At 35.0% G+C, this 63,399-nt stretch overlaps 3 protein-coding genes across 3 annotated transcripts in view; 2 read left to right on the forward strand and 1 right to left on the reverse strand.

The window, feature by feature from the left end:
• Positions 1–24,403, forward strand: part of LOC121369063 (proton myo-inositol cotransporter-like) — a 109,248-nt gene extending 84,845 nt beyond the window's left edge. The window contains exons 2-9 of the mRNA XM_041493892.1: positions 12,803–12,962; positions 14,362–14,573; positions 15,080–15,191; positions 15,757–15,920; positions 18,213–18,327; positions 19,509–19,750; positions 21,440–21,592; positions 21,991–24,403. Coding sequence (XP_041349826.1) covers positions 12,803–12,962; positions 14,362–14,573; positions 15,080–15,191; positions 15,757–15,920; positions 18,213–18,327; positions 19,509–19,750; positions 21,440–21,592; positions 21,991–22,220 — 1,388 coding nt within the window. The 3' untranslated portion in view covers positions 22,221–24,403. The remainder of the gene's footprint in view (positions 1–12,802; positions 12,963–14,361; positions 14,574–15,079; positions 15,192–15,756; positions 15,921–18,212; positions 18,328–19,508; positions 19,751–21,439; positions 21,593–21,990) is intronic.
• Positions 24,404–31,557: 7,154 nt separating this feature from the next.
• On the reverse strand, positions 31,558–43,557 carry LOC121392477 (uncharacterized protein C12orf40-like). Its single transcript, XM_041523677.1, has 12 exons — positions 43,426–43,557; positions 41,842–41,983; positions 41,034–41,181; positions 40,057–40,360; positions 38,713–39,512; positions 36,803–36,875; positions 35,816–35,927; positions 34,618–34,705; positions 33,785–33,821; positions 33,574–33,646; positions 32,993–33,033; positions 31,558–32,683 (listed from the first exon to the last, which is right to left on the reverse strand). Exons 1-12 carry the CDS (start codon positions 43,486–43,488, stop codon positions 31,916–31,918), a joined length of 2,649 nt encoding a protein of 882 aa, XP_041379611.1. The 5' UTR covers positions 43,489–43,557; the 3' UTR covers positions 31,558–31,915.
• Positions 43,558–43,708: 151 nt separating this feature from the next.
• Positions 43,709–59,592, forward strand: LOC121392486 (ATP-binding cassette sub-family D member 1-like). The gene is made up of 10 exons (XM_041523682.1): positions 43,709–44,723; positions 46,370–46,550; positions 48,425–48,549; positions 50,600–50,732; positions 51,148–51,242; positions 53,482–53,627; positions 54,203–54,348; positions 55,299–55,383; positions 56,893–57,018; positions 57,533–59,592. Exons 1-10 carry the CDS (start codon positions 43,800–43,802, stop codon positions 57,795–57,797), a joined length of 2,226 nt encoding a protein of 741 aa, XP_041379616.1. The 5' UTR covers positions 43,709–43,799; the 3' UTR covers positions 57,798–59,592.
• Positions 59,593–63,399: the final 3,807 nt, after the last annotated feature.

Here is a 63,399-nt window from a genome sequence, read left to right on the forward strand (position 1 = left end):
TTTTAACACTTAACGTGTCGTGTACGTTTGCTTTCGATTCCCAATCGATAGTGGAATATTTGCAAGTCTAGTCACAGGCGCTGATCTGTATGTGTAATTTCACAGAAAACTAAATTGGGAAACAGAAATCAGAATGTAATGGAACACTTTATTAATTTTCTTTGACACAAACTTACCAAAATGAAAATGTGATTGACTGCAAAGTAGTTTTATTTAAATAATATATTAAACAGTAAATAAAAAAAACCCTGTAAATATTAATAGAAGACAGTATGTTTTGTCATTAAGGGGTGAAATAGGACATTACTAATATTATTATTGTTTTCATGTCATTTTATAAAATATAGTTCTTTTGTGACGATGGTATACATTGTAGACACGATAACAATGAAGAACTCTAAAAGTTGACATTATGTGCACAAATTCGAGTTTATCTGCCAGGTCGTCTGTTCTAAGTCATATTACCATGCACTCGTGAATCACTTTCAAAACTGTAGTGCTATTAGCTGAGGTTCTTGAAAGATACATGTATTTCTTTGTCCACCATCGACAATCGTCGGGAGCTCTGAGTTTAATGCCAAGTTTAATGTTTTCATCAGAAACAAAAGTCTTTAAAGGCACTGTGCTGAGTTTGCAGCCGTTGTAAGATGGTTCCGTTTAACAGAGCCTTTTGGGGGCTAAAATTATAATATTGAATACATGTTCTTGTTTAGAATATCGGTGTCTGTATATCCAATGTATTTTCAGTCGTGTGCTAATATTTGTATAAGTCACTTTTCATGTTACTTCTTAATGTTTATTTTTTCGTACGTACGAAATTATTGGAAGGTAAAATCTGGTTTGGGGTACTTCAAACATTAAGACGACCACAAACACCTTGCCTATACAGATACTGATATTATTATAAACCGGAAACTGTCTTTAATGTGTGATTTTAGTCATCAAAAAGGTTCTGCAAATCGTAAACATGTTATAATGGTGGAAATCTCAGAATAGTCCCTTTAATTGCATTATATATTCAAGGCGTCTTTTTGTCAAAATGTGCGATGCACAGAGATAAAATTATCAAAGACATCAATCAGTTTGATAATCCATGTATTAGTATTGTTCAATGTTGATATCAATACGTACAGGAAGCACTTTTATTTCACAACAAGAGCAGACGAATAGTAGTGCTCTAAGCCAGATTAATGTGGTTCTTGTTTTATTTTGTTAAATGACACCACTAGAGTACACTGACGACAACACGCCACTATTTCAGTATAGGTTGACTTCAAGCTAAAAATTGAAAACAGCGAAAACAGTTTGGTTTTGGTTTTTTCTAGAGGATGTTTTAGATGCTATTTTTAATTCATTTCATTTATAGTTACTTTAGTGGTTGGTGAGAGAAAAAGCGTTGTTGGGTGTATACTACCAAATCAAATGCCATAGACGACAATAGTAACATATGTGGCTAAAACTCCTACCTGCAATGTATCAATCGACATAAACATCACGGATATGCATGTAAATATTGCCACCATTCACCCTTAAAGTGAATCAGGAAAAAATGGGGGTCAAGTTCAAGTTAAAGTTCTTTATTGCGTTAAGCTTTACAGCTTAATGACATTAAAAAGTATTGAACAAGCTGCTCATTCCTGAGATAATGGGTAGCGTCTATGACTACCCTAGTTTCACACAAAATTTGAGTACTTTTATTTTTACAGGTACCCCATACTGGGTGAAATAAAATTGAAATAAAATTGCATACATTTTTTGCCGATCAACTAATTGTTTTTACAACCAACATACTTACTTTTATCACCAATCACAGGACGTGTGGTGTTAACTTAAAGGTTGGTGCACCTATAACCTTAACTCATCCGGAAGTTATTTGGTTTAGTACTACCTGTAGTTGTTTTACACCTACTCATTGAGTTGTTAAACTCCTTCGGGGTGGGAATCGGTAGCCACCAGCTTTATGTCTGATAGCTTACCGACTACACTACCGAGGCCGGTGGTTATTTTTAGTCATATTGCCGTTTTGTAGGGTCTACGTTTGAGGTGTGGTGGGCTAAAACACCTTTCACTCTGACTGGGTGGCTCCCTGAACATAATACATTTAAGAATTTTGGGCTGAAAGTTGATAGTACTTTCACCGGCCTTGGTGGTGTCGTGGTTAAACCATCGGGCATAAGGTTGGTAGGTACTGGGTTCGCAGCCCGGTAACGTCTCCCACCCAGAGCGATATTTAACGACTCAATGAGTAGATGTAAGACCTCTACACCCTCTTCTCTCTCTCTCACTAACCATAACAACTAACCCTTTGTCCTGAACAGACAGCCCAGATATCCGAGGTGTGTGCCTAGGGCAGCGTGCTTGAACCTTAATTGGATATAAGCACGAAAATAAGTTTAAGAAAGAAAGAAAATAGTACTTTCAAGAAACCTAGTGTTGAAAATTAACAGAACATTGAAGAAACGTTTAACCTCCTGTCTTGGCTAGCAATTATGTTTCTGTGTCTGCATGATTTCATTAACAAATTCTCCAACAGACCCAAACTGTGCAAACCACTGGTTTACTTACGGAACTAAAACTCATCAATAACCACATAGACTTCAAATTAATGGTTTAACAAGACACAGATCCTGTTGGGACTGAAATGACAAATTGGCCTCATGAAGAACTGTTAATTTACTGACGCATTCAAAATTTAGATTTGTAGTTACAGGTTATTATTGTATAGCAATCAAGTGTGTAAATTAATGATTCACTGACGACTCCAGAATTCAGAATTTGCAATAATAGTTCATCCATATCCACCATGTGTTTAAATCAATGGTTTACTCACTGATTAACGGGATTATATAGGCAGTCCATCCATATCCACCAAGTCAATGGTCAGTAACCAATCGAGAATGCAGCACCAAATTGTGTTAACCAATGGTTCATTAACCAATCGAGAATGCAGCACCAAATTGTGTAAACCAGTGGTTCACTAACCGATCTAGAATTCAGCAATCAAGTGTGTAAACTAATGGTTCACTAATCGATCGATAGTTCAGCAATCAAGTGTGTAAACCAATGGTTCACTAACCGATCGATAGTTCAGCAATCAAGTGTGTAAACCAATGGTTCACTAAGCGATCGATAGTTCAGCACCCAAGTGTGTAAACCAATGGTTCACTAACGGATCGAGAATTCAGCAATCAAGTGTGTAAACCAATGGTTCACTAACCGATCAAGAATCCAGGATTGCGATGACACTTCGTAGGAATCATTAACTTCATTTGTACGTCTTTGGCCCGCTGTTGTTGACGTGAAGTGACAAAGAGGTTTTAAGAGCTATTCGTAATGACATTAAAGAAGGTCCGTCGTTTCAATCAGACCATCTTTGGACATGTTTGTACACTCTTATTGATTGCTGGATCTCGAAATTAAATTCTAGAGCCGCAGTCTTAACCAGCACTGGTGGTGCAGTTGTCGGTCATCGAGTTAAGAGATGATATATACTGGGTTTGTATTCTATCCCCGGTTCCAATCCATAGTGGATGTACAGCAAAGTTGGGAGGTGTAAACCCACTACACTGACTTTGTTCTCACTAAAGAACTAATCTGTCGCCTAATTCACAAAGCTCGCTTAGGCTCTGCTAGACAACAAAGCATCCTCTTTGCAAGTCTTTTAGCGTTGCACTGCGAGATTGCAAAGTTGCGAGAGTTTAGTGAATTATGCCCCGGAACAACAAAACCGTTATGCATGCAGGCGCGGGGGTGGGGGGGGGGGGGGGGGGGGGTCTAGACTGTGGCCATCGACGTTTATAACTAGGAATCCAGTCATGCTTCTCCGGAAACTATAATGAGCAACAAGGAAATTTGCTTGAGAAGGGACACGTTTCGCACACGCTCCTAGCATGGTCAAAACAGTAGCCCTGCACAATGCACAGTGGAATAGAAATTTAGCAAAATAGTGGTTGATTCCATGACTCTTTATCTAGTGCCGCGTCTGTAAGAGAACAGTCCCCCTCCAGAGGAGAACTTTTGCCGCTTAATACATCCTTTCTTCACCGCTCAAAAAGGACTGCAACTCCCAGACTAGTTTACTATTAAATCAAAACTAGCACAGGACAGAGATCATTGGAATAAATATAGCAGTGAAGACATGCACTCACGAATCACTGTCAAAACAGTGTTGATATCGAGTGTTCGCGAAAGTGGAGCATATCCTGCCCCCACCGGAGGCACCCGTCGTGACTACTGCAACCACAGCTATCAGGTCTGTTACTTCATCTACACTCTGTCCAATCATTTTGTCATGCCCACATCCTTCAGGTTCAGGCATGTCTACCCTGAGCCTTGCCTCTGGTGTGACCAGTGACTTGACCCAGGGAGGAGTTCATCTACATGAACATTGGATTCCCTAACTCATCACTAACCACATCACTCGCCTCCGTCCTCGGCTAATAGATAGTTTAAATGTTTCCCCATTCAGCTTGCTTGAACTTTAATTGGACATGAGCTCGACAATAAACGAAGTCTTAGCCTCGTTTCCTAGGCTGGACTGTATAATTCTAGGTGAGCATTTTCTCCTTTTTTAATGTTATACGGACAGGACCTAGCCCATTGGTAAAGCCCTCGCTTCATGCGCGGTTGGTCTAGGATCGATCCCCGTCGGAGGGCCCATTGGGCTATTTCTCGTTCCAGCCAGTGCACCACGACTGATATATCAAAGGCCGTGGTATGTGCTATCCTGTCTGTGGGATGGTGCATATAAAAGAGTTACTACTAATGGGTAAATGTAACGGGTTTCCTCTCTAAGACTATTGTAAAATTACCAAATGTTTGACATCCAATAGCCGATTATTAATGTGCTCTAGTGTTGTCGTTAAACAAGATAAACTTTAATTTTAATTGGATAAGAGCTCGAAAATAAATGAAGTCTTAGCCTATTTTCCTAGGCTGGAGTGTAGTTCTAAGAGAGCGTTTCAGCTATCTTTTTTTTTTCAACGATTGGCTTGATCGTTATTTCCCGCTTTTTATCACTAAAGAGGTTATTTCGATTGCGGAAAAGGGTGCGGGCTTGTATCCAGCTTATCCGATCTATTTAGTTCCTAGTGATTAAGATTGGAGACATATGCTGCGTGCTTATAGACCCAGTCTCGATAAAGTCCAACATAAGAGACGGCTGCCGTCAAAGAGGCTTCGATTGATTTTGGCATTAGACAAGACGAAAATCTATACTGGACACACCTGTTAACCGAGTGTAATGGAATTAACTGTCCGTGTGCATTGCATCGCACAAATCAGCTTATACTGTTCTACTCGGGATACGTGCACCATTTGCTGTATGTACGTCTCTTTAAATGTTTAACAATGATTTGTCATAAGGCTCTTGGTTTGCTGGCTTCACATCCGAGTACTTCCTTCAACCGAAAATCACTGCGCAACGTATTGTGGAGGTGCAAGGCCTTTGCACCGATTTCTGTCTCACTAACATTTAAACTCTACAGTCCTGGACAGACCTTTTCGTTTCAGCCAGTGCACCACGACTGATATATCAAAGGCTGTGGTATATGCTATCCTATCTGAGGGATGGTGCATATAAAAGATCCCTTGGAAAAATGTCAGAATTACCAACAATTGACATCCAATAGCCGATGATTAATAAATTAGTGTGCTCTAGTGGTATCGTTAAACAAAACAAACTTTAACTTTTGGACAAATAGCACAAATAACTAACGTGTGAGATCAGGATAGCGTACTTAAACCTTACTAAGTTATAAGGCTATTGCCGAACTAACAGCACAACAGAGGTGGAAGGTATTTTTTGTATACCCAGGACCATCTACTACAAAATAAAATTTTAGTTAGGTCAGTTACGCATAACAGAGGAAAATGAGGACACCCACCACACATAAGATAATAATTACTGTGGCGCCCTCCCTTCCAATAATATTATTAGTTTTCTTACACGCCTGTTTGTGTCGATATAAAGACATACAATTGGATACTCCTTGGTGCTGACCCGGTCTCCATAACAAGTGAAATAGGATGGTGGAAATTTATTGCTCTGTGACGTCTGAATTAACCAAAACCTGATTGCTGTGTGATGTATAAATTAACTGCAAGTGCAAACGCCAGAAATAAGTTTTACTTTAAAAAGAAGTTTACATTTATTTCAAACCTGGTTTGTGAGAATAAACATGTAAGAAATAGGATTCTACATTAGTCTCTAGTAGATAGCATTACAACCTGGGGCCTATTTCACAAAACATCGTAAGTTTACGTCTGCGACTAGCAGTTATAGCAGGCATACATTTACGAGTGTTTGGCATCTATTTCACGAAGAAAATTACATCATTACGGAAGATGAAGCATTTTAAGGACACAAGAAAATGAAATACGTGTACTTTTAAATATATTTGTTGAACTTTAATAGTAATAAAAATCGTCGTTTAGTCGTAGATTTACGTTTACGTGCAAAACTAGGCTTACGATATTTTGTGAAATTGGGCCCTGTTGTTTAAAAACGTACCCAACTCGCTTTCACTCGTTAGATACGTTTTAAAACAACTCGTAAGATAAATGGTATCTAAAGATAACTAATATAGTATATTCTATATTTAAAAATAAATTTAAAACGCACCAAGTAAACAAGAAATGGTGGATAAATCTCATTTAAAATATTTATTAGGTGATGATTATAGCACCTTGTCGTTAGTTTGTCGTATGGCTCAGAATCAATGGACTCAGATCCACGCCAAGTTAATAATGCAGAACAACGTTGATTAAGTATTAAAGGCATACTGTCACAGATTTAAGAACCTTATTTCTCTTTTAATGAATAATAAATAATTTTTACAGACCAAATGTAACTATTGCATCACTTTAACTACATCATGATGGAGTAAAATCCATGTCAACCCTCCCAGCAATGTTAATTTTTGAATTATGGACCATTGCCATAATTCAATTATTTTTACAAAATATCATTAATAAGTGGAGTATGGTGGTTACGTAGATGGTTGAATAAAGTATGTTTAGGGACAAATCAAATATATTTTTTTTTTAAGTAATACTTTGTTAGGCCATGAAATAGGTCAGTGATCTGTGACAGTATGTCTTTAAGGGTTAATTAAAATGGTTATTTAAAATCACACGGCAGAGGTAATTATCTGCGGAGTTATTGCCATGGCTACAAAATAAATATAACATGGTTCCTTGGTGGTGAACAGCAACGGGAACTCTATTAACGTGCCCATATCCACTGAAGGTTCAGGCACGCCCATCCCGGGCTTAGCCTTTGACATCGCCAGTGACTAATTCCGGGACAGGGTGGGGGGTGGGGGGGATTCTTTGGTAGTGGTTTGTCTTTAATTGGAATTCTGATGCACGAAATGATTGGTTTTATTATTATTTTGCATGCGTAACAAAAAAATATTACTCATTTTAAAATCCTTGGCTTGCCATAGGAATGATAAAAAGCATACATTTCGTAATTTCGGGGAGTATATATAATATGTTTTCTTACACCTGTTGGTGAGATCACCATGTGTTATTTTTGATAATACATATTTGTTTACACACGTACGTGTGTTAACAATTTCAAGACATACGACTTGCTGCTCGTAGGTGATGACCTGGTCTCCAATGCGATACGTCCAATAAAAAAAACAGCACGGTGGAAATCGAATACATTGTGACGTATAGTTGACCTGGCAATCATGTGTCTATGACGTGTAAGTCAGCTACAAGTGCAAAGGGTTGTAAATATCTTTTAGTCGATAAAGATGTTAAAATTTGCTTAAAAACTGGTTTTTGAGGATATGTAAGAAATAGAATAATACATTCGTGTTCGTTAGATACAATTTATCTCACAACTCGTTTAAAAACATATCAAACTCGCTTTCGCTCGTTAGATACATTTTAAAACAACTCGTTGTGAGATAAATGGTATCTAACGGCCACTCGTGTATTATTCACTATGTATTAATCATCGTACACCGTTGCATTAAAACGGTTAGGGCATGTAACAGGAAGCAGTCGGAAGGGCCTGCTAAATGTACGGTAGTCGGATTTCATTGATGGAAACATGGGAATCCCATTGTCGAAAGTATATAGAACTTCCGAGTTACAGTCGTGATCTTCTAGCTGTACTTAAATTTTACACCAAAGCTACGTATATTTCAAGTTATACTACTAATTATTTTACTACGACTGTCGATTGCTTCGAGTTACTGACGCTTCATCTTAGTTTTTGGGCAGTGTTAGTTTCGGCTATTATAGATTTTTTATCGATAACTTACACATTATTTACAATTGTTTATCTAAGTTATTAGTTTTGGTAAATCCATCATGTTTCTGATTATGCTGGAGATTATTATAGCTCAAAGTGCTTTTTTTTATATAGTAAACAGAAATGGATGTATCTTTAAATCTATAGTCCGTCACATCCTCCTACAAAAATGTTGGTTTTGTAAATAATTTTAGTTCAGTTTGACGTAAGAAGAAAAGTAAAAGTGTTTTTGTGTGCAATCGGCTCAAAAATAAATAACTTGTAGTAAATTTGATAGTAGGGGAAAAGGTGTTCTTTGTGGGATGGACTATTTCTCGTCCAGCCAGTGCACCACGACTGGTATATCAAAGGCTGTGGTATGTACCTCCCTGTCTGTGAGATGGTGCATATAAAAGATCCCTTGCTGCTAATCGAAAAGAGTAGCCCATGAAGTGGCGACAACGGATTTCCTCTCTCAATATCTATGTGATCCTTACCAATAATATATCTGACGCCATATAACCGTAAATAAAATGAGTTGAGTGCGTCGTTAAATATAAAATCTCTTTCTTTTTTTTCTTTTTGTGGGATGGACTAAAAGTTCCGTGGCTTTAATCGCTGCGGGATCTATTTTCCGTCCCATCATTCTATTAAAATGTTTTTTTGTAAATAATTTCAGTTTAACGTGAGAAGAAAAGTAAAAGTGTTTTGAAAATAATAAAGAAATACAATTTGTGTGTGAAAGTTACAAATCAATCGGCTATGAAATAAATAACTTATATTAAATTACATAGTATGAAAAAAAAATGCGATCCCTGAGGGACGGACTGTAGCTCAGTCGGTAGGGCGCACGCCCGAGATGCTTGGGTTGTATAATCGAACTCCCCATTGTTTCCATTAGCAGTATGGAAAACTTTTATATGCATTTTCCCATAGACATGACAACAGGATATATCACGGTCGCTGATATACCAGTCGTGGGGCAATGGTTGGGATGGAGTGGAAAACATCGGACAATGGGTCCACAAAGGGGGTTCGATTCTACGACCTAAGCATATCGGACGAGCGCTCTATCCCCCGGTCTAGATACAACCGCCAGTCGTTGAATAAATGATACTAATTTAGAGACAATATTGGGAAAGTGCATATGAAAGATCCCTTGTTGCTAATGAAAAAAAGCACTGTTAACTCTGAACCACAGAAGGGAAGTAACTGTATTGTACTCGGTAGTACTCGATCATGAAACTTGCACTCCAATGGATTGATCTGTCCCGAGTTGGGTTTCTGGCTATCCCGAGACGGAACCCGGGACAGACATGCTCGAAACCTCTATGGTATATGAGCATGCTCAAAAGTTACGCAATGCAATGGATTGCAAAATGAGTCAAGCGAGCAGTGCTCAGTAAAATCGATTAATCGAATCATCACATGTATACGCATACAAGCATACACACACACAGACACAGTGAATCATAAATGTAGCATTAAGGCAAGGATGCACATAGGCTTACGTTTACTAAAATAAGAAAGTTGAATATAATTTCAACGGAATGAATGAATGAATGAATGAATAAATGACTGTTTAACAACACCCCAGCACGAAAAATACATTGGCCATTGGATGTCAAATCGGTAATGGAAAATAATTTCAACGGATATACAATGTAATCTCTATTTTAGTCGAGTTTCTCAACATAAGCTTTAATCAATATTGCCCCTTTAATAGTAGATTAGTGTTTGAACAGACCATAAAGTGGACTGTGGTTCTTGTAATCGGTAATGATTGACTATTTGGCATCGGCCGTGTTTCAACGCATGATGTGCTTACTAAAGTAATGATAGCATATGAAAACCGGACAGAGCCGTAGTACCTTGGATAACGGAATTGATTTGTCCAGTAGAGCTACTGGCATTTTGCCGCGCTCCACCATTTGCTCTATGCCTGGTATATAAATGTACCATGGCCTTTGATATAACACACCCTTTCCCTTTGACTTTAATCCTACGGGGCATTCCAAATTCCATAACATCAAAACCACCCTCCGCCTGTTACCGGCTGTGACCGGGCTGCTGGTGTTCCCTTGCACCTGCCAGCACAGGCGGTCCCTTCTCCAACCAACCGCAACCCTTTCCTGTTCTGGACGAAGAAACCGGCCGAGGCTGGAACCTGCACCCATGACAGGCGTGCACTACAACAACTTGTTCTGAATGTGCACGTAAAACCCTCTGACCTGATATAACAGTCGTGGGGCACTGGTTGGAACAAGGGCTAAAAAACAATAATAACAAAAAAATTAAAATTAAAAAAAACAAAAACAAAAACCAAACAATGGGTCTACCGCGGTGATTCGATCCTTCAACTATAATGAGTTATATCCCGCCCTTTAAAATGGAAAATAATGCATTTTATACGACTTAATCTAGCGAGGACAGACAAAGAATATCGAAGAATGGCGTGCTACGGTTAGAAAAGATTAATGTGGACGGTCTATTCTAAAACTGGTTAAGTAAACATATTTAAAAAAATATATTTTCCATATTGCAGCTTTAATGAGCGACTGTTCCAAAAAGGATGAAATTCCTGAACGGGTTATTATTGCAAATGGAAAAACCAGTAATGACAGATAATTGGTGTTACACAGTGAAAATCGTAATTATCAGTACTTTACAACATCGACTGGGTTTAACAATTATATGTAATCGGCCACTCTTGCAGCTAATTTAAGTTTTAAAGTATGGATTTCCTGGAATATGTTCATTATAGCATAAGTGTGTTTCTTTAAACAGTCTAATAATGTGTGCTTAGTGTAGGTTCATAGGAAAGAACATATGTGGCTTTTAAAAAATCCCAATATACTTAGTACAATGACTTGTAAAGTGTAGTTTCAAAGGAAAAAAGGAACACCGTAACATGAATCACATTTATTCTGTAAACGTAATGCCTGCATATTGAAGCTTGAAACAGCATAAATATTAAGATATTACATTAAAAAATAATAAATGCTTAAGTTTCTTAAGTTTTTGGGGTTTTTTAATTAAAATTATTACGTAGTTAAGAGCCGTTTTTCACTCGCGCCCTTTGTGTTCCCTTTCGTCTATCTTTGGCTTCATCCATGTTACTCCACACGTCCGTCTCTCTCTCTCTCTCTCTCTCTCTCTCTCTCTCTCTCTCTCTCTCTCTCTCTCTCTCTCTCTCTCTCTCTCTGTCTCTCTCTCTCTCTCTCTCTCTCTCTCTCTCTCTCTCTCTCTCTCTCTCTCTCTCTCTCTGTCTCTGCGTTTCTCTCTCTCTCTCTCTCTCTCTCTCTCTCTCTCTCTCTCTCTCTCTCTCTCTCTCTCTCTCTCTCTCTCTCATATATACACACACACGCACATGCACATGTATACACATATTTTTTAATAAGTGCATTATATACGAGTGTATAGCTTTAATTATGTATCGTTTATGTATATATATATATATATATATGCATTAATACCATGTACAGCAATGATTCAAGGCCCCAAACTTGACCTTGCTTATGTTTCTGGGGACAATAACAAAAATAAAAAATAATAATAAATAAAAAGAGCCGTTTTTTTAGGTGTACGGTTTTTGTCTGTCATATATGGAAATGCTATTGATATCTCAATTTTTGTGTCTGTTTTCCACGTTTTGCATACACGCCGCACTAAACACCGCACGTATACTATTCGAGCACACTGCTGATGACAATTAATATGTCCTTTTTCTAATGAGGTACTTTTATCGACATTTACGACGACATTTGACATACTTGTGACAATATACAATGTATACACACCTGTTTGAGTCAAGCATATATGATGTTCTCGTTTCAAGAAGGGGCGGGACGTAGCCCAGTGGTAAAGCTTGATGCACGGTCGGTATGGGATCGATCTCCAGCCAGTGCACCACGACTGGTATATCAAAGGCCGTGGTATGTGTTATCCTGTCTGTGGGGTGGTGCATATAAAAGATCCCTTACTGCTAATCGAAAAGAGTAGCCCATGAAATGGCAACAGGGAGTTTCCTCTATCAATATCTGTGTGGTCCTTAATCATGTGTCCGACGCCATATAACCATAAATAAAATGTGTTAAGTGCGTCGTTAAATAAAACATTTTCTTTCCTTTCGTTTCAAGAAACATGTTTACATACAAAACATTTAAAACTAATAAATATAATTTAGTATATTAAATAACTGTGCCCATGTCCAGTACATCGCAGGCCATGATATGTACTGGACTGCGTATATAAAATATGTCTAGTGTATGTTGTGTTTGGAGGGGTTGGGGAAGGGGGGGGGGAGGGGGTAGGTCGTTAGGAATAGCATACATGGCAGCAGATTTACGTTTTCTTTTTCTCAACAAAATGTCGGCATCACCAAATTGTAGACATCCATTAAATAGCCATAGTTTAAAATATCACGAGGTGTTGTTAACCAAATAATCCTTTCTTTTTCTTCTTCTTTTTTTTTTTCTTTTGTTTTTTGGTGTTACATAATATAATAATTAAATATGTGTTATTGATAGTGAGTCTTGTTGTGTATTTCAGGTTTAACATCGACCACCATCCCCATGTACCTCGCCGAATGTTCGCCCTCCCACGTCCGAGGAAGTTTGGTATCCACCAACATTGCCATGGTGGCATTTGGTCAGTTGATAGCCAATATTGTAGACGGGATTTTTGGGTCGGATACCGTGAATGGATGGCGGTGAGTTTTTATTTAATAACTTGAGGATGTGGTGGTGGTGGTGGTGGTGGCGGTGGTGGTGTGTGTGTGTACTCAAGGCATGCTAGTGTATTTTTAGAATATTGTAGACCAAGGGCCCTTTTCGAAAGATGCAGCTTCTTTCTGAAAGTATCCTATGTCAGCCCTTGTATAGTGGCCATAAACATTAACGAGTTCTTCTTACAGCTGGGGGGGGGGGGGGGGGCGGAGAGAGCTTAAATAGCAGACGTAGAACCTTTATTTTTAATTTTTGGGAAAGTCTGGGTGATGTTGAGTTCTTTCACTGTAATAATTCTAAATCAGAGACCAAATGATATTCGTTGCTAAAAGGTTTCACACCTACAGGTGTCATTTGCAAATGTGCTGATAGCTCTAGGTATCTAGTATACACACCTGTATTCGCCAGGGCATATAGGATTTATGCTACCACCACCCATCACACCTTTTCTTTGGACCCCACCACGTTATATATTTTCCTATTACCCTAAAGCATGACTCTTACACAATTTGCTGTCCCCCATTGTAGGTTCCCCCCCCCCCCTCCAATATAAAATTCTGGCTACACCAGTGCTGTGGCGCCTCTATCACCATCACGCACATAAAACATTTAACATTCTATTAAAACTAACCATGCATTACACAACCATCTAGCTAACTCCATGCATAACAAATATTTGCATAGTCTTCCACTTGCTTCACACATTTGATGTTTTTTAACAGTCCTCAATATTTTATGTGTTCTGTGGGTATTTTAATTTCTTTCATGCCGACTTCAACGTATTTTAGTCGTAGCTTCAGAGTATTATAATCAATGTTTGAGAAGGTAAACTGTTAAAAAGGATCGCAATTACAACGTGGGAGTATGTATCCCGTGGTGGAATGAGATGTTTCCTGTGGACAATGTCTGCAAATATACACTCTTTCATCATTTCCCTTTTAGGAATAAAGCAAATTACAACAACTTCTGTCGAAAATATTTTAAGCATTTCGTCCAAACAGAGTAGGTAATTTGTGACAATGCGATCATCTATGCTTGCATCATCATCGAAGGATAGGTTCAGAGGTACTTCCAGGGGTATAAAACTGCAGACACTGTTCTAAAAGCTTTCAAAATTTCGTGATGGCATACAAATAAATAAACTTTTAACTATTGAAATTGTTCTGCTCTAAATTCAATCATTGACGAAGACAGAGGCTATAGATAGCCAGGGTGTACATCTAAATAAACCCGGAAAAAACACGTTAATAGGGTTCCAATTCCACTGAAATTAATATGCGAGCTCGTTCTCCGTTAGGTGCATCGAGTAAATTTATTTTAAAATCTTCTTCTTTCCTTTTTTTTTTTTTTAATTATGCCATAGTATATGTTATTCGCTTTCAGGTATATGTTGGGCTTGGGCAGCATTCCAGCCTTCATACAGTTTGCAGGCTTTATGTTTATGCCGGAGAGTCCTCGATGGTTGATCATACAGGGCAAAGAGGAAAAGGCCAGGAGGGTTCTTCAGTCCATGAGAGGGCAGCTAGATATAGAAGAAGAGTTTGATGCCATAAAACTCACCTGTAATCAAGTGCAGCAGGAAGAAAGGTCCAAATGTTAGTATGCCGAGACTTTTCTTTTTTAAAGAAAGGAGGAAATGAATTACCAGTTTTTTAAAAACTGAATTAACGTCTCTTGAAAGGATCGTTTGGCGTCTGTATAGATCTACTTTCGAAAAATAATTAATGAGCGTTTTAAGCTTTATTGTGCTACAAATGGTATTGAATAAGAGTTATTCCATAAGCGTGTTGTTACTAATTTTTTCAGATTTTCATTAAGAAAATGTAATGGTTAAAATATTTGTCCGAATATATACGATTACACACAAAGAATAGCATCCCCCCCCCCCCCCCCAAATCACTGTAAACGTTGATACGTCTGTTGACGAACAGTTGATAAACTGTACAAACAACAATGGATCTAGTGAGTGGGGTGCAGATGCCGCGATAAAGCGTTAATTTTGAATAAAGATGTTTAAGAAATAATCTATTTTAGAAATGCTTGTCACAATGTGTTCTTAGCGCTTGTGAAAAATGGAGGAAAATAATGTTTTCTTTTTCAGCTCACAGGACAATTTTTGTTCAAATGTTAAAAACCCCGTCGATTCGCAGAGCTCTGGCTGTAGGCTGTAGTCTGCAAATTTTTCAACAGCTTGCAGGGATAAACACAGTGATGTAAGTTGTTATATCATGTCTCAGTTTGTAGATAAAGTTTTGTAGTGCAATTTTATAATATTTGCATATGTCAATTCTCAACTTTCCAATAACAAATACACAGCATTTTAAACATGAAATAATACCTTTATTAAACTACACATATTATAAAAACATTAATGAATTATGCAGTCAAGTGGGTGTAAATTCAATTTCAAATGTACTATTAACCCGTGTGAAATACCCTTCAACATCCCATTTGTTTATCTATAACAATATAAAATTGTTTTATTACCGTGGTAACAATTTAATGTTCATTGGTAATTGTGTAAATGTTTGTTTTGGCTATTGGGGTTTTAAATTTTGTTTCTTGTTGGGTTTTTTTGTTTGTTTGTTGTTTGTTTTTGTTGTTTGGGGGTGGGGGGGGGGGGGGGTTGGAGGGTTGTCATTAAAAAAAAGTGAAATGTTTTTACTCTGATTGTAACATTGTGGATTTGTTTGTGGTTGGGGTATTTGTGAAGATTTGTTTGCGGTTTATGTTCTTGTTTTCCCATTAATCACCACTTTCAGCGTCTTCTCTTTGTAGGTACTACAGCGCTACGATCATCCGAATGTCTGGCGTAGAGAGTGACGAAGCTGCAATATGGCTGTCTGCGGTCACAGCTGCTGTCAATTTCCTTTTCACTCTCGTCGGCTTATTTTTGGTCGAGAAAATTGGTCGACGTCCACTGACGCTTGGAAGTTTAATGGGTGAGGAATATCACAAGTAGTGGTCCATTGGTACAAATTAAGGTGGAACCATAAGTAATCAATAACATAATATCCACAGCAACTCATTGGTTAAAATTGTATTAGGATGAATGTGAATAAGACAGAATCATTGGAACGAGTAATCTGTTGAAATTCAATAGCAAATTGCTTTGGTATTTATTAAAATTGCATGAAGATATTTGTTTCAAATCGATGAGCATACGTCAGAAGAAGACGGTGTCATGTTACTACTGATGATTGTTTTTTTGATTTAGTGAAAGCCGGAATAAAAAATATACATAATGTATACTACAAAAAAAAAAAAAAAAAACAAACAACAACAACAAAACAAACAACAACAACAACGATCAGGTGTGGGGCTATGTTTTTGTAGGGAAGAGGACTAACCTTAAGACTAGAAACTAATCCACAGTATGTTTCAGTGGATAATTGGCGTTTAGCACAATCACAGAACTATCTAAGATATATATATATATGTATATGTATATATATATATATATATATGTGTATGTGTATGTGTATGTGTATGTGTATGTGTATGTGTATATGTATGTGTATGTGTATATATATATATATATATATATATATATATATATATATATATATATATATATATATATATACTGACACACAATGAAAACGCAAAAACAACTTCATGGAGTCTCCTGTACACAAGTGCTCTTCCATCGGCAAAGGAGACAAAGAAACGGGACTCATCTGAGAAAACAATGCTCCGGTAAAAGGCTGGTGGATGATTACCATTCTGGAGAGCAAACTGTAGTCTCGCAGCACGATGTCGCGGTGTCATGATGTTACCGTTGTACGGGCGTCTGCATCTGAGTCCAGCCGTTCTGAGTTGACGGATGACCGTCATCGGATGGATATGCCTTCCATGACGTCCTGTCGTGTTGCTTGCTGTCATCGTCGCAGTTCTGAACCGGTCACGGAGGTGGTGCCGTCGAATCTGCCGATCTTGGCGTGGGGTCGTAACGGGACGTTGACCAGGTCGAGGTCGATCACGAACACTCCCGGTCTGGTGATGACGTTCAACAAGTCGTCCAATAGTTGATGGATGGACTCTGAAGGTCCTAGCAATTTGGCTTTGCGTGGTCCCCCTTGAACCATGCCCAACGCTCGCTCCCTTTGTTCTTCTCTGAGTCATGGCATTCTTAATGTGACGAGGAATATGACACCGTTACGTGACTTTTATGTGTCCACATACTGGCATTTCACGTGCATTGCATGCAGCATGATTGAGCATATAGTGAACGCATTTCACACCATTGTGTGTGTTTCTGCTATTGTATGTGTAACGAGAACAAAACCAGGATTAAAATCCAGGCAAAAGTACCAATCAATGGCCTCGTCTCATAAATTGTTATTTTAAGTCCAATAAATATATTTTTCATTAATCATAACAAAATATTGAAAAATATCTGTTTTGCGTTTTCATTGTGTCTCAGTATATATATATATATATATATATATATATATATATATATATATATATATATATATATATATATATATATAACTAGGACTAAGAACATGTGGCTCAAACACTAATGGGCTGGTGGGTACTGGTCTCGTATCCTAGCATGGGTTCACTAGAAAGCTGCAAGGCCACTGCACAAGGCTGGTCTGATGGTTCAGATAGTTGAGATCTGTACCCATACTAGGCAGACTTCAACCTGAATGGTCTATATCACAAAATTAAATTAGTGTGAATTGACTGAACACCAATACATGTATATTATGTGTTCAATGTTTTTCTTTATGTGTATGTGTGTATATATATATATATATATATATATATATATATATATATATATATATATATATATATATATATATATATGCCAGTATTTGGCACCTTGTTTTATCAGTGACATTACTTTCCGTTTAAGCATCAATTTGGTGACCTCTTGTCATTGTCAAAACTTTAACAGCCTCGGATCCAAAGCCGATCTTAGATGTTTCAAAAGTCTTCCTTTAGGCATTAGAGGTAGGGTCTAAGACCCTCCACTTCATCTGTGGTAAAATAAGGCATGTAGGTCCTATAACAGGATAAAAAATAATAACCAAGTCATAGGAGCTAGTATATGTACAGTCTGATACCAAATGTCACACCATTCCCTTAATAAACATGACAACTGTGATCATCACCACTACCTTGTCAACAAAGCTAGATTCACCACTACTAAAATATAAGGTTGTTAACAAGTTGGTGGAATCTGTCATTTACCCAAAGTCTGTTTTGTTTTATTACAGGTGCCATTGTTAGTCTTGCCTGGTTAGCAGTGGGCTTCCATCTTTCAGCTCTCAACACCCCACCCGTTGACATTGTGGAACCGTCAGCTGCACTGTCGCACTGTGCACGTTACAGGTCACTGTTGTATAATGTATTATGTGTTCCTCTGATTGTATCGGCCAACATATAAATTATATAGCCAACAGTTGTACTGCCTAAAGTTTATTACCTTGATTTTGTATTGTATTAAACCTTTCCCCACAGCTCTTTTCGCTGTGGTTTTGCGTAGTACATCAATAAATAAGCGCTTTTAAAAAAAATGAAACCCCGACTGTTTAATGCAAATAATAGTTCCATATAATATTATACGACCTATAATTGTTTGACATCCTATAGCCTATGTGTATTTTTGTGCTGGGGTGTCCTTAAACATTCATTCATTCATTCATTCATTCTTCATCAATCAATTCATTCATTCGTGCTTAAAGTTTACTTGTGATACAAACATAATTGAGAAGTGTTTTTAAAAAACTTGTCTAGTCCAATTGTGGAAAATGGAGGCAACCATATTTATAAATTGCTGGTGTGATATACTGTGCTGGGTCAGCTCTATGGTCCCGTAGCATTGTATCAGACCTGAGGCCCTATTCGCCTCATAGTGCAATGCAACTATATTTGCATAGACGTTGCATACGCTGCATGATTCACTAAATTATCACAACTTCGTAACTTCTCGCAATAATACAATGCAAAGACATGCAAAGGGTAATGCGATGTTGCTTAAGAGAGTTTAAGTGAGCCTTGTGAATTAGGCCCCTGGCTCTCTGCGTGGTCGATCGTGTTAGGATTTAGGTCAGTTATTACAGTTTAGGATCAGGATCAAGAGATTTCATGTGCACGTTCAGAACAAGCTGTTGTAGTACACCCCTGTCATGGGCGCAAGTGTTGACTTATGCCAAATCTTCCGTTCAGGACAGGAAACAAATGGGGTGTAGGGAGAAGGCAGGATCGCCCGCACTGGCAAATCTAAGGGAGTACAGGCAGCCTGACCGGGGTTGGTAGCTAGCGAGATGGAATTACTATGGTAGGTTTCAGGGTTATGATTAGTTTTAGAACAATTTATTGGGGAGGGTTAGGGGCAACAGAAACGAAGTATATTATAATCAAAATTAAAATACCCTTTTGCATCTCAATAGCCATTTATTATTAATAACAGACAGGTATACACGTATTATCTTTGTTTTATACTATCAAATATGATATGATATGATACGATATGACATGACATGACATATCAAATAACATTTTTCCTGTAGAATCTGTAATGACTGCAGACGCGACCTCAGCTGTGGGTACTGCTACATGAGTGTGGACGACACTGTTGGGAACTCGTCCTGCTTACCAACAACATACGACAACCCCTGGCTGTCCACTGCGGGCCGGTGTAACGCTTCTTCACTGCCTGGACCTCTCACCTGGGCGTACGACTATTGTCCTACTAATTATTCGTGGATGCCAATGGTGGGCCTCGTCATGTATCTTATATTTTTTGCACCTGGTAAGTCATAAATCTTTGCACAAACTATATTTGATAATATATATAACATATCTTATTATTATAGTGTTGATATTATGGGCATTATCAGCAATTATTTAAGTGAATAGGGTGGGGGGGGATTTTTATAATACAGTAGTACATTGTATGGCTAATATGTTTTTTTAAGGGAAAGAACTGGAAAAAAGGGCCAAAATGGGGTTCATTCACACTTGGAATCCCCACTGGTGATGACTTAAATATACAAGTACTGCATGAAAATATTCTTCTTTTTCTCAATTTAAGCAGTTTGGTGCCTGATTCAGCTCAGTGATTAATAATATGCCCACTTAGATGTAAGATATTTTTGGATGGATCCTTACCAGTAGACCTACTGTTTTCCCATTGTAATTTGTTCCATAACTAAAATATGAAACCTGGGGCATTCTGAATGGTTCTAATACCTTTGAAAAAAGAAGCCTACTCAATTTACATTAGATATTATCGTGTCTTCATTACATATTCCCTTTGTATTTTTTTCGACATATTGCCTTTGGGCAATTCTACCTATATTCATCCGATTCTTATAAATGATTTCACTTAACAAATACCTTTTTTTTGTAATTACAGTACATATATTTGGTATGGTTCAGTGAAATAAGTGATATCAATCACTAGTGGAAATAACACCTTTTTCGTGTGATGTCTGAATAGGCTATTAACTCCTGAAACATTGCAATTGGCAGTGGCAGATCCAGAAAATCCATTTAGGAGGCTCCAATGACATGAGGCGGAATGCCAATGGAACTTTCGGGGAGGTTTGGAGGGGATCGTAAAAAAAAATAAAAAAATAATATGTAATCAAATTATAACGGTTGCAAAATTTAGGGGGGAGGGGCGGGCCCCTGAGCCCCAAGATCCGCCTCTGATTGGTATACAGTCATTAATGTGATGAATACAAAACCTAGTTACATGATTAAGTTTGTCAAAATCTATAAACACTGTACTCCACAGATGGGGAAATGTAACCATTTAATTATTATCCATGATTTACTTAATCTAAATGTACATGTATTTTAATGCGAATGTTTTTGTGTTATTTTTGTTTGTGTTGGGGGGGGGGGGGGGGAGGTGAGAGGAGTTGGGAGTTTTTAAACTGGGGAGGGCAAGATGTACATGTATTACACTAAGTGTTATTTTTTAAAAGATTTTAAAGATTTGACAGCATCAATACACTTCTTGTAGGCATTTTTAGAATCGAGGTAAAATAACAAAAGTTATTTAATAAATAGAAAATTTCATATTTTCACTCAAATATGATAAATATCTCATCTCACAAATTCTGCAATTTCACATCACATGAGTTTCACTAGCCCAACTTGTACCATATGACTGCAGAAATCACTGAATGAAATATATGTATAAATCACATTTGACTGAAAGCATGAAATGTCCTCAATTTACTTGTATGCATATGTTGTTGTTTTTTAAATGGTAGGAGTGGTTAACAAAAATCAATGGGATTGGGAGGGATGCTTGTATTTGTTGGGTAGGTTTTGGAGGGGGGTATTTTTTGGTTGGGTATGGTTAAAGTTTTGTTATAATACTTACATAATTTGAAACAGAATTGCCATTTAACTATCAGAATGTGTTAATGTTAGTGAAAAATAAAAACCATCAGTATTTCTGATTTTTTTTTTTTTTTTTTTAAAGGCATGGGTCCTATGCCATGGACTATCAACTCTGAAATTTACCCACTGTGGGCAAGAAGTGTGGGAACATCAGTATCTACATTTACTAACTGGACCTGTAACCTGGCTGTGTCGATGTCCTTTCTAAGTTTAACTGAAGCACTTACTCGATATGGTTGGTATTTTCATTGATTTTTCTTTTTATGCAAAGTTGGCTTAAATGCATTATTTTGACGACAATACTCTGATACTTAATATTCTGAACAGTTGAATTTACTGTTTGTGGAGATAAAATAACATTGGATAAAAAAACATCTGGAAAATTGTTTTGCTGGTGCATGAAAAGGTTTTTACAAAAAAACAAAGTTCAGAATTCCAAAAAAATCTTGGTTTTTACATTTTTTTTATCCTTGTTTAATAGCCCACACAAAAAAAAAATGTATTAGACCAAGATTTTGTAGGATCAATATAAATTGATTTCATAGCACTGCATTGTATTTTTTTTACCATGTGAAAATGTTTTTGTAAGAATCAACCTTTTTAACACATTTTCCCCCACCCTTTCTTTAACAGGTACATTCTGGCTATACGCCTGCTTAGCATTTCTTGGAGCAATAATTCTGGCATTGCTTTTACCAGAGACAAAAGGCAAAACTCTAGAAGAGGTTGAAGGATTGTTTAACCAACCCTGGTTTGGAAACCCTGGACCCCAAATAAACTATAACACAAAAACAGTGCAATATGTACACATACGAGGACTGAACAGAGACGGACGGGAATCGGAATTAGATTCTCCAGAATGAACAGAATCAAGTTAAAATGAAAAGAGGATACATGACTGAACAGCTTCAGAACATTGATAATCATTCAGAAGAAGAAAAAACATGGATTCTGAATCAAGATTTGAATAGTGGACCTTTGAGAAGGTGATCCAATGAACATAAGTGTTTACAATGTATGTAGTTAAAAGTTCATCAAGCAGAAATTAGACTCTTACCCCGAAAAAAGACACTCCACTCAAACAAAAAGAAGAAAAAAAGGGAGAGAAACCTAGATAGATAGCTTATAAGCTATATATACTTTTCAAGATTGAACTAACATCCTTAGGCTATCAGTAGGTCATCCATTAGAAAGTACAAATTAACTACATATACATTGAAACCTGTCTAAACCGGATCATGCCAGGAACCTAATATTTATTAGATTTAGACAGGATCCGCTGTTTAGAGGGTCGCATGTTAGAATTTAGCAATTTCGGGACATTTGACAGTATTCTGGTTTGTTCAGGGTCCTCTTTAGGCAGGTTTCACTGTATATTTAATATTCACTGAGCAAAATACATGATGGCAGACGTGTTTGAACATATAACTGGAATCCTCTTGTCGTTTATGTTTGATGTGTTAGATTAAAACTACATATATAATTGGTAGCATGGGTCCCTGGTGATTCAAGGTACTTAATAATTGTATTAGTATATTTTAAAACTGCTTTGTAATTATATTATAATTATTAGTTGAAGAAACTTTTTAATTGTTACTTGAACCAACAATGCAGAAAAATCTACATATTTGATGCAATCAAAAGTACACACGTGCTTACAATCGGCCTAGCCCCGCTCACTGAACGAAAAATTGTACATCTGTTGAGTCGTGTTATTTACTATTTTCAAGTATAGAAGCGCAAAACGTTATAAGAACAAAGTATATAGCTGCAATTAAAGCCAATTTGCTTGGTTGAATTTATGTCTCAAAGCAATCAATAAAAAAGGAACTGATTTTATAAATATTTTATTGATTTAGCAGTCAGCAGATTGCTGCATGGTGGTTAAAATATAGAACAAACTACTTTTTTGTTTTTTAAATAGTTTTGGTTATTTCTATTTGTATTTTTTATCTAAATATTCTTTTAATATTTATTCAAATATAATACTGACTATACCGGTATATATTGTAGTAATAGAAATATTTTTAAAGTAAAACTCTGTTGATCTACGTACATCCTTAGTTTACGTTTTCAAATTTTAGTGCCCATATTTGCTTCCATAGAAAAACAATTGATGTGTGGTGTCACTCACTAGTATGTCAAAATGAACATGCATACTTCAAGATATATATTTTGGCCATGATCACCATAAATTAAGAAAACTACAAATATTTAATTGACATATGGGTCATGTGTTTTTGTCCTATTTTGATTCCTGTGTAGAAAAAATAATTTTTAAGGTAAAATGTAACAAAAACTTGGATATACTTAAAATTTCTTAGTTACTCGACTGTCTACACATCTATAAGACTTGGAACGTAAATAAACAGTAGGTGGCATATTACTTTTAAAATGGGGGAAAATCCCAAATGGCACAACTTAATGGAGACAATATGACTCAACAGTAGTTTATTCTAATTTGTATAATTGTATGTACTATATAAATTAGATAAGATTAAATATTTTGTGTCATAGTAAAATTTGATATTTTATGATATAGTACATACAGGTATATTTAATGGGCTGAATGTATAGGTATAAGATAAAAAACAAACATGCCTTGTAACTTTGGCCCAATACATTTAAAAATTTATTTGTTACTCTACTTTGTAATTCTGTTTGCTCATCTGCACATAACAGAATAGCAAAATAAGTGAATTTAATAATTAACTCAGATATTTGGTCAAAGTGCGGTAAAATATATACTGTACCATAACATATTCCAACATACTGGAAAGATTAAGAGCCAGTTTCACAAAACATCATAAGTTTAAAGTTAACATACGGTTGTCGTCTATTTTATGCAAAAAAATTACATTATGACAAAAGATGAATGTGGTGTAAGGACGAAATCAAATAAAATATGTATATTTCAAACTATATTAGTTGTACTGTTTGTAGTTATACAAACTGGGATTTAGGCGTACATTTACATGCAAAACTAGACTTACGATTGTTTTGTAAAATTGGTTCCTGATCTCTACAAATACAGAATTATTATTGAGTGTAGTAATGTTTTTTGTTGGGTGTATTATAACATATAAGGTATTGTATGAAAGTTTAAGATTTACAAGTCTTCAAGTTAATTTAGTGTTTTACTATATCAACTTTAAGGCAATGCCATACGATACGAGTGTCTCATACAAGAATAGCCGATTGCATAGCAACCAATGAAATCATAACATTGTCTTGGCACAATCCACTATTCTAATGGCTATTCTTGTTCAAAGCACTCATATTGTATGACATCGCCTTTAATAAACTGGTCAACAAAATTGAGTAAAATGATGAGTAAATCTAACTCATGGATATGAAAATTTGTATAATTTTTAAAAGGTACTTAAAAAAAGTAAAAGATAACATCATGTATGTACTAACATTCTGTTTCTAATATCAATACCAAATCTCAGTGTTTAGGGTACATAATTGTATCTTGCCCGTATCCAATCGAGGTTAGACATGCTCATTCTAACCCTAGAGTAAAACGTGCCAGGAATCGGGTACAGGATGGAGCCAAAAGGTAACAGGATGAAGCCAAAAGGAAACAACAGCAATATTAAAAGACAACACTGCTGAAATATAAGATTAAGAACCAGCATTACAACAAACTAGCTCTTGTGTCCATTAATCTTATATATAATAAGCTTAAAGCCTTGATGCAGTATCGTATGTCTCCTATCAGGGCTGTAGCTAGCTGGGAGCAAGGGGGACAAAAAATATGGTAAAAATAATAGAAACTTGAAAAATCCTCTACTTAACCATTTGAGTGCGAGTGCGAATAATTTTAACATGCTCATATACCACTAGAGTTTCGAGCATGTCCGTCCCGGGGCCTGTCTGTGGATAGCCAGTGACTTGCTCCGGGACAGATTTGAGGACTTAGGTATGCTTGTTTGTTCCAAGAATTCATCTACACACACACACCCTCACAAAACTCCTAGCTATGGCCCTGTTTATAATACTGTAACCCACTCTCATAAAATGCACAAGTCACAGATCATTCTGCTCTACAGAGCAAACAAATGATGCTTCTGAAAATGATGGCTGCCATACTTATTAAACTGAATAGCCAATAACGCAATGAATGATATGTATACAACCCCTGCAATTGCCTACAGGATTCAGAAATGCTGTGGAATTTTTCATTCTTCAAAGGCACTCTTTTTGCTAATTACTATATTAGAATTTTATTTCACGGCATGTTTTTTGCCGTGGACATTTGCTTAATTGCAGGGTTGTTATATCACCTTATACAAGGATATTTTCTATTTCTAAATATAGGTGCACATTTCGAAAATGATAAAAATGGACTTACGAGTTTTGTCAGAAATTATGCTTTCCTCCAAGACGAAAGAAAGAAAGAAAGAAGTGTTTTATTTAACGACGCACTCAACACATTTTATTTACGGTTATATGGCGTCAGACATATGGTTAAGGACCACACAGATTTTTTTTTAGAGGAAACCCGCTGTTGCCACATAGGCTACTCTTTTACGACAGGCAGCAAGGGATCTTTTATTTGCGCTTCCCACAGGCAGGATAGCACAAACCATGGCCTTTGTTGAACCAGTTATGGATCACTGGTCGGTGCAAGTGGTTTACACCTACCCATTGAGCCTTGCGGAGCACTCACTCAGGGTTTGGAGTCGGTATCTGGATTAAAAATTCCATGCCTCGACTGGGATCCGAACCCAGTACCTACCAGCCTGTAGACCGATGGCCTGCCATGATGCCACCGAGGCCGGTCCCTCCTCCAAGATGAATGCATTTTTTTTTTGGACAAAGATACTTTATGAAATAAAGTATGTATAACTGCTGTTACTAAGTAATAATAATCAGTGGCAGATCCAGAAAATCCATTTAGGGGGGCCCAATGACATGAGGCGAAATGCCAAGGGAACTTTGGGGGAGTTTTGGAGGGGGATTGTAAAAAAATTAAAATTAATATATAATAAAATATATAACTGTTGCAAATGTAGGAGAGGGCCCCCCTAGATCCGCCTCTGATAATGTTGTTAAACAATTGGTCCTATTTTGTTTAACTACTGAAACCTCTTACAAAGTTACGCTTGAGGCAAATGTGAAGCCACTCAGCTAATATCCTAATGGCACAAGTTTGCAAAGTGTTCCCAAAGTTACAAATGTAACATGTTCTTATACTTTTGTTTCAGATGTTACTATGTACATATCTGTATCTTTACTACCTCAGTAACAGTAAATATTAACAAGTTTAAATTTTAAACTTTAAAATCATAAATAACAGAGTTCTCAAAGAAAGGTGAAAGACTGATCACATAACACTGAAAACAAAATACTATGAGTCATTCGCTTGCCTATATCTTTTTTGTCACAGAGAGAAACATTTGATAGAATAATAAAAACATTAACCGCCACTTGCTGGAACCCAAATCTGTGCTAATGATGGAACACTTTTCTTTATATTTCTCCTTAGATATCACTGGAACATATAAATTCTTTTTATTCATACTTGAAGTGATGTATGCTTATTTTAAAAAAATATATTCCATCTGACATTAATCATACATTGTGTAAAAATTAGTGACAAATGCAGATTGTTGATACTATATTTATTTTCAACATTATATCTGTTCTTTTTGAAAGAAAGCAAGAAGTGAAAATGTAGTGAGCTTATTTTTAAAAAAATAGACTTTCACATGAAGTATATACATTATGTAAATTTGATGACAAATGTCTATTTGTAAATAATATTAAATTATTTAGTAAAAGCCCAGCTCATCCAATTACATTTTGTGATATGTTGATGTACAAATGTATGTAGATATCATCTGTAAATACATACTCATACATATATGTTTGTGATAATTAGTGCATTAAATATTGTTCAATATTAGTATATTATTATTATTATAGACCTACTGTCACAATTACATATAATGTATTTTATGTACATGAATAATAGTAATACATGTATCAGAGAGAAAAACAATATATGTAGCTACTGGTATGTCATCAGTCTATTATCGATGTGTATTATATGTCTCTGTATTTCTATGTAATGTATTATATGTCTCTGTATTCCTATGTAATATACGTACAGTATATAATGTATGTTATAATTATTGTAAGGTTCAGTTTATATGTTATGCCAATGTACTAGTATACTATTACTATATAGTGATGACAAAGATTAAATATGGAAAATGTGTGTAGACATTTATTTATTGTATTTGAAACTAGATACAGATACGTATTAAAGACGCAGGCCCTAGTTTCAACCTGTGAATATGGACGCTAAGTTTGGTTAATCTATAAAGTTACAATAGAAGGAAACAAGAGTCTGTGATTTTAAAACCGGGAAATATCCTTAATAAATAGACTATCGATTCCATAACTCGGAGGTTATTGTTTTGAAACATGAAAAATGCATTCCGTTTAAATGTCTGTGGTGTTACAAACACCAGAATGATGAAAAATACAGAGATGGACTATTTAAGCAATAAAATGCAATTAATGTCTGATTTGAATCATCAGAAACGGTTGCTAATAGTGAAAATATGTTGTAGTGTTTAAAAACTAGGGTGTGTCACTTTACGCATGTTTATTGTACATGCAATAACTCATACGTAAGGGCAGTTCCAAAATTGACCAAATGGGGTCATATGTATGGGTGTGGGGGCCTAATTTTATAAACCCATTATCCAGAACAAAATGATGCAGATCCAACAGACATAAAATAATTATGGTGCCTCCTGCTACACTTCCCCCTCCCCCCAACCTCTCCATGCTATCAATTCTGGAACAGCTTTAAATGATGTACGGTCACAATGGGGGAGGGTTGGGGGACTAAACAGTCTATATGGTACATAACAAATTCATGGCTGAACATGTCATTCATCAAATTATCAAATACAAACCAAAGTTGAATTTGATAACTGTATTTTGCAATGCCATAACATATAATTTGAGAAATAGCAAATGTGCACATTTATAATTAACCTTTTATTTTAATCATTTGTCTGGTAAAGAAAACTTTCACCCAACTGCTAACAGTGTTTATGTCTAGCTTAAAATACATTGTGTATCAGAAGCAATAGTTTAGATAATTTGCAACATTTGACATGATTAACCATCCTATATTTACATACATATAATATAGAAGTAAAAATGTGCTTGCTTTTGAACTTGTGAAGTAGTTTAACATCAAATTTTTAAAATTTTATTTAAAGGGACTGTTCCAACAGAACCTTTTTAATGATTAAAATTACATAGTACATTCATTTTTTTCTTTAAAATATCAGAATGAAAGTTGGTCTTGTTTAATCATACTACTACATCAGTTATTGGATATCAAACATTTGGTAATTCTGATATGTAGTCTACAGAGGGAACATGCTACATTCTTCCATTAGTAGCAAGAAATCCTTCTTATGCACTTTCTAACAGATAGGACAGCACATACCACAGTCTTTGATATACCAGTCCAGGGCTCGAAACTTGCCCAAAAAATAATAATGGATGTTGGCAAATTATGGTAAGTGAACCACGAGCCACGAGCATTTTAATGTGGAATAAATATATGTAATACAAATATTAATAGTGGCTCATATGTTATAGTTCTAAAGAAGACTAACGCCATTATTTTTTAATATTTAAGTCGCTCAAACGGGACATTGGTCACATTTGGCGACCTGGCCACAGGCCATTTCGAGCCCTGCCAATTGTGGAACACTGTTTGGGATGTGGGAAAAACCCAATGGGCTAAAACCCAACCCTTTTTAAAATATCAATGTATATCCAATGTTTCATTGTTATGAAGTTGTAGTAGCTCAAATTGGTTTTTACCTCCCAATAATTTAGTATGTATTAAAAATGATATATTGGAGCTGGAAAAAAGATACAGTTTGAGCTACCACAAACATTAGGGTCCAGAGATAATACAAACATTAGAACCAGGCATACTTACAGAGACTAAATGTGCTAACAAGAAAATGTAATTAATATGTAATTTTAATCATTAAAAAAAACTTGCTTAGCCAGAAACGTGTTACAATGGTAGCAAAGTCAGATTAGTCCCATTAATAAATAGTGAAATATATTAACTACATTTATCCTGCAACCACCATTTCTACTGACAGAATATGATGACAAATAAAGCAAAGTCATATCCGTATAGTAGCAGGATATGACTTTTAACATCACTCATGTGACGTCACACGCATAGCTATGTTACAAAATTGTTCATTTGACCTCTAGGTCATCGTACAATGTGGCAGATATGACATTTGACGTCACTCATGTGACGCCACACGCATAGCTACGTTACAAAATCGCTCATTTGACCTCTAAGTCATCGTACAATGTGGCTGAAATAACAGAAATAATAGCTTTTCCCCTTAGTTTTTATGGTCTGCAGGATAAAGATAACTAGTTAATGACATAGGATATCTGCTTTATCCTGTTCAGGCCAAATGAGGCTTGGCAGAGCCTCGCGGATTTCTCATTCTTACCATCACAGGATAAAGCAGATATTCAATGTCATTAACTAGTTATTTTCTATGTATTGTGAAATGCAACATACCAATGTAATAAGATACTATTAGATTATATGATACTGTTATTATTGTTGCTCATTGTGTGAAATTATATTGTATGAAAGTAAATATAAATTATATTATGATGTACAATAAATTTTCAAATAAGTGGACTTTTCTTGTGATATATACTGTAAATTAATTTATAGCTCATTAGTGGAAATGCCAAATCCTATAATAGCAGTACAGCTGCAGAAGCAATAAATTAGTTTGTGAACAGCTTTGTTTGACTGTCTGGCATTCTATAAATTGTTTTATCAAGCATGAAGAACCTAACAATTGACAAATTCAGCTTGGGGTAAGGGGGTGTACCCGGCCTGTACACATACTTATTTTGATGTTAATAGTTTTTAGAAACTTTGCAAACTTTCAATACATTCACAAACTACTAGTATTTACTGTTGAATTAATTACTATCTCAAAAGTAATAAAATGTTGTGTGTACCAAGTCTTGTTAACAGATTTATTTTAATTGTCTATGAAATGGGGAGTCTCTTTCCAAACTAGCCTCAAATCTGCCAATTAATGCACCCCCCCCCCACTCTTTCCACAATTTCAAATTTCTTGGGTCTGTCCCTGCTAATGGTCTAAATGATTAAAAATGCATTAAAAACCATGCACTGAATGACAGGATTATCTCATGGTGACCTCAATATTCTTATTACTAACTAATATATTTCAAGCCATGACGACATGAACATGAACATGAACTGGAGCATAATAAGACCGTAGATAACTAAGTAACTTATCAGTAATCAATAATTACATCAACCTAGTCATTTATAGATTATTGTTTTATTTTCAAGGACATCTGTAATGTGGTGTGAGATCGATCTCCATCGGTGGCCCCATTGCACTATTTCTCATTCCAGCCAGTGCACCACGACTGGTATATCAAAGACCGTGGTATGTGTTATCCTGTCTGTGGGATGGTGCATATAAAAGATCCCCGAAAAAGAGTAGCCCATGAAGTGGCAACAGTGGGTTTCCTCTCTTAATATCTGTATGATCCTTAACCATATGTCTGATGCCATATAACTGTAAATAAAATGTGTTGAGTGTGTCGTTAACATTTCTTTTTTCTTTCTGTAATGTGGCTCCTGGCTGCTCTTTGGACAACCCAAAACCATACTTAAAACTGAACTCAGCTGAATAATTTACTCTCACTGATACATGTGAAATACTTAGATTCTTTCCATTTTTCACTTTTTTTTCTTTTGTGTAAACTTATTGGTCTTCAATTCTGCAATGGTGCTTTAAGAAAATAGACATGTTTGTACAAACTTTACAACATGCTTTTTACAGGCTAATACATAATTATACAATCTACAAACCAGATAAAATGGCCAAAATACCAAATAGGTTAAAGTTTGTTTGTTTGTTTGTTTTGTTTAACACCACCACTAGAGCACATTGATATTATTCATCATCGGCTATTAATTGGATGTCAAACATTTGGTAATTCTGACATCTAGTCTTAGGGAAGAAACCACAACATTTTTCCATTGGTAGCAAGATATCTTTTATATGTTCATCCTATAGACAGGATAGCACATACCACAGCCGTTGATATACCAGTCACGGTGCACTAGCTGGAACGAGAAATAGCCCAATAGGCCACTAATAGAAATCAATCCTAGACTGACAGTGCATCAGGGGAGTGCTTTACCACTTGGCTACATCCTGCCCTTACTATTTAGTTATTATATTCATTAAATTAATATCAAGAACATAAGTTGTAACATAACAGTAATATACCTTGTCCAAGCAAAAATTTACATTAATTGCAGTTTGGATTGACATAAAAGAAAAGGTTTTCACTTTTTTTAAAAATATCAAGCCAAACTGGAATTATTAATAAAAACACTTAAAATTGTTTTCCGGTAAGAGGTATAGTCATATTTGTATCGGCACTGACTCTTTTTAAATTAAAATTGAAACTGTTATTTCTTCCTGGGTCTAAGTGTGTATGCCTGCTCCTTTGGCTGTGACTGGGAATCCAAAGATTTGTCCTTCACCATCCACTGTTCACCACCAAGCTCCATGTTCATACAGTAGGACTGGACCATCAAGTCCACATTGATAACACTGTCTATATTATAGTCTGGTTGCGTATCTGCCGAAATAAATATTTCCTGACTGGAGTCTGGAGTTTCCCACTGGACTCCAACATCCACTGTATTTGTAATGCGATGGATTGGCGAGGTACTGGCATCTACTAATCTATGTTCATTTGTCTGAGTAAGCATGTTGACTGATGATGACCACGGTCTTTCTGGTTGTTCTGTTAACAATGTACCCAAGTCTACTTCATCTGATTTACAATAATTATTCTCTCGGTTATAATCTTTCAACTGCTCATGCAAGACTCTATTATTAACTGCTACCCCAGTTTCAAGGAGATTTCTGTCTTTAAACAATCCAAACATTTCCACACTTCTATCATCTGAACTTTCACAATGATTATCAGATTTCTGTCCTGTGATCTTACTTTCTCGAAATACTGAAGTAATAACTTCCAACGATTGTTTAATTTGTCTTGGTTTTGTCCATGGATGATCAGGGATGACAGCTGTTGATAAATCCAAATTATTTTCTCGCATGATAACTTTATGAACAATAGTTTTGATGACCTCAGCAATACATTTCTCATCATGCAATTTCTTTTCCTGACAGCCTACTGGTATTTGATCTATACCTGTAATGGTGTTCTATAAATAAAACATACAAAGAAGATGTATGTCAGACATTAAAATAAAAATTACAAACAAATGCTATCAGGGAAACTTTGCATCAAAGATTAATGACAGGAACAGTTTTGAGGTCTGCTAAAATTCAGAATTGTGAAAAACTCTGATTCAATAAGAGTACGCTTATCTTTTAGTACATAACCTAACAACATCTCTAGCAAGGTCTTCTAATGCATATTCTGCCAAAAAATATTTTATAAAGTAAGAAATGACCAAATTACTATAAATCTTATATTAGAAAATGTCTGCAAATCAGAGCAATTCATATACCTTTCTTGCAGTATCAATATTCACACAATCTGCATTGGAAGCTGGAAAAAACCCAAGACATACAACTTAAAGATATGTTTGTTTTCAAAACACAGTCATTACTGGTATTTGATATAATAACTGAATGTAGTCTTTAATATATAAGTTCATGTAGCATTATCTGATAATGATTATCCTAGACCTACATTTTTTCTTCACCTTTGAAAACAATCAATAAACCAGAAAGAAAAAAAGAAAAAAACACTGGCACTTATATTTAATGTTTTCAGTACAATAATTAATTAATTTAATAATGTATTTGTTTGCAATTACAAATTCAGAATCATTATATCATTACACACATAACAAATGTTGGTACATGTATTTTAGCTGAATAACACATGCCACTCATAGGCTATTCTTTCAATATAAAAAATTTAAAGCATACATTTATAAATTTATATCTCCAACCCGAATTCTTTTGGGTTTTTAATTCTAATATAAGTCAAAAAAGGAAAGGAGGTGTGAAATCATAGTGTAGTACATGAATGAATGGGAAATATGTGCATTCTTAATGATATTCTTGCATTATAAGTTATTACCTCCATCATCACAATGGCTAGATAACAAACTGGTGTTCTTAACATCTTCATCTTGATTGTCCAATTGGATGAGCTAAAAAAAGAAAAAAAGAAAGAGAAGAATACCACAGTTTACCTGTATTAATTAACTACATGACACCGAATAGGTGGATACTTCAAATAAACAATTAAACTAAATAAACTACACGTATAATATAAATAAATGACTTACTTCATGCAAAACTTCATCAATTGCTGAATTTTTGGTTCTGAAATTAAAAAAAAACAATTACATACATGTACAAAACAAGCATAAAAGAAAAAGTTAAAATTTTTATTGCATCAACCCATAATAAATACTAACATTTTATACCAAACACAGGTCAGGTCAGGTCAGGTCATAGGGTTTTACGTGCACATTCAGAACAAGCTGTTCCATGACAGGAAAGGTGGGGGAGGGGAGAGGAGGGACCGCCTGCACTGGCAGGTGCAAGGGAGCACCAGCAGCCCGATCAAATCGGTAGCAGGCGGGTGGGGGTGGTGGTGGTGCTATGGAATTTGAATGGAGCAGTTAAATGCCAAAGAGAAAAGGGTGCGCAATTTTGATTGAGGGAATTTGGCGCAATTTTGAACGGTCGGTCGAAAGATAAATGGCCGAGCTAATATAGGTTTTGATATTAGTGAATCGAGAGTAGCTCGTTAATTTTAGACCTCTACGATGCTGTGGTGTCTCCCTAGGTTGCCCATAGGGCCCTTATAAAGGGCCTGACCGCTTCTGGTCGTGGCATCACCAAGTAATACCAAACACATACTGGCCACTAATTTATAGTTACTGCTAAGTGATGGTCAACATGCAATAATCATGATTTTCAGCAACTGATAACTTGATATTGCAGCAGTTATATGTCTCCAAGTTCAAGGAATCATGTCTGTTCCAAAATCTAATCCAATTTAGCCACCTCTTAATGTGTGTGTGTGGTGTGTGTGCATGTGTGCATGTGCGTGCATGTGTGTTCATGCGTGCAAATGTGCGTGTGTGTTTGTAAGTATTTAAAGAATACAAACTTCCTGTGTATTTCATATTCTTCTTTGGTACACACTGGAATATTATTTTCATCCTCCAATACATCTTTTACTTGTTCATTCTTTCCTTCTGAAATATACAATAATATGTAACCCTCACTCGGTGGAAGTACAACAGAACTTCAGTGCAGGTTCAAATATTTATTCAATGAAGAATAAAACCATATGGGAATAAAACCTGAAATACATAAAATATAAAGCAACGTTTACCACACTGTTCAAAATATATACAAATACAATACATATACGCGTAGCTCAGTGGGTTACCATATACCGTCTATAAATACAATAATACATTTAGCGCTTACTCGCGAATATACATATATATGATACGCGTTAACCGTCATAAAAACCTTAATTAGTAAAATAATATGCTCACCAGAACATCTGGATTTAGCTTGCGCTAAACACACAGCAGATATATAATTAATAAGTTAACGACGACTTTGCAGTCGGTTATCATAAAGTAAAGTTGTACTGGTGTAAATATATGTGTGTGTCCTCTGAAGAAAAAGGTAGCAATGCCAAGGGTGGGGTTAATTAGGAGAGCGAAAAGATGGGATTTTAACTAGCATGCATTAGTATCTGTCATCGGTCAAAGTACAATGTATTCAGTCACACGTAGCCTGTCATGAATTGCACGTGCGTCGGACAACGCCCAACTGCACACTACAGCAACACTGCTGACCAACCGACAACCCAGGAATACAATGCAGCCATTCACAACATTTAATCAATCATTAAAGCTCTCAACCTGGAATAAATATATAGTTAAATACATGTGTTTATAAATAAATATATTATTATTATTATAAATTATACCAAACTACCCTGGGTTACAATATACTGGGACACCTTTTTAATACATGTACTTCTGTTTAATTATGAGATGCACTGATTGATAAATACTTTATTAGAAACAAATTAAATACCATAAGAATTAGAACATATGAAAAACATTAAAACAAAAACTGGTGGCAATTTTTCTGGGAACTTGGTTTGAGTCCAGCATTATTTTATTTGCAGTCTGCTTAAAAATATGGGAGTCTGGCTCAGTATGCCCTTATTCAACACATAAAAGCAATTATCACCAAACACAATTCATAATGTTACAATAAACATTTCCATCCAGCAAGTTCTCAAATTGGGTAATTAACATATAAAAGAATAGTTTACAAACCTGAAAGAGGTTTTTTGCAATCTTGTTCGGTACAAAAAGGAGACGGTTTAAGAGATATTGAAACATCTTCTGTGAAACAGCATCTTTTGAGTTTTTCAGGTGGTTGTAAAATCTACAATAAAATGCAGGAAAAACTACACTCAATACATATTAGTAATACCACAAATGTTATGGATTAAACAATTTACAAGCAGGTGAACATGGACTTTCTGTATATAGACAGATATTTCCATCCACAAAAGGGAGAATACTCAAAATTACTAGCAATTGAAATTTATTTAAACTAATCTTTGCTTGCTTTGTAAGGTTACTTAATGCTTGTGCGACACTCAAGAAGATGGCTTTGTCCGTGTGTGGGAGAATTCAAAGTGATGTCTATTCAGGGTAATAAATTTACCAAAGCTTTAGTTTAGTTTGGAGTAAATTGGATTTCAGTGAGTTTTTCTTTATCTGTACAGCGTTTCTGCCAGAGGGTAAAACAGGTATGGCACCATACCCAAATATTTTTGCAGATTTTTTTTTTTTAAGTTAACCTTTTGACAAAATTAATTACTCTTATCATTACTGTATGATATTCTTAACCCTAACCCTAAACTTAACCCATTTTCTTTCTCGGGGAGGTCACCATACTTCCTGTTGATTGTGGTTGAAGTTAATTTCATAGCGCCATACCCCAAAATTTCTTTCTGGCAGAAACACTGCTGTATTTCACAATAACATTAGTAGTGGATAATATGAATATATATGAATATAAATAATTACTAGGGTAAATGGTAAACAAATGAACAGAGCTCTATTAAAATGACAAATATGTAACATCTAAAATAATGTTAGTTGCTATAAATTGCATTTATTCAAACCATCATAAGAAATTAATCCAGTATTATTTTTCATATGTACACATCATTCATTTTGCACACATTTTAATAGCATAATATTCTTGTACTATGTCTGAATACTACAATAGATGTATTAAACGTTATTTACCTTACTGCTCATGCTATAATACTTCTCTGATAGTACTCTTGGTTCTGATGAATTCCACAATTTTTCACTGTGCCTAAATGTATGAAAAATATAGTTTAATTATATAAACAACAATACATAACAGACCATAATATACATGAAATTAAATCAACAATTATAGGCAAGACTTGAAATTAATTTTATGGAACAGAATTTACAACCTCTGCAGTTTTAGGAATTAATATAAAAATTAGAAATTTTTAACAACAATGTGGAAGACTTGAGAAAACTTAGATAAAGTTTATGATTGATATCATTGCTCTTGAAAATGAAGAATTCTTAATATATCTGGAATCCTATCACAACTACACGACTGGTACATCAAAGGCTATGGTATGTGCTATCCTGTCTATGGGAATGTGCATATAAAAGATCCTTTGCTGCTAATCGAAAAGAGTAGCCCATGAAGTGGCGACAGTGGGTTTTCTCTCTCAATATCTGTGTGGTCATTAACCATATGTCCAGCACCATATAACTATAAATAAAAATGTGTTGAGTGCATCGTTAAATAAAACATTTCCTTCCTATCACAACTAAGATGGAAAGCAAAAAGCTGGGCCCATATTTTTGAAGCGATCTTATCACTACGAAATCGTAAAACCATTGTAGGCCATGACGTCACTACGATGGTTTTACGATTTTGTAGCACTAAGATAGCTTCAAAAATCCCCAGCCTGGTTGTGAAGTTGATTATCAGTAAGTATATTGTGCATTTTAAGTGACATTTGCTTCTTGCTCCTTGTCAGTTTTGAGCTTTGTATTATAAGTATAATTAAAAAACATATTATTTTTTAAAAATAGAATCTAAACGTTGTTACACTAATGATTGTAATTTGAAATATAATTTTATTATGTAAAAGTAGTATAGTATTTATATTTCTACAACAGGTGTCTGTTTTCCCATATGTTATTAGTAATCCAAAATACTGAAATATCTCAGGGCACAAGCTTGATTGCTTGATTCAAGTGGCAGCTGACATATCTTCTGAAACTAATTAAAGTACATCAAAGGATGATATCTATAAAAACATCAGCCATGAAAAGTTACATCTCTTTCAAGTCACTGATAAATTGCAATGGTGAACAATCAGCAGTCAAGTTTGTTATGAAGAACACCATGTAAAAAGATCTGTCTTTAAAAGAACACTTTAGTGTTTTAGTACACAAAATCATGTATTTGATCTCTTTACAAAAGCCATCTGTTCATAATATCTATGTTAGTGGCTTATAAATACCTCAGACCCACTTGTCAGTTGTAATCTACATGTATGTCACATCAAAATGTTAAATGTCAATCATAGAAATATTTTGTAATGCTACAGTGCCACATTATGTAATATAATAGTGTTGTAGTGTTGGTATAAAGTGCTCCTACTGGCAGTAGCTAGTGGGAATTTTCCTATTAGCTCAGTTGATAGAGCACTGGATTCTTGCACTGAGAGTCCATAGTCTGAATCCCCTCAGTGGAGGTTGATTTTTCTGTTACATTGGAAACGACGTAGGGACTGGATGTGTTTTTAATACACAAATCCAATTATAACCTAGTGAGGACCTGTAACAGCTCAAATGCCCGTGGCCCACAGTTCCGAGACATAGCTTCACTTGAGGGGGGAGTATGTAGTAGTGTTGGTATAAAGTGAACCTACTGGCAGTAGCTAATGGGAATTTCCCTATTAGCTCAGTTGGTAGAGCACTGGATTCTCGCACTGAGAGTCTGTGGTTTGAATCCCCTCAGTGGAGGTTGATTTTTCTGTTACAATAGTAGTAGTATAATATGATAGTAGTATAATATTTCACAAAATAGGGCCCTGCCATTTTCAACAACTAAGACAAAGTTATAACTATGGAAAAAACATCAGATAAAAGTTTACCTGAATTTGTGGAGTTGAAATATGTTGTCAATTGATTCAGATTTCTTGAAATCACCTAGGTTTTTCATAAGATCTTCACTATTAGTGCTCTTTACATGTATTCTTTCTATTTCAGTGGTTCTTTTGTTCTTTCTTCTTTTATTCAGTACACATTCTGAATCAGAATATGTAAAAGTCTTTTCCAGATTTAGTGAAACAGGAATCCCAAACTGATTCAGTTTATTAAAGTAATTTGAACAATCTAATTCTGGAGAATCTGTAGGTAGTTCTTCTGGTTTCTCAATATGGAACTTGTGGACAGATGTTCTTGTAAATGGGGTTAATTCATTTATGAATATTCTGTTTTTGCCATCACCTTTATTGGATGAAAAATCATCACTGACATCCCGAAGGTTTTTACAAATCTCTTGTTCATCCAGCTCAACTTTGTGGTGTCTAAAATATGTAGTATTCTTGTGTGGTGACTGAGGTTCTACAGGATTTTTAAACATTATTTCGTCTTCATGAAATGACTGGTAGAATGGCGAAGTCAAATTAAGTATTTTTGAAGCAACTGGTTTGTAGGATGGGTAACTACAAAAGTTGTCATTCATAAACTGATCGCAATTATACTTGATCAGAGGGGTGGTCTGAAAATCTTCTGATACCCATAAATTGTGCAATCGTTCATCTAGCTGATTCTTGGACTTGGTGTCATGTTTCGAATAATGAGTACTACTTTGTTGGCCTTGCTTAGTTTTCATGTTAGAGTTAGGTTTTACATTAGATCTGGTAGAATCATGGGCACTAAAACTGGATGTCTGAAAGATAAATATATATATATTACTAACAAACTTGTATATGTCTACTATTTTAATATTTATTAAAAATAAAATAAAATTATATGATTGTACTATCAAAATAATGCTAGATAAGACTCTTTTTTTAATTATACAAAGGTACAAATTAGGAAAGATAAAGATTCAATTACAATAAATTAGTTTCAAAATTGATGTTTAGTCCAAACCATTCATTAGAACATTTAAATAAAATGCTTCAAAGTAGGATACTTTTTAAAACTTAATTACTCTATTATTCTATGGCAAAATAATATCCATTTCTATATTTACAAATTTAAAAGGTAATCTTAACCACAGGATAAACACAAATATTTGGGTTTGTTATTATACCTCATATTATATACAGTAACAAGTACATAATGCTAAAATGTCCAGTGTCTTAACACAAAAGAAATATTTAAATGGCCATGCATAAATGAAATAAAATTAAATTAAATTAAATATGTAAATAAATAAATAAATATTGCCCAAATGAATAACATTTAAACTAGTTGTTACTTTGTACCATTGTGTTTTTTGGCATCATTGAATTCTCATGCAGAAAAGGATTCAGTTCTAAACTACCAGTGGAGATATGACTCTTAATACAATCCTTCTGTGGCGATGAGAATCTTTCTCCGGGAATGGTGCTAAACTTTAAAGGATTGTCTGAAAGGCCTGAAACACTTGTCTGAGCTAATAAACCAGTATTTCTTCCTGGTGATATTAAACTTGAGAATTTAATGCTGGAGTTGAAACCAAATTTTGTGTTCGAATCTCTGTTATCCTGGTGAAATAAAGTGTCTGATGATTTTGATTCTGAATGTTTACTGCAATAAAAATAAAAAATAATATTAAAAAAAAGATTACGTTAAATTGGCATGGTAATGAGTGATTTATATACTTGCAATAGTTTTATGTATATCCATCTTAAAGTCTGGTTCAGAAAAAAAAAACATTTACACCTTAGGGTCCTACACTTAATTCATATTGATCTTTAATTAGTAGTAACCTGCAATGACCCATTTTGTGTGGTACTTGTCAAACAGTCACATACCTAATAAAATTATAATAGATACCTTACAGTGTTAATAAAAGTGATGAAAAAGCAAAATGATTGGTTCAGTTTATGCCAAATTGTAATAAATAGGCTCTGTTAGTCCAATATGTGTATAATTACTGGTTGACATGCAATACTTGTAGGTGTAATCCAATGTAACTAGACTTAGTTAAACAAAAGTTAGGTGTTTTTTGTTAACTAGTTCTCCATTGTTAACAAGATCAATGTCAATTGTGATTTCGTAGTCAATAATAACAGTTGAGACTGCAATAATACCAAGTTGTTAGGTTCAGAAAACATCAGTTACGGTATATATTATAACGTAAATAATAATATACCAAATCGGAAATAAGTTCGCGCGTAATTACATTCGCGATGCTAACAACGTGTTCGCGATTTTCGCGGTATATTTTATTCGCGAACATATTTGCGTATACGCTAACCTTTTATGAAATGTTTTTTCCATAAGATCCAACATTGATGGCGTCTCCTGAGGTGATGTGGGTAGTTCTACTTGTTTAAATTTTCTGCCAGTAACTGTTGATCGAAAGCCTTCAAGATCCAGCTTCCTCACAGGCCTCTTGGCTGGATCTGCTAGTAAGAACAGTTATTCTGAGAGAGATGATAAATTAATTTGTTATTTAATCCATCCCATTCATCCGAAACATACTCGCCAATGCATTCAAATCCAAAACACGCACCCAAATCACATCTACCCACTAACCCGAAATCCTCTCAAACCCACCCACCCACCCACATCCATCCACCCACCCACCCAATCACTACATCTTTTTTTCATCCATTCATCCATCCATCCATCCATTCATCCATCTTTCCTTCGATATTGTTTTTTTTTTTTTTTTCAGTTAACCTTTTGACAAAATTAATTACTTTTATCATTACTGTATGAGTTTCTTAACCCTAAGCCTAAACTTAACCCCTTTTCTTTCTAGGGGAGGCCCCCATGCCCTCTGTTGACTGTGGTTGCATTAAATTCCACAGCGCCATACCCAAACATTTCTTTCTGGCAGAAACACTGGACAGTGGTTATATGGTTAGTGGGAAAGAAGTTGGTGTAATAACCTTACATCTCCACATTGGACTGTTACAACTGAGTTGGACAAGTATTGTTACATGAACCCTGTACCTTTCAGCTGTAACCACTACGGGTACCATAACCATTAATCATTACACCACTGAGCCCAGTGCAATTCAGTTCATTACGACAATCCATCTACTTTGTTCTCTCACCTGCTTTTGTCTTGGAGTGTGCACGGCTGATGGTTTGCAGTGCAAGAAGGTCTTGACTAACTGAATTCCTTTTCAGGTGTGGTGTTGACAAGGGATTTAGTTTACTGTGGTTAACTCCCAGTTTTTGTCTTTCAAAGAATTCCTACCAAAATACCAATAAACCTAACATTACATTACATATATAATTGGCTTTTTTTTCATCAATTTCAACATTATTAAATTAAAATATTCTTTAAATTAAATAATAAAAGAGCTAAGTTTATTACAGGACTAGATGTACATCCCCTTAAAATATATTTTAAAAAGAATTAGTAATAAATGTAAAAAGTAAATTCAAACTGTAACTATAATAATAGTAAGTTATGGGAACTATGCCTTAAATAATTTTGACAACACCTGGTTTAATTTTCTTTTAAAAATTCTCAACATTATTAAAAGCAAAACATTTATTTCAAACAAAATGTTACTTTGTACTAAAACAGGAAAATGGGATTTTCAAGACACAGCACATTTGCTATAGCAAATATACTAAACAGACTGTGTTGCCGTGAGCCACTGAATTTTAACTTTATTGGAAATGGGAAGTGACTTGGTGTAAGGATCTTACACCAAGTCACTTCCCATTTCCAATAAAGTTAAAATTTTCCAAGTCATATATCAACCCTCTATGTACATTAAAATGTGTGGCAGTAAATTTTTAATCTGCTTTTAACAAAATGTGTATTTGAAAATTACCCAAATTAGTTACACCCAACTTTCATCTCAAGTGAAACCCAATGCATTAATACCAAGACTCATTACAGCCAAACGTTTGCACTCCTGGTGAAGAACTAAATGTAATTTTAAATATTAACTACTTTGCTATCACTAAGCTTAAGAATATATTTCATATTCCTAATAATTTGATTTCAATCGTGGATCTATGGAAAATCAAGTGAACTCTTTTTGCGATAGGCTATATAATTTATAAAGTAGTTAACTGTATACTGCTACCCAAGAATATTTTGTTTAAGTGGCTACATAGAGAATAATACATGAGTGGCCGTTAGATACCATTTATCTCACGAGTTCTTTTAAAATGTATCTGAGCAAAAGCAAGCTTGATACGTTTTTAAACAACAAGTTCTGAGATAAATGGTATCTAACGGACTCAAATGTATTATTCTATTGGTTACATATCAACAAAAACCAGGTTTTAAGCAAATTTAACATCTTTTAGACTAGAAGTTATTTACAGCCGTTGCACTTGTAGCTAATGTTTTCATCAGAGACATATGATTATCAGGTTAGCTATATGTCACAGTGTAATCTATTTCCACTGTGTTGTTTTTCATTGGATGCATGGCACTGGTGACCTGGTCATCACCTAGGAGCAGCCAGTCATATGTCTTAAAATTGTTAACACATGTACGTGTGTAAACAACCCATGTGTTATCAAAAATAACGCATGATGTTCTCACCAACTGGTGTGTAATAAAATCTTGTTACTAACGTATTTTGGTTATGTTATAATAATTTAATTTTAGACTTCATGTTCATTGGTTTTTATCTGGGTTTTTCATTTTAATTTTGTTATGAATTTACCTTCTGTGCTTTTCTTTCATTTTGACATTTTACCCTGTTCCTTGCTCCACCAACCCAATTCATAACGATTGAAACTTTAAGCTGAACTGCAAGAAACACGGGAAAAGTCACAGACTAGCCCTAGCAGACGACGAATACATGGCTTGTTGGTTCCCCGTAACGTTTTAACACAATATAGAATAAGCAAAATATCACGCGTAACCGGTAGCGGAATTCGGTTAACGGTGCAAAATCTCGCTCTCGTCTCTTTTGTTCACGTGCGTAGAAAGATGGCTGAGGAAAATGGAAACTGGGAGATAACAAAGAAAGAAATTGGATGTTTATATTAATATTTACACTATTTGATCTTCTAAGTGCATAAAACGAATAAGAAAATGTCTAAGCTGTTAGACGCAGCAAGTAAAGCGAATATCACCAAAAGAAAATTAGCCTTGGGAGCTACAATTTGTGTATTGGCAGCCTTCGGTGTCAAACGGTATTGCCCACAACTGGGGAAATTAGTAGGGTTGTCATTTCTTGAAAGCAAGACGAAAAAGCTCCCTGTAAAGGATAAAAATTCAAAACACATATCCACTCAAACCAAACGATCTCCAACTGTTGATAAGCAGTTTTTCAAACAACTCAAATATCTCCTCAAAATCGTCATTCCAAAGTTATGGTCCAAGGAATTTGGAGTATTGTTTTTGCACACGTTGAGTTTAATTACAAGAACATTTCTGTCGATTTATGTTGCTACATTAGATGGCGCTATTGTTAAGACAATAGTTCAGAGAGATGTGAAAAAATTTATGATCCAGTTGTCAAAGTGGCTGCTTCTTGCTGTACCAGCGACTTTTGTGAACAGTTTAATTCGTTACCTGGAGAGTAATTTGGCATTGTCTCTGCGTAGCAGGTTGGTTAACCATGCATATAACATGTACTTCAGCAAACAAACTTACTACAGAGTTAGTAATTTGGATAGTCGTCTCACAAATGCTGACCAGTGTTTGACGGAAGACATAATATCATTTACTTCGGCACTTGCACATTTATATTCACATTTGACGAAGCCGCTGCTAGATGTTGCACTCATGTCATATACTCTGTTCCATTTGGCAAGCAGTAGAGGAGCCAGTTCAAAAATTCCAATTATTATCGGAACTGCATCTATTGTTATAACGGCCTATGTTTTGAGGGCAGTTTCACCACGATTTGGAAAACTTGTTGCCGAAGAAGCAAAGCGGAAGGGAATCCTGAGGTTTATGCATTCAAGAATAATTACCAATGCAGAAGAAATAGCATTTTATGGTGGACACAAGGTAAAAATACATGGAATTTCCGGAATCATGTGATAATAGTTAAATGTATATTTATAAATATGTGTCAGGCCCTAATCTATACAGGTCTTCTAGAATTTTTATAAAATCCACTAGGCATGGGATCGGTGATTTAATTTTTTTTTAATAGCAACGATTAAAAATTCACTAGCCCTACTTTACTTTAAGTTAATACAAGTTTACTAAATAAAGAAATAATAAAATATATCACCTAATGAAGGAGAGAGAGCTTTAAAAACACTAAAATTTGGGGGTTGGGGTGGGGGCAGGATATTCATATTTACGAAATAGACTTAACTGCAAACATTTGACCCAAAATATTCACTAGCCATCAGGCATGACAACAGTAGTTATTTACTAGCCCAACATTGGCATTGAATATTACTAGCCATGGGAGTGGGGCTACCATAATCTAAAAGCTCTGCTATAGAAAGTAAAAGGGCTTCTCCCTTCCCAGAAGAAAGAGGAGAAGTTTGATAAATGATATAGGTGAAGTGAACATATCGATACATTTTGTAAAATTTTGCCATTCATTTGGAAAAATCCTAAATTATACACTCAGTTCTAACTAATATTTTGATAATTCTACTACTTCCGGTAATAAAGTTTAAACACGTGGTATTACTAAGTCATTGATAATGTGTCGTTATGTTAAAATAAAAGTTACAAGTATTTAATTAGTATTTTCTGGCATTACTGAAATGAATGTGGTCGATGTACAGTCTGGCACCATGTCAAGGTAAAAACATGGACTAGACGAAACCAATTCCTATTGCCGATAATGTTAATATTTACTAATAAAATTGACATAAACAGCGTATCAACACACCCAGGAAGTAAGCAATAAAAAGTGTGGCACATCTAATCTACCTGCAAAAAAAATGGGGGGGGGGGGGGGGTGATCACATACCATTTAAGAGATTTAATTAATGTTTTTAGTAGCAACCGTCATTTTTGCTGAAAATTGCAGTTCCATTTTTGGGGGTACACCGCATTAGTTTCAACCTCTGATATATACTGCATAACAACTGTATAACAAATAAAAGTGTATTTATTTATTGTCAGTGAATAATAGTATTTGCACATATTACTACCATTCACACCCGCAGCTGCTTTTACTCCGTAAATATTTGACAGTGCACCTCAAACTTTGACATGGAGCTCTTTTCTTTGGTACTATGCAACCTATACAAGTCAGGGTCTTGACGTCTGTTATGTGATATTGTTTTTAAAATCCGATTAGGTCCAAAATATTATGGCACGTTCGGACTCCTCACTCCTGCTGATAACTCGGCGACTTGAGCCAACTTTCAGCGAAAAAACTCTTCATGTCACTGGGTAGAATAGGGCCTGATGTATATATCTGTAATTAAGTTAAATGACAGACAATAAAAAAGGCACACATAAAATGAATGACACAAATGATGAGGGTTGGTGGGAAGATGTCATTATTAATACCAGTTATTTAAAACAGCAGATGTCTGATGTATCTAATGCTGTGAGTCATATTTTTTGTAAGTAGCTGATTGAAATAATATGCTTTTGTCTGTACCTTTTTTATTTAGAACTTGTGATTTTCATTAAACTTTTAATAATCTGTTTTGGCCTTCTTCTTTTTTCTATTGTAGATTGAAAAGAGTCACCTTACAAGATGTTTCAAGTCGCTGGCTGATCAGATGAACACAATCTACCTAAAGAGACTTTGGTACATCATGTTGGAACAGTTTCTCATGAAGTATTTGTGGAGTGCCAGTGGCTTGGTGATGGTTGCTGTTCCCATAATGTCAGTCACAGGGCTCCGCAGAGATGGTGAGCACTTTAAAATTTAAAAGAACTATACAGAATTTTGGTGTTGAAAAACGTAGGACAGGGTATATTATGTGGTGGTTAAACTTTACAAAACACTCACCTTTTTGGCGAGTAGATTATTTTGTCAGCACCTGGCTGTCATGACATAAATCTTTACTTTACAATATCAGTCAGACAATTTATGTTTGTGTTTAGAACCTTGAGAAACAAACCTACCGCACACGTGAATCCGAAACTGCATTCGTGAGAATAGGTGCCATCAATGAAATTAGCGATCTTTCCTCTACCCCAACCCCCAAAAATATAATAAAAGTTAACACACCATATAATTATATTAAACATTGATCATGACAGTAATTATATTAAACATTGAACGTTTTCTTCACTTAACAATGTCGAGTTGGCTTGTGATTGTCTTTACTAGCCAACTGGTGAGTAATTAGAAAGTGATGCTTTGCACCCTGTAGGATCTAATAAAAAAAAACCTGCAAGTGTCGAAGAATTGATGACGGGGAAAATTGCACTCTTCCAACTTCTCAGGGAGGAATTGGGCTCCTGGAAGTCATTAAGTGTCTCCATATACATGTGGGGGTGGGACATTGCCCAGTGGTAAAGTGCACGCCTGATGCATGGTCAGTCTAGGGTCGATCCCTGTCGGTGGGCCCATTGGGCTATTTCTCATTCCAGCCAGTGCACCATGACTGGTATATCAAAGGCTATGATATATGCTATCCTGTCTGTTGGATGGTGCATATAAAAGATCCCTTGCTACTAATGAAAAAATGTAGCAGGTTTCCTCTCTAGGTTGCACTATACCAATTAATTTCCGGCTGGGTCGAAGTTCGAGGTGTACCGAACTTTTGATAGAGAAGTTAACACCACAAGTCCTGTGATTGGTTATAAATGTGAGTGTGTTGGTTGTAAAAAAAATTAGTTTCATCTGGGCTAAAAATGTATGCAATTTTATTTGATGTAGTACCACCGTGTCAAGTAGCCTTGTGCTTGGAACATGTATGGGGTACCTGTAAAAAAAAGTACTAAAATTTTGTGCGAAACTAGGGGTGTTGCAGAAACATCTGGTTATACCGAAAATGAGCCATGAAAGGTACCATTTTCTGCAGTTAATACTTTGAGGTAGGGGTTGTAGTACTGATATTTATGGGTCACAGTTTGGTTGATATATTGCATATAGTGTTTTTAAACACAAACGTTAACATGGTCGCCTATGGGATTTGAATTGGTATAGTCCAACCTCTATGACTGTGTCAAAATGACCATATGTTTGACATCCAATAGTCGATGATTAATAAATCAATGTGCTCTTGTGGTGTCGTTAAACAAAACAAACTTTAACCATATACGTGTACTATGAAGTGTTTGGGGTTTGTTATGTGCATATTACTGTATATTGAATAATGTATACCACTAAACAAGGAGGAAATTTGTCCAAACCACATAGTTGGCAGCCTTTTTTTTTCTTTTTTAAACTGAAATGGAGTGAATACACATACACCTACTCAATGGTTAATGTAGATGAAGTGTAAATTAATCGTTATTGTGAATATATATTGTAGACAACAGCTGTTCTCATAAAAATACCAGCTGTATTGATGTATTAACTTTATATATATATACAGGGTTTGCATCTGGTATTTAAGTTGTATTATCTGTTGACGATAAAGCCTATACATCACTGTTTTGTTTCCTGTCCTGGACGGCGGAACCGGCATAAGTTGACACCTGCGCCCATGACAGGCGTATGCTACAACAGCTTGCTCTGAATGTGCACGTTAAAACCTATAACCTGATCTGTTTTGTGGGGTTTTTTTGTTGTTGTTTGATGTTCATTAAGTTTCATTGTCCTGTTTTGACAGGCACTAACGTGGATGAAGATCCCGACGGCGGGGTCAGTGAGAGGACACAGTCGTTTACGACAGCCAGGAATCTCCTCATCAGTACGGCAGATGCCATTGAGAGACTGATCTCATCGTACAAAGAAGTGCGTTTCATCATTTATTAGTATACTGCAAAATACTTTATTTCTGCAGGATAAAATGTTCGTTATTTAATGAAAATGGGTTGGTTTGTGAGCAATTATTTTCGCAAATTCCCATCCCTCCCCCAATATATATATTTTTTTATTGGTGTTAATGTTAAGGGAGGATCAACTCAAATATGAGCCTGATGTGTTGGAAAGATGCATACCTGGACGACCTACACATACTGACACTTTAACAAATGAAAAACGCGTAATTTTAGAGTTAATAAAAAACCATGATTATTCCTGCTAACTGGGGGCAGCCATTTTGTTTAGTTTTTGTGACGTCCTGTGGTATAGCTTAGGGTAAAGTGATGTTAGCTCCGTCCAACGCCTCAATGCACGGTGTAAACAAACGCTCTAATTTACGACAAGGCGCTTTCATCAACCTGACTTGTAAAACAACATACATGACTTGATAGTATAATAAACTATTTAACTAAATATATTTCAATTTGCATTAATAGAATGAAATGGAGTTATAGTTTTTTACTTTTAAAAAATGCATATTATTAGGCATATTGGTAGGGTACATTCGAGCAAAAACGACCACTCACGATACCCAAATGATATTTTCTTTTCTTTGGGACTACATAATTCAGAGTATGACAAATATTTTGAAAAGTCACTAGCCACAGGGCTAGTGGGTTTGTGAAAACCACTAGCCCACCAAGATAAAGCACTAGCCCAAATTCCTGATCAGTTATAACTGGATTTTTATATAATTTGTGTAACATTACACATTTACAAGTATAATTATTAACAGTAAAATAAAACAAACACTTAAATCATGTTGTAACTTTCAGTTTTTTGTCGTGTTGTACGTTTGGTTTTTTGTAAAGTGTGATCCGTCGTCATTGTTCCGTTTTCGCTTTTGCCCTCCCCCCGGGGAAAAATAATTGAGCAAACTCATGGTTGGTATCTAAACCCACTATCAAAATAATTAAATTTAAATGAGGGTACGACATTGTGACACACGATAATAGATGGTTCAGTGTATTTGATATTGGATTATACATTTAGGGCCCTACTATTTATGTCGCCAGGAACAGTGATGTCAATTGCTCAAATACAGGGCATTATCCCCGTGTCAGACCGATATCAAAAGAATATAACGGCGACATCTAATCCGTTGTTAATTGATGAACAAAAAAGGTATCATCTTGTATCGGCAGCTGTGATGCATTATCCAGACTGCTACACGTAATAGGCCAAGCAGAGTCATTGCATGTGCGGTTACCATTAAAGTAAATTGTTCTCCTGATTGCCGATAAACACATGTCAGCGAAAGGTTAAATTAGAAAACAATAGGTAAATAAAACAAACACTGAAATTCAAAGCATGACTGGGGTTTACTTGATTGAGATTAACCTGTCGTCGCGATTGGTGATTTCCAAGTTCTCAGCCTAAAACATATGTGTGAGATTAACTACCACGTGACGTGTCCAACCAATCAAAACACGCATGTCATTAGACTTATTTCCTGTGCCAGAAACTTAAAAGGGAAAAGTAAACAATGCATGCTGTAACTGTGGCAATGTAGAGATAGCATGTTACTGCAGTTTGCAGACCTAGTTCAAGTGGATTATTATTATATACTGATTGCGTTGTTGATATTATTCGATGACAAACGTCACAATCAATTTTATTAAACGAAATTTCACCCGAGAGGAAAAGAAAAGAAAAAAAAAACCCACGATCGAGCGATAAGGAGGGGGGTAGAAACCACTAGCCCGCAGTGCTAGTGGTTTTGCGTTTCTCACTAGCCCGAACTTAAAAACCACTAGCCACGGGCGTCGGGCTAGCGGATTTGTCGAACTCTGCATAAGTGGTCAGTTTTGTGATTTTAGATGGGAAAGTCTACTTATTTTTGACAAAGTTATGGCCCTTGAACTTAGGAAACATGAAAAATTGTTGGGTCCAATAGCAGACATATAGATTTCGTAGTACTTTCAGAATGCTTGTTGTCTGTGTAACTTACAGATAAACAGCTGATATCTTGTTGTTACAGATCACAGAGCTGGCTGGTTACACTGCTCGTGTGTCAGAAATGTTACACGTGTTTGAGGATTGTAACAGAGGACTCTACCAAAGAAACCTAGTGTCGAAGCCTGGACAGCTGAATGGACAACTGGAAATTAAGGGTAGATTGAGGATTAATGTTTTATTATTTAGTTATTTTTTAAATGTCGTAAATTAATTTTTAGGAAAAGATGTTTCTATTTTCATGTGGTCTTTTGACTGCCGCACATTGCAAGGATAAGCATAATTCTGGAATTAAATGCTAGGGCTAAATATGTTTTTCAGCCTTCAAAATTCGCACGGATAGTCAGTAGTGTCACTGCAAAAAGCTGTGGTAAAATTGATTTGCAAGAGAATTTTTTTTATGATTATAGGGTATTATATTTATTTGTATTTTATTACTAAATTGCTTTTATATTTTGATCTGAATTTCAATTGCTAGTACCAGGTCACTGCCTTTGATGCTTTATGATTCAGGAGGTATGGGAGCTGTCATATGCTTTATGATATAATATGGTTAACTTATGTCTTTTGTAGGTCATGTTGTTGACACAGAATCAACAATTGATATCAAACAGCTGCCAGTCATCACACCAAATGGAGACGTCATTGTGCCAAGCCTTTCAATGAAGGTATTTCATCAGCATAATATCACCTGAGGTGCTTGGGTCGCAGGATCAAACCTTACCGGTGGACCCAATGTTGTTTTGTACCCCCCACCCAATCCCAACCAGTATCCCATGATTGATGTATCAAAGGTTGTGGTATGTGCACTCCTGTCTGTGTGAAAGTGCATATAAAAGGTCCCTTGCTACTGCATCTCAGAATTGCCAAATATTTGACATCCTATTTATGATGATAAATAAATCAGTGTGCTTTGGTGGTGTCATTAAACCAAACAAACTTTTAACTTTAACGTTAGCATAATGCATCTGATCATTTAATATCAGAAAATTACACATGCTGTATTCAATTCTTTCTTTTTGTTGTCTTTTTACTATAGTCCTCTCAGGAACACCGTTTTTTCATACTATGGAATCTACTAAAAGTTATTTATTTCTGAGTAGATTGTTTTCTAAATTGCGCACACAAATTGTATTGTTTTGTTGTTTTGAAAACACTTTTACTTTTCTTTTTATGTTAAACCACACTAAAATTATTTACAAAAAAACACATTTTAGAAGGATGGGACAGACTATAAATTACTTGCTGCACCTGGCTGTTAACAAACCTGATTAGGATTCTGAATGCATTAAAAATTCCAAAAGGAATAATGGGCACATATAAAGAATTACCCACTGGAATTTCTGTACATTAGCAATATGGAGGAGTTCAGTTGCTAGTCTTATCTCTGTGTTTACAAATACAGATCATACAGCAGTGGAAATTGGGACATCATTTAAGTTGGATAACCAATAACTCCTAATATGCATGCACTGAAATATTTGTTTTGTTTATATACTCAACAGCAAAAGAAACGCAAGTTTTTTAAAGAGGCTAAAAATTAATTGAAAAATTAGATATTTCACCTGCATGTAATGTGATGGGTGTATTTTGAAGTAAATCGTCCCTTGTAACAGTTTTCATTTCGTTTTTATCACATTTACGGTTGAAGCATGTCATCAAAACATACCATAGGAAAGTGTCATGGGATTGTCAAGTAAGAGATCCTCATGAAAATCAAAAAGCATGCTTTGTTCATGACATTATAGGGTATAAAAATACCCAATGTTTTTAACTTTATTCACCAATATTTATGTCGTACGAATATGCCAAGACTTACCTCACAACAGTGGGAACAAGCAATCGGACACCTACAGGCAGGTGAAAGCGTTAGTAATGTTGCCAATACTTTTAACGTTCACGTCACAACCATTTATCATCTGCAAGATCGTTTTGTCACCACCAACAGTACTGCTGACCTTCCACGAAGTGGCCATCCTTGTGTCACCAATGTCAGGACAGACATATTCATCACTTGCATCTTCACGATCCATTCCTGGCAGCCAATGAAACAGCTCGACAGACAATTGGAGTCCACAACCGACCCATCAGTGGTGACGCAGTTAGATGTAGACTCCATATAAACACTCATTTGTCGTCTTCCCAGTTTGCCTCAGCAGCACCAACAGAATCGTTTATCAGCAGTGGAAATGTGATCTTTACAGATGAAACTCGGGTTTGCATATCCCATGCTGATGGAAGAGTTCGAATATGGCGCAGACGTGGACATCGTTATGATGATCAGTGTGTGATGGAAAGAGATCCATGGGGTGGTCCAAGTGTTATGATATGGGCTGCAGTTGGCCTGAATCAAAGACTTGGCTCAGTTGTCTTCCAGAATATTGGTCCAGGAAGGGCTAATGGTATTACAGCTCAGCGTTACATTGATCAGGCCCTCAGACCTCATATAGTGCCTTTTTTTGCTTGTCACACATAGCTCGGGTTACGGTTCACTTCTTACAGCAGCATAACATCAGAATTTTGCTGAAAAGAAGAATTGATCAAGTTCGTCCAAGACCAAGAAATGCAGCTCAGCTTCAGGCAATTATACTTCAGACCTTTCCACTTATCCCCATGGCCTTTATCTGATCCATTCCATATACAGAAGGTGTGTCGCAGTTGTGAATGCAAATGGTGGACATACACGATATTGATTATTGATTACTGTCTGGGTTGTATGCCCTTGTTATCATTTATGACTGATGCCTATTAACATTCCTTGAAGTTAAAAAACTTTTGGCTACGATAATTTTTTTCATTAGTTTACATCAGTTTTGTACAATGCTATCTAAAAATAAATACCATTTGTTTTCTTATTGTATCTTGCGTTTCTTTTGCTGTCAGTATAGCTGTAATTTTTGCTTTCAGATAGAACATGGGATGCATTTGCTAATAACTGGCCCCAATGGCTGTGGAAAGTCATCTCTGTTCCGAATACTGGGAGGTCTGTGGCCAGTGTACAAAGGGAATGTGCATAAACCTCCACCTTCTTCCATGTTTTACATTCCACAAAGGTATAAACACTTAAATATTACATTTATGATTACAAACTGTTCTGGAATTGATAATTTGGGCAGACGGCAGCATTTTAAAATATATCTACCTCTCCTTGTAAAATGTTTATTTACTATTGCGTTAGAGATTGTTATGCAATTCGATAATAGGAGTTGCTAATCAATTTTAAAATATATTAATTTCGGTTATTAAGTATAAAAATTAAAATTTAATGTTCCCTGCATGTAATTTAAACCTCGAATAAATGGGACCACTAGGCATAAAATTAAAATTAGGGTGAGCCCTCCACCTACCATGTGATAAATTTTTTAATAGCTTTAATATTGAATTCATCACACAAAATTAAAGTGATATGTTGTAGGACTAATAATAGAACAATATTCTAACAATATTCTAAACTTGTAGTCACCTTAAAATGATTGAGCAAAGGCTTTGATATTGTCACCAATACCAGAACCGATTTAATTGATAAAATCCATTAATATTTCCATACCCTGCAAGTAGCAAACCGTACAATTCTTAAACATGTAGGTTTATATTATGTTGTAAATGTGGAGTCGATTAACAATTTCAGGCCCTACATGTCAGTTGGCACTCTGAGAGATCAAGTTATCTACCCTGACACCGTGGATGAGATGGAGCAGAAAGGTTTTACTGACCGCGACCTGGAAAGAATTCTGGAAATGGTGAACCTCAAGCACATAATCACCAGAGAAGGAGGTAAAGCTTGATACATTGATTCGCTTTTTTGGTATAAATGTGCTTGCATATATAGGGAATATTTAGTCCACTACCGGTCCAAGCGGAGGGGCCTATAGGTTTTGTCTCCGTCCGTCCATCCATCCATCCATCCATCTATCTATCTATCCCACATATGTTTTCCGGATGTTTTTTTGCAGAAGGCTTTGAGATATTGAGCTGAAATTTTTGTTATAGTTTCATCATGTACTGCTACAGATCAAGTTTAACTTTCATGACGATTTTCCCATTTTTGACGGAGTTGTGACCCTTGAACTCAGCAGATGTGAAAATTTGCTTTACTGACATTTTTTTCAGAAAACCTTTAGAGATTGAGCTGAAATTTTGTGTATAGGTTTATCACGTACTGTTACAGATCAATTTTGATCGTCAAGGCGATTTACCCATTTTTGATGCAGTTATGGCCCTTGAACTTAGGGATGTGAACATTTGTTTTCCGGATTTTTGCAATGCTTGGAGATATCAAGATGAAATTTTATATATAGCTTTTTCACTTGTATATAGCTTTACAGATCACATTGAAGTTTCTTGGTGATTTACCCACAATCCAGAGTTATGTCTCTTCATTTTAGGAGATACGATACGAAAAATTGTTGGGGCTGGTAGGGGACATGTATTGCTTTAGCAGTGTTCTCAAAATGCTTGTTTAAAGTTAATTTTTAATGTATAGAAACATTGTAAACTCGTTTTCCTCTTCCTTTAAAGTAGAGGAAAACCAGTCTACAATGTTTCAATATATTAAAAATTAACTTTTAAAAAGAAAGAATTAATTTTATTATTTAACTATATACAGGCATTTTCGAATATTTCAGAACACATGAATCTCATGAAGAATTTCTTGAGTTCACATATAATGACTTTCCTTCTTTATTAACATTATTTAAAATAAACACTTGATTTCTTATTTGTAGGTTGGGATGTTGAGTGTGACTGGAAGGATGTCTTGTCGGGTGGTGAAAAACAGCGTATGGGTATGGCTCGAATTTTCTATCAGAAGTGAGTGACCATTTTAAAAATCACTAAACAATAAATATATATATATATTTACAATATGAAAAACAATATATGGGTATGACCAGAATTATTAAAAGTAAGTGACCATTTTTAAAATCAATAGACAATAAATAAACATTTACCATATGAAAGTCAATGTATTGGTATAGTTCAAATCAATAAATAATAAAACATTTACCATATAAAAGTCAATGTATTGGTATGGTTCAAATCAATAAATAATAAACTACATTTTCCAAATTATTATTTGTTAAATACTACATTTTTTTGGTACCTAATGATTATCTGTTAGGTTTATTAGCATAATATTTTCACAATTGATTGTTAGTCAGAATTTTCTTGTGTAATTTTTGCCTTCATGATTTGTATTATAGATAGGGATTGTAAGTGTATTGGCTTTCTTTTGCCATATTCTAGTGCTCACCTCAGGTGCTTTGGGTTTTGGGATCGATCCCCTTTCATAGACCTAAATGTTTTTTCCCTCGAAGCTTGGTATTAAAGGCTTTGGCATATCCTTTCCATTCTGTGGGAAATTGGAAATGATTTTTGTGTAGTCCATTTTCAAATTAATGTAATATTTCCTATAAATTACTAGTAAAAAAAAAAAAATGGCTGCAGTTGTTGACCCAGAAAGTTTGCTGGAATGAATGTAGAAACACGCCAAACATTGTTCAGTACTGTACAAATTTTGTGTGAACACCTCACAGTCATCAGTGCAGTCTTGACACACATAAAATATCTCTTTTGGCTGTTCAGTACAAGCCACAGGATTTTATGCATACGGTTGTTCCTAGTAAAGTGTTGGTAGCATATTTGCAAAATCATGGGTGTCCTTAATCATTCATTCATTCCATTACCAGGGGCAGGACGTAACCCAGTGGTACAGCGCACAGTCGGTGTGGGATCGATCCCCGTCGGTAGGCAATAGGCTATTTCTCGTTCCAGCCAGTGCACCACAACTGCTATATCAAAGGCCGTGGTATGTACTACCCTATCTGGGATGGTGCATATAAAAGATCCCATGCTGCTAATCAAAAAGAATAGCCCATGAAGTGGTGACAGCGGGTTTCCTCTCTCAATATGTGTGTGGTCCTTAACCATATGTCTGACACCATATAACCGTCAATAAAATGCGTTTAGTTAAATTCCATGGAGTCCAACGATCACAGGACACGGAATCAAAAAAGTATTTTCCATAAAGTTTGAATCCTATGACTTGCAATTGTAGTAGTGTGTGTAGTAATAATAATGGGCTTCCACTCTTATTAGACCAGGTATTGCTATAATTCTGAATATTACTTTGGCAAAAAACAAATGTTGAGCGGAAAATATTTAGCTTCATTTGTATTTTAAATATCTATAATAATCTCTTCACTGAAATTGTGTCAGCATAACAAATACTGACGCTATCTATTTTACTTTAACTATAGTTTTCAAATGTGTGCTGAGGTGTCTTTAAGTAAACATTTCGTTCTGTTTTTCATAATCTAGGCCATTGTTTGCCCTGCTTGATGAGTGTACGAGTGCCGTGTCAATTGACGTAGAGAGTAAAATCTACCAGAGCGTTAAAGATTTGGGCATTACACTTCTCACAATCACACATCGCCCATCTCTGTGGTACAGTCTCAAAATTAACTTAATTTTTTTTATATACAATTTCAAATTTATATTATTAATAAAAAAGGCTTTCAAATTTATTTATTTTTTAATTTTGTGATAATCATGATATAACAAATTTAGCACTGATACTTAATTTTTTTAAATGCAGAGAAAATTTGTGTTAACTTTCTTTCTTTCTTTCTTTTTAATTGTAACTTATTTAATACAAATCTTTTGTGTTTAAATTACAATTATTGGTCAGTATTTTATTCGGGGTGTGTAACTAGGAATGTCAAAAAATGGGTAATATAACATGTTGGATTTTGTATATAATGAACACCACTGAATATTACGTAATTTTTTTTATTATTTTAGCACATAATAATTAATAAATCAATGTGCCCATGTGTTGTCAGAAAAAAAGACGTTCCCTGTGGGACGGACTATAGGTAAACTGATAACATTTTTACATGAATTGTAGTATTGGCTGTCCTCTACACACACTATTGTTTGATGATGTTTTTGTTTTCAGGAAGTTCCACACCCATCTGCTGCAGTTTGACGGAGAGGGCGGCTGGCGAATGGAACAGCTGGACAACACAACGAGACTGACATTAAACGAGGAGAAACAGCAGCTAGAATCGCAGTTGGCTGGAATCCCCAAGATGCAGTCTCGTCTCAAAGAACTGTGCTACATTCTCGGCGAAGACTCGGTCCTACTCAACAAGAAGGGAAGTTTCGTCGAGGTGGAAACTTCGGAAGATGTTTCTGTGATAAAATCAGTGCAAGAAAGCTGATATCTTGGAGTTGTGGGTTGATTATCTGTAGGAAAACCTTTTGAAGAATGATTGTTGGCTGTAACCCACTAGATTTATGCAAATTCAGGGCACAATAGTTCAATCAGCCATCATTCTGTTCGCATGTCGGTTCAAATAAACATATACTACCTATCGGTTACATGGTGAATACTTATGTTCTAAGATTAACGGGTCGCAAAGTTAGGGATCATCAGAACTGTATTCATATATTAAAAGAAATGCATGTATTCTATACTGTTCTGGACTAATTTTTGAACTCTTGATGCACAGCTCATCAGTAGCATATGCATTACATAAATACAATTAACATAACCGAACAATCAGTTACCAACATGCAGGTACAAATTTTGTGAATAGACTTCTGATAACCCAAGATTTTGAAATATTGTCTCCTGAATTTGCCTTATTTTAGCCTCTTTTCTGTTTTTTTCTCTCTCTTTGTTTTGGTTCTTCCTTCTTTTAAAAAAAAAAAAAAAATGTTACATTAATAATGTAAATAATAAGGTGAGGAAAGAGGCCATTTAACATGTACATTCTGCTAAAATGAGTGGTTTGGTTTAAAGAATGGCCTGGTAATGTGTTGAATTGAATTAACACTGAAGCGTGATATTGATTTGAGTGCTAGCATTTAATCATGTTCCTAGTCATTGATGTTTCTTTTGAATAGAGTAAAGAATTACAGTCAGTAATGTTACCGGTGCATTTTGGGTGGGGTTGGGGGAAAGGGGGTGTGGGGATGAGGAAGGTATTTGTGTATTGAATTGATTTTTGTCTATTGATATTTAAATTTGTTTCATTATTACTCTGTTTTCTTCAGATGTTGTGTTCAGTTATGATGTCAAAGTATACAGGACATTTGATGATTTTCAGTTATTATAGTTTGTTGATCTAAATTCAACGCTATATAACCATAAATAAAATGTGTTGAGTGCTTTGTTAAATAAAATATTTCCTAAATTCAATGTTAATTATTTGGTTAAAAAATATAATTATTTACAATCACCCACCAAATAAATTCAAATAAAAAAATTAAAAATTACTGTCTCGTAAACCATTAACTATTTTGCAATATTCAACGTCAGGCAATTAGAACAAATATGTTATCTCAATCCTAAAGACATTTGATATTTCACAGTCAAAATAATGTAAATGAATGTGTCTGGTGCCAATGTCTTGCAGTAGTTTTTATCCAATGTGCAATACCTAGTATATTGATGATGTAACCAGATCAATGTATTAAGTTTTAAAAGTAAAATTGAAATACACACATTTTTCGACACAGATTAGATAAAAATTAGCTCATTTCTGTGTATGCTTGTTTGTAACCATCATCAGATGTAAAGCACTATGTTTTAGGGCTGGTTTTAATTTTTAGCATGTATCCTAACCTAATCATTATTGATTACACTACATAAAAAATTGTCAATATTATGCACCCAGTTATGAAATGATCTTGTACATTTCTGTAACATAATTTTATCAATTTTAAGGCCTAGACCTCTTTGTTATGTTGTTTTTTTCTTTGGTTAATCATGTTCAATTTCTTTTAGGGATTTAAATTGGTACTAAATTTAATTGAGAATTGAATAAAAATTAATTATTCCTTTTTGTTTAAAAAACCCAAAAAAACCTCCAATGTTTACACATTGTTTTCTACATTTTGTAGGTTACAACTTGGGTGACACTCCATTATTGACGTATGCATTCATAGTCATCAAATAAAAACATTTCAATGGCAATTTGACACTGAAAGCTGTCCAGCGTTCAGAAAACAAAAAACATTAGGCATAACTTTATTTTGATGTAAGAACATCCAAAATGATGTCATTCGAGTTTGACGTCATTTCCATTCAAAAATACACCGCGCCACATATTCTTACGTCATTTGAATATGTAGTAATGGCGGACTGGAATTAAAGTTGAGTGTACAGTTTACAAAAACACGTATTAAGCTTGAGCTTATATGATAAAGAGATTATTACCCTCGTGTATTTCGGTATCGTCAATATCATATATTAGGAATAAAAATAATGTATTATGCTCGCCAGAGGCTCGCATAATACAATTTTTATTCCTAATATATGATATTGACGATACCGAAAAACACTCTGGTAATAACCTCTATATATATATACATACATACATACATACATACATACACATACATACATACATACATACATACATATATATATATAATGTAAGAAGTTGGCACTCATCAAACATTGAATGTATTAATAGCTACCTTGTCAAGATAGCTAGGTTGTATGAGATGGTAGAGTTATGGATTGTCTTTGATTGTTTTTATTTATTTTTTATTTATTTTCGGAAAGAACTAATTTTACATCTTACTCTTAATCTATACATGATTATATATAATCTATCAATTAATGACCATATGTGTCAATATAGGTTTGTGTATTTGATTGAAAGAAAACACTGATCGAGTAACATTTTGATGTGGGTGTTTTGGTATGACAACTGGCATGTTGATAGAGTTGTTGAAACTGTTCAGTTATGTTTTGTTTGTTTTGTTTTGTTTTGTTTTTTGTTTTTTAAAGAAGCAGTATTCTGTGTAATTTTATCTTGAATGTGATGGTCATTGTTGTAACTGATGAGTTAAGAAATCCTTTTATGTTCAATATCTGTTGGGTTTCACACACATTGTGTTCTCGTATAAAATTATGTTGAAGAGCATTTATGCTACAAATTCAGGCAAAGTTCAAAAGTGGTGTTTCAAGAAAGTACATCCCACTAAACAGTAAGAGCTGTTGTATGTATATGTAAATAGGTCTCTAGCAGATTCTAGCTTTGACATGTCAACACTGGTTTGTATATTAATTCAAAAGGATTTGATTAACCAATCAAATTATACACGATGTACAGATTGAAATTATAGAGGCTGTTTTACAACTTACAGTATTATGCTCGGTGACTACTAATATTCACTTGATACTAAGATGAGAAAAATGCAATATTTAAAAGAAAATTGCTTCAGTTTGGTTTTATTTGTATATGTGTATAATGTTTATATTTTAATATGTTAATTTATTTTTTTTATCTTGGACCTGTGATGTGATATATTCCTTAAAATTATTTAATTTTATAGTTAAATGATGTGCATATGTATGGGTCATGCAAGATTTTGTAAAAAGCGGTGAGTAACTTAAGAGCCAGCAAACAAATAAAAGGCAATTATCTAATGATGTTTGCAATGCATTAACTTGTTTCTTTTGAATTAAAACATAAAAACATTTTACTCTTACGACTTGCCGTAATTAATTGTTATGCTGGTCCTACCAAGTATTAATGCTCACCCACATGTAAAACATCTGCAATAATATTTATTATTAAACTGATTTTCTGGCAACCAAAAACAACTTTTGATGAATTTCAAATCCCATTATGCTATTTGACACAGTGATTTTGATTTTGTTTTAATTTTTACCACAAACTATGTATATTTAATTATTTTGAATGTAAGGATATCTCAAACTTTCTGGCTGGCACCAGCAACTTTGAGTAATATAGAGAGCTTACTGTAATATGTTGTACATAGATGCTAATATATTGATGCAGTGTGTGTGTGTGTATGTATGTGTTAGGTTGTGCAATATTTGTGTGCCAAAGTTTATATAATTGTTTTATGTTGTAATTTTAAATTTATTTACATATATAATTGTTTTGGGTTTTCTTTCCACATATTCTTCAAAGATCAAGTATGTGTATAACACTGTACCATGAGCATTTCTGAGCACTTGGATATACTGGATTAGTATGACATCTGATGAAATAGTATTTAGAAATCTTGGGAATATTAGTACATGTATGTTATCTAATAAATGTTCTGATTCGCCTGTGCATAGTCGTTATCGTGATATGAGATTCGCTTGTGTTTGAAAGTTACTGTAACTCAATATATATGATGTCTGAACCGTTTTAGTAAATTTGATTAATTAAAGTTAAATTCATTACGTTATGATCAGAAGAGATGTGATATCATGGAGTTGCTATGCCTATCTACATAATATAGGTAGGTGTAATTCACAACAGTTGTTTCATGAATATATTCCATGAGAAGGTGTGTCAGTTCACCAGAAACAACTTGTTTCTTTACGAGCACTTTGATTTGTTAGTTTATAATAATCAAGATACTGGTATGTTTACGTAAGTGACATAAATAGAATGTATAGTTCAGTAATCTGTGTTGAAAACCCTTACTTCAGGGATACCTAGTATTTGATTAATCAGTTAACATACAGAGAGAATTGTAATTAATCAAGCTCCATTTTATATCATGTTTTATATTCCAAGTGAAATACTTACATATATTGTACAATTATGCATAAGCAGCCTTTTCATTTGCTGCTGGCTAAATTGCAGTGTACTATTGCCAACTCTGCCCGTTTAATGATTTTGATCAAATGTTTTGTAAATACATATTTAGACATCTTAAAAGTTATTTCAAAAATCATTGTTTGCAACTCTGCCCTTTTAATAATTTTGATCAAATGTTTTGTAAATACATATTTAGACGTCTTAAAAATTATTTTTAAAATTATTGTTTGCAGGTGGAGTAATGGCTCCTACTTCTTTTAACGTTACTTTGTACTTCATTTTATAATGAAAATGTTGTATAATTGTGAATGTTCACTGAGAGAGTATTGTTTCTACATGGTCATACATTATTTGGTTTATACTTAGTTACACTCATTTTATAGAGAATGTATTAATCAAACTATTATTTGATATTATGAGTGTTCAAAGTGAAACAAAAGTATATTGCCCATCTATACGAGTTTTTTTATTATCTGGGTTAAGCATCAATAGGAAAATTGCAGAGCTAAAATTTAACCTTGGTAATTTTAACTGCAACTGGATCAGGCTTAGGCTCCAACTTTATGTTCCCATATAAGCTGGGTTAAATTATTGTGTCTTGACTCTGTTAAAGAGGTCATGGCAAATTGTTTGTTTCCAATAACACATTGAGATTGCAAAAGCTAAATACATTTGTATCTAAACAATAAGCTAAAGAAAAAATACTGATGTTAAGGAAGTGAATCGAACTGGACTATATATGAATGTAAATTATTTTTTTAGATGTGGTAGGTGTTCTTATATTTCAGAAATAGAGTACTGCTAATATATTATCAAGCAATTTTAAAATTCAGTGATGTCATAGACCAAAGACATTAACCATTGCTGTTTTTATATCATGTAGACACAACATTGATTTAGTCCAGGTTTAAACCGAGGCTGTGTAGATGCAGTATATATGTTTTGTATTGTTACGTAGAAATTTGATTGTTGATTAAAAGTCCATTGTATCTGCGAGAGCTAGTAGGACCCAGTATATATTAAAGATATTAAACCAACTACCACTTGATATTAAATTTGTGGTAAACAGAAAGTACTCTTATAACAGGCCTACTCTTGCTAACATATCACTGGTTATTGCCATCAATTTACTTTGTCTTGTTTTTGTGTTGACTGCATTTAAGTCTTCCTGACAAATGAAACAATCAGAAAAAAAAATATATTTGTGTCAAAGCTTTAAAATTATTTTTTTTTACCAAAGAAA

This window comes from Gigantopelta aegis, chromosome 3 (genome assembly GCF_016097555.1).
Source record: "Gigantopelta aegis isolate Gae_Host chromosome 3, Gae_host_genome, whole genome shotgun sequence".
NCBI lineage: Eukaryota > Metazoa > Mollusca > Gastropoda > Neomphalida > Peltospiridae > Gigantopelta > Gigantopelta aegis.

Coding starts and splice junctions, on each gene's coding strand:
- LOC121392477 (XM_041523677.1), bottom strand. CDS start 43,488: ATGAATTGGGTTGGTGGAGCAAGGAACAGGGTAAAATGTCAAAATGAA. Junction 40,361..41,033: donor GAAAAAACATTTCATAAAAG/GTTAGCGTATAC, acceptor TTTTTATTGCAG/TAAACATTCAGAATCAAAAT. Junction 36,876..38,712: donor TTTCAACTCCACAAATTCAG/GTAAACTTTTAT, acceptor TCATACATTTAG/GCACAGTGAAAAATTGTGGA.
- LOC121392486 (XM_041523682.1), top strand. CDS start 43,800: ATGTCTAAGCTGTTAGACGCAGCAAGTAAAGCGAATATCACCAAAAGA. Junction 50,733..51,147: donor TGGACAACTGGAAATTAAGG/GTAGATTGAGGA, acceptor TGTCTTTTGTAG/GTCATGTTGTTGACACAGAA. Junction 51,243..53,481: donor TGCCAAGCCTTTCAATGAAG/GTATTTCATCAG, acceptor TTTTGCTTTCAG/ATAGAACATGGGATGCATTT.